Genomic DNA, 59,607 nt, shown 5'->3' with positions numbered 1-59,607 from the left:
ATTAATTCATCGTGATTAGTGACTAAGCTACCCGATTAAAAAAGTGTATTATGCCACTTTTTTATTTGGTCTATTTTAACTCATTTTTTTTGGTTACTATCTGAGTTTAAGGATAGATAAAGTATTAGACGATAGGGCGCGTAATGAATATTAGATTTGAAATATGATTGTCGTGCTATATTTATACAATTATAAATTATATAATTCAATTCTTTTGTCAAATTGACAGATGAAAGGAGTCATAATCTTCAATTAAGCAAAGGGTTCTTGTACGTGCAACAATAATATCAATAAAACTTTTTTGATATTAGTAATTATTAAATATCTCTATTACAAATGACTAAAAAAAATTTAGCAGTTTTATACCATGAAATGAACTATTATTTACTAGCCACCCGAAGGAAGACCTATGTTGATCGAATTTCTATATAACTTCTACAAGTTACAACTTTCATCCGACAACAACTTCTTGATATGTATGCGACTGTAAAAGTAAGAAGGCTTCAATTTCTTAAAGACAAAGCAAGAGCTTCTAGACATGAAGTATCCACAACTATAGCCGATGTTGCTCATATTTAAATGTAAACTACATGTTGTCCGAATATAAAGAGGCAAGGAAAATATCAAATTAAATATTTGGTATGACAATCGTATTTATATAACTAATATTTATTGTTTAAATAATATTTAATCATGTTATATTCAATAATTTATTTATTAAGGCAGAGCTTCTATTTCCTTATCGTACATATATTTTAATATTATTTATATTCTTTTAAAATATTTGTACATATTACTATGGGATACACGTGCGCACGTGTCCAAAGACTAGTATAATCTAAATAAGTAGTCTGAACAAAACGATCCATAAGTTTCCATCGCGTCCAAGATATGTACAGGCGAGTTTAGTTTAAACTAGTGATATCACTTTTTCCACTATTCTTTGGTAACGATAGATATGAACATATAAATTGAAGCCAAAAGTAGTGGCTGCACCCGCATGTTCTGTCACAGAGCTACATCCACACGTAAGTATCTCTAACCTAATCCATGGAACACCATAAGGATACAGAGCAATTTTACCTTAAGAGTATCAGAATCCAAAAAGATTTTCCTATCTACACTAAGGAGTTGGGAAAGAACGGGGGAGGTAAAAAGTTTGCAGTATAGAGCTGCCATGTCTTGTCTATTCCTCCAAATACCATTTACCTTCCCACAGCCAACCAGCAAAACGACGAATTCAACCGCAAATATTCTTTAGATAGCACATGCTAAAAAGACAGAGAACCCACTACCAATAAGGGTTTCTGCAAAAATGACACCCATGCATAGGTATGTTAGCTGTCACTGCTAATAGAACGATCATGATCTGCAGAATACACCACCACCCCGAAAAGGGTTTAGACAAAAAATGCACACATAGGTATTTTAGCTATCAATGCTTCCAAGTATATTGTTATTTTATGGCAAAATACATAAGTTGCCACCTGACCTATGACCCAAATCCCCCTTACACACTTTCTGTGATAATAATATTACACACGCAACCTTTCTAAAGTGTATCTAGTACACACCAGCTTTTCAAAATATGTGTAATATCACGCACCAATAATATCGTGACACGTGTCAAAATAGAAAGAAAATACACAAAAATACCTAATTTACACCATAATTAAAATTTCTTCTTTAAAAAAAAGAAAAAATAAATAAAAAAGATCCCCTTTCCCGCTTTTAGTAATTCCTTCCCCCCCCCCCCCGCCCCAACCCACTTAATCATCTTCTCCACAATCTTTCCACCATTAACGCCATAGTTAGTAGCGCTGTGTCCCATTTTCTCAATATTGCCAATGGAGCTTGACTCTTAGAGATGAATAAGAGCTAAAGATGCCCATCTTCTTCTACAAAAAAGTTTTTATTTTTATTAAAATCACCATTGTCATAACAGTACCACTATCGCCATTAATTTTTAGAGCAAAATCCACAAACACTATAAACCCCCTTTTCAAACCCATTCAATTAAAAAAAATTGAAGTCAAAGAAAGAATCAACAGATCTGAAAATAAAATTATGAAAAAATATAGAGAAACTAGTCATTGATTTCATTAGCAGATATGAAAGGGTTAAATCTTGGAGGAGATGACTAATAATTTAGAACTTGGATCTAGCTCTACAATTATTGTTGTGTTTTAGAGTTTAATCTATGGAGAAGATAAAGTGGGTGGCCAGGGGAAGAGGAAAACGTGTGGGGTGGTAGGGTGTGGAAAATAGACCAAATTATCTGGAGATAAATAGTTAAAAATAGAAAAAGAAAAATTGACTCAAAAAAAGTTTAAAAGTAAAAAAGGCTAGACATATGGCATTTAAGTAATGATTAAGACCCAAAAGTTTTACATTCACCCGCCTCTTTTACGTGTAAAATACGCGCGCGCCATCTGTCAAATGTGGTGTGTACTAGATACACTTTAAAAAGGTTGCGTGTGTAATATTATTATCGTCCACAGAAAGTGTGTAAGAGGGATTTGGACCATAGATCAGGGGACAACTTATGTATTTTTACCCATTCGTTGGATATTTAACGGTAATGGAATATTTTTACCTTTATATCAGCTTTTTCAAACAACAGTTCGATATTTTTCTTCTATGACAAATATAATAGACAATTCATTTCTACTTCAGTCTTTATGCCTTGCTGAAGCCATGCCACATAATAGGTACCCATAGAATTAGTTTCTGAACAAAAACTACATAAAAAGGGCCACCTAATTTAACCATCACGGGAAAACATAAGGTAAAACCAAATAACGTTGTAAAATCTCTTTAAAGATGGGGAATATAAGATACCGGCATATCCAGGTCATACTAAATTCCGGTTGACCTGATCAACTGCCTTGAGTGTTATCTTGTCCCCCAAGCTAAGTGCAATTCCTTGCGTTTTGCTCCTTATCCTAATATAACCACTCAGCTTAGCATCTGCTTGTTTCTCAATGCTTACATTCACCAAAGCATCCTCACCAAACACACTCCTTGCATACAAGTTAGCAGCAAGGAACCCGCATTGCCCTTCCAAAGCAGACCTGAAATTTTGCATGAAAGCACATCCGGAGATATAGTGTCAATAAAGCCATGCATCACAAGAAAAAATGACATTACTCAGTATAACCACATGAGTAAGAGAAAAAAATGAACCCGAAGGCCAATGTGGAGTTTGAAGCCATTAATTTAACAAACTCATTTTAAGTGGTTAAATTACATCCAACAGAGAAAGAAAACAACGGTACAAAGAAGAAGCTAAACTCCAATAACAACAAACTACCTATTTCCCCTAGATGCATAACTAGTATGATCCCAATCTGGTCAAGTTTACCACTTTTCCCTTGATAAAGTAACATGTGCTATCATCCAACTCAAGATTCTTTCACAATTTCTGAATATACCAATACCAAAACTTTTCTTGGTGCGCAATGTAAAACCTGTAATTGGAATAGACAGATCCCCCCTGATACTCTGTTCTCACGACTTCTGAGACTACCTATCATTTGGAAAGCTCCGAGGTCTTAACAGTAACTGTTTTAGCAAATATGAAACCAATGGTCCTAATATCCTAAAGGAGGCTAGAAGAGTACTCCTAAACAAGTCTAATCCCAGCCATATGCAAAAACCATGATAGACATGAAGAGTCATTTAAGTACTTCCAGATTTTCACACAAGTAGACTTAAAAAGAAAATGAAACCCAGACACTTGTTTTTATGTGCACACATTCTTCGTATCCGTAATGGAAAATAATAAACACTTAGTTAAACACAACACGTCTCTCATCAATAATGAAGTTCTAAGTTTATACAGCAGAATAATCCTAGGGCTACAGGTCTTGTTACGATAGATAATACCTTACCTTTTCTTTTACTAATTGTCTCCAAAACAAGTTCTCTGTATCACGACTTTGGACTATGAAAAATGGGAAATGCAATAATCTAGAATTAGATGGTATGGGTATCAATCATGACAAAATCAAAAATTAGAAAACACAGACATAAAAATCAAGCACCAACCGTCCATATTTAGAGGCGGCAAGCAGATAACTTACAGTGCAGTAAGGCATTTCATGTTGGTTGATTTGATTATATGGTCAAGGAATTCTTTTTCCTCCTGAATGACAGTGTTGACAGCAACCTGCAATGCAGACAGTTAGTGGCTCATTCTCAATTCATGCGGACATTGCTCCGCAACGTTGATGGTAAGACAAACAAGAGATTATTTCAAAGTTTAGAGACTAAACAGTGCATTGATTTTAATCAATAAACTCCACAAAGAGATCAACATTTACAAAATTAGCTTGAGAACTAGATCACTTTCAAGCCATTAATAATCTATAGAAGTATTTAGTAAACCCATGCATAACCTAAATTTTGATCCCACATAAACCAAACCATAAGATTGTAAATCATCAAAAACAACAAAGAACGACTATACCAAATATTAATTTTCATTTCTCCAACAAAAAATGAGTTGAATACTAGGAAAGAACAATTCAATGATGGTAAAATAGCAAGGAACAGCATCTTACCTTGTTTTCCCACTCAAATTCTGCCCACATTGTTCTAAAAGCAGCATCACTGCACACTGCAGGAGAGATGTAATCCATGATGTCAATATGGATATCGTTTAGCACAACCACTGTCCGCTCAAGCACATTAGAACTCTCATAAACAATGTTCCCAAAAATTACGCCCGTCTCAGTTGAAGACACCTTGATGTTTGCTTTTATCTGTTTGCTTGACTCAGGAGCAAGAGTATAATTCTGTGGACGCTCAACAAGTTTGAGATCACCCATTGTTGCCAATTCCAAACATAAATTCTGGAGGGTCTCTTTAGTTCTATTAATAACTGTCACATCCAGGACAATATCATAATGATGAACTGTCACGTATGCATCAGCATAAACAGGATCACTAAATCCCGTGAGTTGCAGAACCCGATTTAGTCTATTAGCATCATTCTCATCCTTGACAAATTCTCCAGTGGCACGTTTCAAATCATCGTGGACTGCATCTTCCAACTCCAGCTGGCTCATGCCCTGGCAAACAGAAATGTATTTATGACATGGAGGAACAAATTTCAACTGCATTGAAGCACCAAAAAACGAAACACCACCTTTAACTAGATGAGCTCTGCCATTATGTAGAAACGACTCAAGATACATATATTAAAGAAAGAAAAAGAAACAATTCAAATGCAAACATTTGAGCTGTTGGTACATCATCACCCCCCAACCCCACCCCCCCAAAAAAAAAATAAAAAAAAAGGAGCTGTTTTAGTTTTTGAGTGACCTGCACTCTAAAATTGAAGTCGCAGCTGGTATTCATATTCAATTGAACTTTTGAGACTTGATGCTTAAAGAAACTTATGCAATGTGATATGCATGATTTTCTTAATGTGATTGAAACAGTAGTCCAAGAAACAAGAGGCAAAATTTGAAAGCTCTGGAAAAGCTGGAAATAAGCTAAGTCTGTCTTTGGATGGTGAAATAACACTTAAAGCACCTTTCTTAGAAGGTTGTGACAGGAAGGTGGAAAAGTGAGATAAAATAGCAAAGAAACCTACATCCACGCAAGGTCTACAAAGCATAACGAATACACCGTAGGGATTACAGATAAAACCCTCATAATACGATTTAGTGGTCAGTTAAGATAGTTCTCACAAATATATTAACTGAAGTATGAGAAAAGAGCTACCGGAACCTCCTTGTTAATCAAACATATAATGTTCAAATAGAAGATTCTTACCCTCCTACTCTTCAAATGGTAGAAATCAATGAGGTCATCTGGCTGAGAGTGAGAAATTTGAGCCTTTGCATTTATCTCTTCTGTCTCTCGCAGCTGCTTATCAGACAGCATTGTAACAAAACTCTCGTGGCAAGAGTTCAACCAGATCTTCCTGACCTCATTCCCAGTGTTACAGAGCAATCTTATGCACAGAATTATCCTATCATAGGAATCGTTATCAATTGGGTGTGGAAGAACTGAAGATTGCCCTAGCTGTATCATTGAGACCATGATCAGTAATGTATTAGTTGTTGCTTTGTTCACTTCAACTTTAGATGGCTGAACTTCTTCCAATCTCAAAACGAGCTTAGTCACGGTGCAAGCAACAACTGCCCCAAGGAAGAAATCACCAGTTAGCAGAAGAGATCTCAGATTTCCAGTGGTCAAAGATCCTTGAAGAAAAAACGGTTTCAGAGGCAGCACTTTGAGTAGCATATGTCCCATCAGCAAGGACAGCAGGTCTTCTAGATGAAACAGTAGTGGAGTTTATTTGCTGAGACTTTTTCGAAGAATCATTAGCTTCACCTTCCTCAGAAACTGAATAAAATGGTAGATCACCAAGGCACTGCTTGATAGTTGCAATGCCACTCTCAACTTCAGAAAGAAATAGACAATACTCTCCAATGATCCAAAGGGCACATGAACAAACAAGTGCAGCTCGAATTTGGTAGAAAGTATCCAGTAGCCTTGTCACAATGGAAACCCTTGATTTTGGGTTTGTTTCAATAATCTCACGGACAAAAACAACCACATCAATTGCAGAAGCAACATTGTTATAACCCAAGAAATCCATCAACAGATGGACAACTGTACTTGCGACTTCCGGAAACTTAACAGCACAGGAATGAATGGCTTGGATAAGCATTTGACGGTACTCACCATTCTTCTCAAGTTCACCACTCTGGGTTTTCATAACTTCTTTCTTCAACGTGAGAACAACCTCATTGTTATTACGGGGGGTGATCAACTCAAGAACAATGTCAAGTGTTTTTCTCCTGATGTCAAGGTTCGGACTTGAAAGCGCTCTGAGGACATCCATAATCATATCAACCATGATCTCCCTATGAGAAGATTTCAATTCATTCAGTCTATCAAGCACAATAAGCTTCACATTGTTGTCACTCTGAGATTGTAGAAGTTGACAATAGGTATTAGCTGCAGCTCTTATAGCAGTTGGGGCAGAAGACAAAGAAACTAGAGTCCCAGCACATTCATACACAACAGCAGCAGAAGGGACAATAAGTAGTGATATAATTATCTTGATGTACTTCCCTTTCTCCCCTTTGTTTGTCCTGCAAACTTTTCGGACCAAATCCAAGACAACCATCTGGAGTAACTCAACCCAATCAGATACTCTATCAACATGGGTCAAGAGATAATTGACAGCACGTTCCTGAGCACATTGGAAAAGCATCAGAAATGCGTTCCTTTTAGCTGATGGATCCTGCTCCGTGGTAAGGACGTTCTCAATCTTCTCTGGTGCATCTGCCAGGAGCTGCTCACCCTGTGGAAGCTTGTAAACAGCCATGACAGCAAGAATTGCATTTCTCCGCACATACGGATGCCGGTGCTCCAAGTTGCTCATAATAGATGGAAACAAAGGTTCAATTATATCAACCTCATTCAGGCGACAAAGGAATCTCAAAGTAACTCCACGAATGTACTCATTTGGATGCTGCAAGTTATTCCTCAAGTTCTGACAAATTAGGACCATTTCAGGCAGCATGCTCCCCTTAGAATCGGTCTTCTCAATAGTCTCCAGATACAGAAGCAGCAGCTTGTGTATCGTGTGATCCTCAGAGGGCAAGACATATCTAATAATAGTAATAAATAGCTGGGGTAGTGTTTCACCATTCAACAAAAGCATGACGGCCTTCTTCATAGCATCAACCTTGGCAGGAACATCATTCCCTTCGAGGGCTTCCTTGATCTCATTGACAAGAGCTGGTGTCCCCTTATCAAAGTGTATCAGCAAAGAACAGGACTTCTCCATTTTATTCTAGTTGCTTACCTGAAACTTAAAGTTTCCCATAAGCTTCAAGATAACATATTATAACTTTTGATAAGAGAGAATAAAGTTGCAAAGGTCAGAAAAGAGTCCAACTTTAGTTTAGTCGAAACATTTAAATTACTCTAAGGCAGTTCAATATAAAGAACTACTCAGCAATGATTCTTTGATTATAAAAGAGCAAAGCCATTCAGAAAAGTCAATTTTTTCCCATGGGGTGTCGTCCTGTGTCAATGAAGTGGGAGGAAAACCATGATGCCTCAGGTTCAAATCTCAGCAAAGGCAAAAAAAATACTACCTAAGCCTTGGTGGACAGAATTACACGATCCCTTTGCTAGTGGGAGGTAGCAGGCACCCGGTGGACTAGTCGAGGTGCAGGGAAGCTGGCTCAGACACCACCGTCATTAAAAATTAAACTTTTAACAAAGTTTGTTAGATTTATAATAAATGCTACCAGCAGAATGAGGAGGTACAGCGGTATTAGATCACCACAGCCTAGTACCAGATTTTACTCTTCCACAAGTCACATCAATACTCAAATCACACTGCAGGGGCGGAAACGCATGGAAAATGTCATCAACCAATCAATCAATCAATCAACAATGCGCAATTCCAAATTAGATGGAGTAAGGCTATTTGAATCCGGCATACAGCGAGCTCTATGCATCGGGCATCAAGCTAAATGATACAAGTGAATCACCCAACACTTTTAATCCAAAAATTAATCAAAATCATTAATGCTCAGCTCAGCATAGGCGGATCTAACCCTTCCCAACAAGTTTGGTTCTGAGCTGCTTTCAACTCGGATCATGTATACATTTTAAATAAAAACATATATATAAATAAATGTGCAAACATAATACTACTAGTATACTACTTCCGAATCTACCGACTCCGAATTGTAAACTAAACAGTGCAGTTCGGCGGCATAATTCAACAAGACAAATAGCCCTAACAATCAAATTCCGTAAAATAAAACAGAGAAACAAATCTAGGATGAGAAAAAAATGACTTACCGGATAGAAATGCAGAAATGGTTGAATCGAAGTGAATCTTTTGAAGAGAGTTTGGTAATGAGGAATTTGTGGGTGTTTGAGGGTAAGGTGAGAAAAGGGGAGTCGGGAGAAATGGTGATCGGAGGGTGGGTGGTTTTAAGGAGGGAGAAAGTTTGGTGTCTTTACTCAGATCTGCGAGATCCGCAGAGTGAGTCTGGTATTTTGTATTTGTAACGAGTCTGGAGCAAAGCTTAAAAACTACTGTAAGAAAAAACATAAAATAAAATAAAAAGATTAGCTTATTAAGAACAAGAAAAAGAGGAGAAATATTATTGTTTGATTAGCCTCACATAAAATACAAAAATATGGATCACCCCACATAATTTATACTTTGAAATATAGTCTAATAGTATTCGAATTTGTAATGAGGATGAGATTGTGAATTCTTGGCAATTGAACTGTCAGCATTAGATATTTACATTAATGTTTGTATATTTTTATCAATGTTTCACCACCTCAAATATTTGCTTTAACTACTATAAAAGATTATGAATAGTATTAAGAGTTTTTATTTAATTATTGCAATATAATATATTCTTCGAATTTGTGTCTGGTACTTTAATATTTTTATAGTTTTTCGGTAAAATATATAATATCTCTAACCTTGTCTATTTGGTCTATTTCGGTCCGTTCTTATATGAATGTAAGTCATTTTAAGTATGTTAGATCAAATTCCTTGTAACTCCAAAATATTGACTTAAATAGAATTAGTTCTTACTATTTTGGAGGATTGCTTGTTTGTATAAAATAAGTTTCGCCATTTAAAAGTACAACTTAAATACGCACCTCAATCTTCATGAAGATGCACAAAAAAATCCGCTTTTCCTTCTAGATATACGTGTATAAGGGGTTAGATTTGGAATTTTAAGTCAGTGCGTATAAAGTAGATGTGAACCAATTTCTTTCGGATAATAGTTTAAATTTATAATACACAATTGAGCTTCCACACACCACTACCATCAAATAATAGTATATATATATATAGATTTGGAATTCTAAGTCAGTGCGTATAAAGTATAAGTGCATTGTAAGAGAGAACTCTTTATTTTATTTATGTCATTAACTTTTTGGCTTCTTGTTTTGGAGGCATATTTTCTTGATACCTACTGTAGACAATAAATTTGCGTCGAGAAAATAAAATCAAGACCGAAAATACGCAACAATCGTAGTATTTGATTTCAAATAATATGAGTGTACAATCTCTATGATTCCTCTGATTCTACTTTTCGATAGTAAATAAATTCAAGGGCCTTTGAGCTTGATCTTGAATATGTAGTTGTTGTCACGAATGATGATCTTGTTCTTGAGCTTGAGCTTGATTGCTTGGACTTGAACTTAATTTGGTCTTCGTTCTTGAGCTTGAAATTGATTTGTTTGTGTACGGCGAAATCGGAGGGTCCAATTTCTCATCATTAAGACATTTCAGAAGATCATCTCGAAGCATCGAGGCTACAAGGTTGTGGTCGAGTTTCCTACCTCGAGGTTCGTCAACACTCAGACTCAGGATAACAACGACCTCGGTAATGGTAGAAATGGGAAGCTTCCTAGGCGCACAGCTAGGACTGACAAGGCCTAGTGGGCTACTTGTTTACCGTGAAAATAGTAATAACAATTAAATTTGTTGATGGGACTCTAAAAATATATGATCTATTTTTATGATAGTTGTTAAAGCAGTTGATGTTAGATATATGAAGATAAAAGGTGAAATGCGAGCTAAAACAAAGTTACAATCAAACCGAGGAGTTAGTTGTCCGGGCCTCGGACTAACCGATAAGGGACCTCGAGGTCGATGCCTGGGCTCGGGCTCGAGCTATCGGGGATAACCGGGAAGGGACTAACAATCAGAATATAATTAAAGGAGGCTCTTTATGGCCAATAACAAGCAATAAATGAAGAACAAATAATAAACAATAGCGTCGGATAAATATGTTAGAGAGAAAAGAGAGGGAGAGTTGTTATTTATCTTATGTAGAATAGTTGGAGCAACAACAGCCCTCTACAAAGTGGTGAGGATCCCCTTTATATAGGAGGAAAAATCCAACATAATACAAAATGCATTAATTGTAAAGGTATGGAGATGGGACGACTAGACGTGATACCAGGCTCTGCCAGTGCTATCTGCTCGCCTTGGGAACTCCCCGTGCTCGGCATCGTCGTTGGGTCGAGTGTAAATGGATATCGAGGGAGAGAACTCGATCGCAACCTCGCAGCCTCGAGATCTCCATATGACTTTCCGAAACACTTAATGACGAGAAATCGGTCCCTCCAATTTTACTATATACAGATAGTCTCCATGTTTCTTGGAATGAAGTAATAGGAAATGATTTTGAGTCGTCGTTCCGAGGGCACCATTGCCATGACGTCAACCTATAAGAGCATTAAATGCCATGTCCCAAAAAACCGTGCAAGGGTTGCCGTCAAATATAATTATCGAGGAACCCACGAACTGCTATTGGCTCGTCCTTTCCGTTGCCCAAGCATTTTCTATAAATACATCGACTGTTTGATAATCCTCATCTTCGTAGCATCTTCAAATTCACGAGTCCATACCCATCTTCTTTTGCACTCTTCCATCTTGCTTTCTGAGAGGAAATTTTACCATTGCTATGGCCAGGACTTTTAGAACGGTTCCTCGGTGGAATGAAGCCGCGTCTTCATCTCAGTCGTCTAAGGAGAAAGCCAAAGTGGTGCCCACCTTGGAACAGTATACTCCCTCCAAGCTTGATATGTTAAAAGCTTTTACCGTCGATATCACTTCATCCATACTGGGCCGATGTGAACATGTGTCCCAATACATTAGTGTCGTGACCAACATCGAAACAGTGAAGACAGACTGCCGATGGGGAGAGGCAATGAAGGTGGAAATTCTTGGCCCCGATGAAAATATAACAGACTACAAGACCGGCTTCCTTCAGGTGTATACCCACCCGTTCACCTTGGGTCCTGTTGAGTCCTCTGAATCTTCTAAATCCTCTCCCCCAGAAATAGATCCGGTTATCCTTGATTTTTGTGACAAATATCATGTGACGCTTGTCCAGATCTATCCTGTTGTCTGGAGGATAGTATTGATGCTACGTTATTTCACCGAAGGGGTTGCGGTCGAGGTTGTTACCCTCAACCATTTGATCAGGTTGTACATCCCTTGATTTTACCGAGGTTTGATCAGGCTCCATCATCGATCCAAAAGTCATTTTTCTCGAGCACCAACGAGGGGAATGACCGATGATGGATGAGCAGGTTCATCCGGGTAAGGACCTCGGCCATTATTCCGGCCCGGATGATGCCTTTTTCGGAGAGATGGAACACACAGCGTAAGCGATTCTCCCTTAACCATGTTTTGTAATTTTCTTCCCTTTCCCTGGAATGATGACCTCTTTGTCGTTTCGCGCAGCCGCTGCTTGGTACCCCGAGGCAGTTTCAGACTTGCCGGGGTGGATCAGATGGTTAGACATAGCGTTCACGTATCATGTTCGGTCTTGGACCGACCTGGACAAGGAGAGATGGGTGGCCAAGAATCATGGTAGAGCTTTTTTGTTGTCTATGTCTTAGATTTGCACTGTTGCATTTCTCCCTGCGCCCCTTATGCTGACAAATTATGGTTATCGTGCTTGTGCAGGCCGGGAAAAAATATGGAGATGAGGTCACCCCCTGGTGGTGGGACGGAGGCTTCAGAGCCCGACAAGGGCAAGGAGAGAAAAGGCAAGGCAGTTGTCGACCTTCCTACGGCAAAGAAACCCCGATCACTCGAGCATCAAACCACTGCTAGGACCTCTGCTTCAACTTAAGGGGCAAATCTCGGCACCGAGGATGAGGATGACGATGAATGCCAGTTAGCACGGAGGATGAGATCGAGTGTAGGAGCCTCACAGGTGCCTCAATCAGAGGCTGCTGATTCTGGGATGGCTGACTCAGGTCGGTCCCGTAAACCGGAGACCCTTGATGAGGGTGTTAATGTGGCCTCGGATTGCATGACAGGGTTTGGCGCAGTTTCTGTTGGGGGGACCGCTGCCATCGATCTTGAAGGGTCAGGGCCCAGAGCTTTTTAGGAGCAGGGGTTGCCTTTTGGAGAAATCGGCGACATGATTGATTTCATCTCATGCTTTCAGGTCTCGTCAGGGGAACTGAGGGACGCTCGAGAAGCAAACGTCATCAAAGTAGGGATTCCTCTCCAAGGGGGAGACTCCCTTGCCAATATCTTTGACGGTGTTAGCGATTGTGTTAGTCTTGACGTTACCGACGCCGTCAAGGCGGCAGAGAGATTCATGCGGCAGGTGATATCCATACTTTGTGTATTTCTTTTAGTCTTGGGCATCATTCTTCGTCTTTCTAACTTTCTGCTATACCGCAGTGCAAGGATATGTATGATCATGCCCTCCTTCGACTCTGAGAGGAGCTTTCTTACCATGAAAAGGAGTGTAAGAAACTTACCTCGATGATGGGGGATTCGGAGGCTCACTCTGTCCTGGGAAAGAAGGAATTAGGAGAGCTCTGAGCTGCTTTGGACAGAGCACTTCGGGAAAAGGCTGACCTTGCTGCGCAGGTATTTTGCGTTGCTTATACTCGATCTTTGCTCCCATATTCCGACATAAATTGGCTTACCTTTTTTTGTATGTATAGCATAATGGTTCGCAGATTAGCCAACTAAACACGGAGATCTTCGGGCTGAGGAAGCAAAGCGAAGTAGCGACTGAGGAGTTGGCGTCATCCCATGATCTTCTCGAGAATACTCGTAAGGAGATTGTTGCCTTGGCCGCGGCCAAGTCCATGGTTGAAAGAAATGCTTCCACTTATCAGGAAAACGCAGCCACGACGTATAAAATAGCTTATGACGTATTGATAGCAGTTGAGCAGAAGCTAGCTCGAGCTATTAATCATGCTAAGGAAGAGGCGTGAAGAGAGACCCTGGAGGAGATCGGAGCCAGAGGCATTGACCTGTCAGTTGATCTCGAGGAAGCCTACGAATTGGAGAGAGAATTGACGCTATTAATTGTCCCAAATGAGGGCGAAGATAGTGGTTATGAAGAGTAGTCCCTACGTCGTTTTATATCCCCCTCCTTTTCCTTTTGTATGCAGCCCCCCATGGGATGGATCTTGTAAGGATGTTTCTTGTGGATACGTTTTTGGCAATGTAAAAAGAGGGACTTTTCTTCTTTTAGTTTTTTCAGTTTTTCTTTTTTGTTCCTTTGCTTTCACGGATTTAGACTTTCGACTTTGACGTTAGCCTTTTGAAATTCGTTCTTGGAGCGACCGGGACCCTCAAATTGGGCCATGCCCTGGGGTTAAATTGATAGCCTCTAACGGGCCGGTGCCGACGATACCGAGGAGCCCCCGAGGCCTTACAGTTTCTCGAATTCTGCTGGGTTATAACATTTGCTCGACCTGGTAAAGGGGGGCCCCAAGGCGATTCTGCTAGTGCATTTCCCTAGGAGAGGGTGATGTTAACACGACCAGAATTAATTGGCCTTTTGGGTAGGCGGGCAGTTGCTGCGTTGCCCCTATATATTCATTCACTTGCCTTTCCAATGGTGATTCTGCTACTTTGATAGACTATCTCTTCCACAGAGCCTGGCGTTTTGTGCTAGTTTTTCTGTTGCTTCAATTCAAAATTTTTGCTCAGATCCACATCTTTCTCCTCCTATTCTACCGTAGCCATGACTGCTACGTTGATGTCCGACTACCGGGGAGAGGGGAGTTCTTCCTGTGCTCCGCATTCGGTTGGCAATAGCGACGCACCGCCGATGCCCAGCGAGCGGGCCTCGAGGTGCCCTGCCTCAAGGAGAACCGTCACGTGGGGGAGGCCTCCCAATGTTTCGGGTCACCAGGAGCATGTGTTGAGGATCATCTCATTAGTGGGAGAGGAAAACCTCGAAATGATCAGAAAAGATTGTGGATGGGTAGAAGGTGTGGTATTACAAGTACCTTCTTCCGAGGAGAGCGTCACGATATATGTTGAGGGGTTTTTTAGCGTATATACGCATAGTTTTGCATCGGGTCCCCCCTATCGGGTCGTGTTTGATTTTTGTCAGAGATATTGGGTTACATTGGCGTAGGCTCACCCCTTCCATTGGAAAATAGTACATACGATGAGATACTTTGCCAATAAGGCCGGGATAGAGTTTACCCTCAACCATCTTGTGAGGTTATATCAGCCACTGCGTTATAGGGGTTTGATTGCTCTCCAGCGTCGATCCACCCGAGCTCATGTCATCGGTAGCGAAGAGGACGAAGATCGTGAATGGATGAATCGGTTCGCTCGGATTCGAATGACCGATGTCATTTCTAGAGACCTTTTGCCATTTCCTCAGAAATGGAACTTCACACGTAAGTGTCTCATCTGAATTATCATCATTTTGACAGGAGGCAGGCTTCGTAATAATATCTTTCCATTCTGTATTTGTAACAACTCATCGGTCATCGAACAAGGTCCCCGATTTAGTCGAGTGGTCTCGTAAGCTAGCAGCTTGATTGATTTATGATAGGCGCTGGTGGCGAGATCTGTCTAATGGGAGATGGGAGGCGAATCACCGTGGTAGGTGTCTGGTATTTTGTTTCCTAAAAATGGCGCTTTTCTTGTCGGCTTATTAACTCAACTGCCATAGGTATCGGAGATTTTTCCTAAATGAGGTCGTGTCCTCTGGGGGAGGAGGAGAGATTGGTGGCCTCGGGATCGAGGATCGACGACAAACAAAAAAATGCTACGGGGTGCGGAGGAGCCTGTAGTGGGGCGACTCCTTCTCAGCGGTTAAGAAGAAGAGATTCGGTCGATCGGCTACCTTCTGAAGGTAGTAAGCCATCGGATATTGACTTGGCCTTTGACGAGGCTCAGCGGCTTGGCCTTATAGTGAGTTTTTGATTCCTGTAAGATCGTTCCGATCTCGCGCTCTTCTCTTTTTTCATTTAGTTTTCTTTTGTAGGCCTTCGACAGGCGCAAATTCAAGTTGCTTTGTTATGAGGCCCCGTTGCGGGAGGCTTTGGGTAGGGAGAAATCCCTTAAGCTTCTTTGTGCGGAAAAAAGGAAGCGAGCTAGTTTCCCTGCGGCGTGAGGTGGACTGGAGCCGGAGCCGTGAGATCTGCCTAGAAAAACAGGTACCCTGCATTCCATGCTGGCTTGCACTCCTTTTTTTTATCTTGGCGGCTTGATGTTTTAATATTCAGTTGGAGAATAAGGTGGAGGACCTGGGACAGCTCTGGGGCGAGGTTGGTCGAGCCAAATGCGAATTCAACCAGCTACAGGTGCATGTAAGAGCCCATTTTGTGGCCAAAGAAAGCGCTCTAGCCATGGTTTCTTCTCTTGAGGCACAAATCTAGACCGTTCGTGCGAATGATTCTGCATGGGCGAATATGATTGCAAGACTTTCGTCCGAGCTTTCGAAGGTGAAAACCGAGGTGGTGAATGTCTGAGCCAAGGCTGTGATGAGCAACACTAGGGCGGGACAGAAAGTGGCGGCCTATTTGAATAGTGCTACCGTTGCTAAAGTTGAACTGAAGAGAGCCTTTGATCGTACAAGCAGTAGCAAGTAGTATGCGAGGTGCAAATACCGGAGGGAAGTTCTTGAGGAGATCCACGCCAAGGGATTTGATCTCTCGGAAGAGATCTAGCAATCCAAAGGGGGGAGCATGATGCCAAGTTCCTTCTGTCTGATGCTGAAGATGGCGAGGAAGGGGTCGTCGGGCCGTAGTCACCGAGGGGGGACGTTCATTTCCTGCCTTGTTCTTGTGTACATAGCTTTCACAGTATGTTGTAAGCGAAGCTTGTATTTTATCACATGTACGTATAAGGGTGGAACCCCGCAATTTATGTCTTCTGTGTTTCCATTTGTCAAGATTCAACCAGGTCGATTCGACCTTTGAGCTAGTAGAAATTTTTAAATTCGTGATACGTCCATGAGGCTCATTAGGCTAGCGATAACGGCTCTCACGCTTTGCCCTCGGGTATATGTATTTTAACTATTTTGGGTTCAGTCTTCGAGTCGGGTTTCGACTCGAGCTCAATCGACCCTCAAGTTTTGTATTTGTGCGAGCTGGCAACAATGGCTCTTACGCCTTTGGTCGAAGAGACCTTCTATATATGTGGCCCTGAGGCTCATTAAGCTGGCAACACTGGCTCTTATGTTTTTCCCTTAGGCATGGATAGTTAGCTATTTTGGATCTGGTCTCTAAATTGGGTTGCGACTCGAGTTCATTTTGACCCTCAAGCTTTCAACTTTAGGCTGGCGACAATGGCTCTTACACTTTTGGTCAATGTGACCATTTAGTGTGTGTGGCCCTGAGGCTCATTAGGCTAGTGATAATGGCTTTTACGCTTTGCCCTTAGGCATATGTAGGTTTTGTTTTCCTCTCGTTAAGGACTTTTAAAATGATTTTGCCTGACCCATCGTCGGTTCGGGAAGAACCTCGATTTCAATTCATTTGTGGCAATGTTAGAGCACCTCGGAAGGTTTAGCTCGTAGGCTGAGTATCTCAAAGCCTTATGATTTGGAGCTGACATGGTCGAAGCTCTTTCGCATGTCGAGGGTAGCATGTTTAACCAGTTCTTTTCGAAGTAGATTCGAAGTAATGGCCTATGATTTTGTAGTGACGGTCGGGCGTCCCTGAGTCGCGTTAATTTGGTTGGTACAACCATGTGACCGTAGTCATTTATGTTTGGCCGGAGCCATTTTTGATCCCCGAGTGTAGTAGTTTAGGCGTCTACATCGAGGGTTTACAAAATTTTCATGCTTTTTGAGGTCTTACAGTTTTGTTGATACTTGGTACAGGTATGATTCATTCCTTGCTTGAGGTCTTACAGATTTCGTTGCTGCCTTAAATAGGTCTTACTAGACCGAGTTAGCCTTCTCGAAGTCTTATGGTCTCAAGTTTTTTAAATGAATGGCGATTGGCGACAGTCTCCGATTCATCGAGTTTGCTTAGGCTCGGGGGGCATACTTGTGAGCTTGGAATTGCCTCATTGAGGGCTTATGACTTTGGAGATTCCGACCCTGGGGTCATGCGCTTTCTGAGTTTGCGATGCCAGTCTCCGAGTGTTCGAGATAATTTTCCTTTTTGGAGATGTTTCGTGATTTTTGTGCTGCCTCATTGAGGGCTTACGAGTTTGGAGTCTCGACCCTGAGGCCATGCGGGCGCCGAGTTATTGACGCTAGTCTCTGAATATTTCGGGGCATTCTCGGTGAAGGAATCCTTGCTGTGAGAATGCTGAATTTTCTTTGGAGTATGAGATGCTTTAGTGAACGATATTCTTTGATTGTTTGGCATAAGTACATGTTGTTTTATTGCCGTAAGCCCGGCTTATGCGGACACGGTTCATTTGACCATTTGGCTCGGTACATCATTTCCTATTGGAACCTTGTTTGTCGTTCCCTGGTTCTTCCGAGTGGATGACCTCTCAAGGGGGTGCCCTCCAGTATTCTGGGTTGATTGCAAAAGAAACCTTGTATGCTTGTCGGATCCTCCTTAGGTAACGCATGAATGTTGCCTCATTAAAAACCTTGCCGGTAAAACCCATTTTGGGATAAAAACTCGGTCGAAGAAAAAGAGTGCAACAGACTCTTCGAAACCTCAAGGTCCTCGAGCTGGATTGGCATCTTGACTACTTTGGTCGATGGACTGTGCAGAAGTTATCGTAAAGTAGAAAATAGAAAAAAGGGGGACATGATTATACCTTAATGGCGATGGTGCTCTTGGATTTCCGCATTTGTTTGGCGGACTCAATGTGGTCCTTTATTTGGATACAACCAAGGATGTGTCTTAAAGATTATGTGGACGACATGCTGGGATTCGTCTGCTTTGTTCTTTTTGGTTGTTTCTCTTTCTCGGGATTGGTTCTTAGCTCGGTCATTGAGGAACTCCTGAAGGTGTCCGTTATCGAGTAGCCAGGCCACTTTCTCCCGGAGTTGCCGGCAATCCTCGGTTCTATGCCCGTGCGAGTTGTGAAACTCTCATATCTAGTTATAGTTTCTTTTTGAAGGATCCAACTGTATAGGCCTGGGCCATTTGGCATCCCTGATTTATCTAATGGCAAACACGATGCCCGATACATCGACGTTGAAGTTGTATTCTGATAGGCGAGGTTCCCCCGTTGGCCCCGTATCTCCGTTGAATCCGCCTCGGCTGATGAGTCCCCGAGGGTTCTGTCCTTGGTTCACCAATCAATCTTTGCGAGGTGGTTTGCGTCTCGGGACATTCCTCCTATCTTCGGGGTACGGCTGATACCTCTCTTTGTTCGATTTCATCTCCTTTTCCAGGAGTCTGCTCGGATATACTGAGCCTGAGGGGGCTCCTAGATGGTCATCCTCAACCCGATCTTTGACTGGTACCGGTTGTGGACGTCCGACCAGGTTATGGCGGGATACTCGATCAAATTCTCTTTCATCTGCCTTGAGGCCACTAAGCTTCGTTCGTTCAGTCCTTGAGTGAAGGCCTACACCGCCCAGTAATCGTAGATCGGGGGTAGTTCCATCCGTTCCATTTTGATACGAATTCTCAAATAATTTCATTCTCTCTCTGCTTAATCTTGAATACGTCGGACTTCCTTGTTGCTACTTTGATGGTACCGGCGTGTGCCTTTATGAAGGAGTCTGCTAGCATGGCGAATGAATCTATGGAGTTGGGAGCTAGGTTATGATACCACATCATGGCCCCCTTCAAGAGCGTTTCTCCGAACTTCTTCAGCAAGACGGACTCGATCTCGTCGTCTTTTATGTCGTTGCCCTTCACCGCGCACGTATAGGCAGTGACATGTTCGTTGGGATCTGAGGTCCCGTTATATTTTGGGATTTCTGGCATTCTGAACTTCTTTGGAATGGGTTTTGGAGCTGCTTCCTTTGGGAACATCTGCTATACGAACTTCTTCGAATCTACACCCTTCAAGACCGGGGGTGCGCCCGAGATTTGGTTGACTCTGAAGTTATAGGTTTCGACCTTCTTGTCATTGGCTACTTTTATTTTCTCTCCCGACTCGATCCTTTTGGTGAGGTCCTCCAGCATTTTTACGATGGTAGGATCGGCTACCTATCCATTGTTGCTCGATTTCTCTGGTACCTGTTCAGTCGGGGGAATAGTTTCCGGTGCTACTGTGCTAGAAGTCTTCAGGTGGCTTTGTAGCTGAGCAACAGCCAACTGTTGTGCCTGCAACATTTCAAAAATAACATGAAGACTAACTTCCTGTTTTTCCCGAGCTGGGGTCTTTTGGGCTTCTTGTTGGTCGCCATATTGTATGCTCCTGTACGTGTGCGAGGTTTCGTCGACCTGCTGTACGTCTTGCAAACCCGCGTCCGCTGGAATCGGTCCAGGCGCGTTGTCAGGGTTCTGTGGTGGCACACCAATAATTGGAACAACTACACCATTTTCTCCGTGGTTTTCAAGGTTATCGTTCTCAACTCTGTTCACTGAGCCAGACATTTTGACATGAAATCTAAGATCTTGGACAAGAAAAAGTGTGAAAGATAACTTGCTTTGTGTGACGAAACCAATAAGAAAATAATCACTATTATTTTTAGCCCTACGGTGGCACCAAACTATTTACCGTGAAAATGGTAATAACAATTAAATTTGTTGATGCGATTCTAAAAATACGTGATCTATTTTTATGCTAGTTGTTAAAGCAGGTGATGTTAGATATGTGAAGATAAAAGGTGAAATACGAGCTAAAACAGAGTTACGATCAAACCGAGGAGTTAGTTGTCCGGGCCTCAAACTAATCGATAAGGGACCTTGAAGTTGATGCCTGGGCTCGGGCTCGAGCTATCGGGGATAACCGGGAAGGGACTAACAATCAGAATATAATTAAAGGAGGCTCTTTATGGCCAATAACAAGCAATAAATAAAGAACAAATAATAAACCATAGCACCAGGAAAATATGTTAGAGAGAAAAGAAAGAGAGAGTTGTTATTTATCTTATGTAGAATAGTTGGAGCAATAGCAGCCCTCTACAAAGTGGTGAGGATCCCCTTTATATAGGAGGGGAAATCCAACATAGTACAAAATGCATTAATTTTAAAGGTATGGAGACGGGATGGCTAGACGTGATACCAGGCTCTGCTAGTGCTATCTGCTCGCCTTGGGAACTCCCCATCCTTGGCATCGTCGTTGGGTCGAGCGTAAATGGACATCGAGGGACAGAACTCGACCGCAACCTCGCAGCCTCGAGATCTCGATATGACTTCCCGAAACACCTTAATGACGAGAAATCATTCCCTCCGATTTCATTGTATACACTACTATAAGACCCGAATCAGGGTGTCATCTAGTTGTCACATCTTCGTATCTTGTAATTAATGCTTTTTGTACTATGTTGAGATTTCCCTCCTATATAAAGGGGATCCTTATCATTTTGTAGAACCATGTTGCTCCCATTGCTCCACGCGAAATATACAAGAATATTCTATTTGTTCTCTAACATATTCTCTTGATATTATTGCTTTCATTTATTATCTTCATATTTGTTCATCATTTATTGCTTATCATTGGCAATAAAGAGCCTCCGTTAATTTTATTATAACTGATAGTCATATTTCAACTGCCTTCGGTAGCTCGTAGTCAAGCTCCGGGATCGACCTCGAGGCCCGATAATTGGCCTAACAGTTTGATTATTGCCCATCCTTAACTCTCATTTCGTTTCTAAGTCTCATATACATAGCATTAACTGCTTAACAAACTAGCATAAAAATAGATCACGTATTTTTAGAGTCTCATAAACAAATTTAATTGTTATTACCATTTTACGGTAAACAGTTTGGCACCCACCATTGGGCTAAAAATAATAGTGATTATTTTCTTGTTGGTTTAGCTATACAATGCAAGTTATCTTTCATGCTTTTACTTGTCCAAGATCTTCGGTTTCAGGTCAAAATGTCTAACTCGGTAAATGGAGGTGAAAACAACAGTCTTGAGGACCATGGAGAAAATGGTGTGGATGTTCCAGGTATGGGTGTGCCACCACAAAACCCTGGGAACGCGCTAGAACCAACCCCTGTGGACACTGTCTCACGCGACGCCCAACGGGTCGATATAAGCTTGCATACCGACAGGAGCATGCGTCAGGGAGATCCGCAAAAAGCTCAGAAAACCCCGACCAGGGAAGAGCGTGAGGTTAGCCTTCATGTTATTTTTGAAATGTGTAGACACAACAGCTGGCTATTGCTCAGTTGCGAAGTCACCACAAAACTCCTAGCACAGTAGCACCGGGGACAGCTCCCCCAACTGAATAGGTACCGGAGAGATCAAGCAATAATGGGTCGATGACCGATCCCATCATCATAAAAATGCTCGAGGATCTCACCAAAAGGATCGAATCAGGCGAGAAAATGATAGAAGCCAACGATAAGAAGGTCGAGATCTACAACTCTAGGGTCGATCAAATTCCGGGCGCACCCCCGGTCTTGAAAGGTGTGGATTCGAAGAAGTTCATACAAAGGCCGTTCCTCGAGGAAGCGGCCCCGAAACCCATTCCCAAGAAGTTCACAATGCCAGAACTCCCAAAGTACAACGGGACCTCAAACAACAATGAACACATTACTGCCTACACTTGCGCAGTGAAGGGCAACAATATAAAGGATGACGAGATCGAGTCCGTCTTACTGAAGATATTCGGGGAAACACTCTCGAAGGGGGCCATGATGTGGTATCACAACCTAGATCCCAACTCCCTAGACTCATTTGCCATGCTGGCAGACTCCTTCATAAAGGCACATGTCGGTGCCCTCAAAGTAGCAACAAGGAAATCTGACGTGTTCAAGATCAAGCAGAGGGAGAACGAAATGTTGCGAGAGTACGTGTGTCACGACCTAAACCGAAGGGCCGGTACGAGCACCCGGTGCCTTACTCAACCGAGTACCAACGTAACATATCTTTCTTATCATACTATCATGAGTAAATGAGCCAGAAAACCCGTCATGAGATAAAAAGAATAAAACATAAGGGAATACTCAACATATGAAGACCCAACATGACATACAAACTTATATATGTGACATACGGGCCTATAAGGCCGACATGACCATTTGTAAACTCAAAATATAGGCCGACAAGGCCATACAAGTATCTATACACCTGACATCTGTCTACAAGCCTCTATGAGTACATAAAATTATAAAGGTCGGGACAGGGCTCCGCTATACCAATCAATACATATCCAAAGCATACTGACCAAATATGCAACTCCGGAGCAAGTGGAGTACACAACATCTTCGCTGAGCTGATAGCCTACTAGGAAGACTGTTAACCTATCAATCGGGACCTGCGGGAATGAAACGCAGCGTCCCTAGGCAAAAGGGATGTCAGTACGAATAAAGTACCGAGTATGTAAGGCAGGAAAGCATAAACAAGAACAGTAATGTAAAGAGAGATACATGAGCTACAACCTGTAACATCTGAGTGCCTCTGGGGGCTACTGATATGAAATGCATAATACATATATATACATAAACTTTTTAAAAACATTCCCCTCCGTGGGCATCATCATCATCATATCGTACCGGCCTCAAAGAGGACTCGGTAAAAACATACCCGACCATCATAAGGCTCGGTAGAATCGTACCCGGCCACATGGAGCTCGGTAAAACCCAACTGATCAGTGGTTGCACAATAGGTGTTGTACCCGGCCGACTATAGCGCGACTCGGTAGATTAAAATAGATACATATATATAATGCATGCTCGACTCATGGAATCATGTTCTCAACCTTTTGGAGTGATGTAAGGTCGTTGCACCTTCGATTAACATTATGGACATCATACCATCAATATGAATTTCACTAGGACTCAAGGATCATACATACTTTCTTAGAATAACTTTGTACGGAAAGAACAACATGAACAACCTTAGTTGCTAGGAGTAGATTTATTATGAACTCGCGTATCGTTTATGTTCATTTCATTTTAGATCATGCCAAAAGAAAGAATAAAGTGTCTTAACATACCTTAAACCCATTGAGTCCTTAATCCCTTCCAAGTAACTCTTCAAACAAGTCAACTTAATCTATCATAGTATAAGGAGATTCAAAATCAATGCTGAGCAAAGGCTAAGTCTATAACTTAAGCTAGTAGCTCGTTTAGTAAATTTGGGCAGCATCTCCCTTGGAACAAGGGCCTCCACAAATACCATATACCAATAACAACAACCAGAGAAATCCATCAACATATACGTCACGACCCAAAATCCACTAAGGGTCGTGATGGCGCCCAACACCGTTGTCAGGCAAGCCAACGCGGAAGTATTAGTAGATTCTCATTTTATCTACCCAACTTGGTTACAACGTTTCTAAATTTGGAATTTAAATCAAGTGATGATAAGCAATGTTTAATAATAATTATATAACCCAAAAGAACAGTCTACTAATGTGTGTGTCAAGACCTGGTGTCACAAACTGTGGGCAACTAGTAGAGTACACAACAAAACCACACTATCATACTGTCCGAAACAGAATAGACAGCAAAACTGTACATAAGAAAGATTTCTTCAGGCTGCTGAATGGCATGGGAGGGAAACATCTCACCGTAGAAGTCTCGAGTCTGCCCCGGGATACGCACCAGACTGATAGCCAGATACACCTGCCTCAGATCCTATACAATTAAGTACAAAAGTGTAGTATGAGTACATAAACAATATATACCCCGTAAGTATCCCGTCTAATCTCAAAGAAGTAGAGACGAGAGGTCGACTTGATACTCACTAGGGTTAAATAATATGGGAAGGAATTTGTAATAATCATGGATAGCACAGTTTATTGAAATTTTAAGACAAGGATTAGCAATTCTTTTTTCCAAATAATATCCTAGGTACCCATCTACATTTCAAGGCATATATGAAGTTCAGTCCATAGAGAAATACTAAGTAAAACATGCGCAAGCAATACCGAGGGATGTACAACACGATCCAACATAAAAGTAAATTGTGCACTGCCGAGGGTCGAACGGCTCGAACCATAGATGCATCTATTACCCCGCTTGCGAATCGTACATGCGAAGTGGTCAAATTTAAACAAACACAACACTTAGTCAATCATGAATTTATCAAGGAGCAGTTATCCAAGGAAAAGTCAATTCTCTTTTAACAATTCAAGAAAAATGGAGTTTAATCTTCTTAGAAATTCATTCGCAAATTCGATGTGGTTTGAGCAATTCAAATTGTCAATAATATTACAATATTCCAAGTATAGCATGCTTATGGGTCCTAGACTACCCGGACTTAACATGATAGTAGCTACGCATGGACCCTCGTCACCTAGTACGTACGTAGCCCTGCATATAATGGCAATTAATTCAATTATTATACCTACGGGGAAAATTCCCTCTTACAAGGTTAGAAAGGAGACTCACCTCGCTCCAAAGTGCACTCCAATACCAAGAATGAGTCCAAGCCCTCAACTCGGAGCCGAACAATCCCAAACTAGTTAAATGAAGTAAGAACTAATCAATATAGGCTCACAAGATCGAATTCTAGCTATTTAAGCGATTTCCCAACCATTAACACAAGTTTTCCTAAATTTTGACCTTGGGCCCACATGCCCGAATTCTGAGATTTTCCGAAGGAAGTTGTTCTCTACAACCAAAGGATCATTAATATGTGATTTCTAATTCATTTCATAACAAATTTCGTGGTTAAATCTAAGTTTTAGCAAAACCCTAGGTCTTGCTCCAATCCCTTGACTTTACCTAATTTCTAGTGTTTAATATACCTAATAAGCAAGTATTAAACTAAGGAGGGGTGGAATAAACTTACCTCAAAATGCTAAGTGAAGACCTTCTCTCAAAAGCTCCCAAATCGCCCAAAGGAAAAGTGAAAATGTCATAAAAATGACTTAGAACCCGTCTTTAATGAACCTCACTGGTTCAGTGATTTCCGCATCTGCAAGAATTAGACCGCATCTGCGAAGGGGGGAGGGAAGGCTGGGACCGCATCTGCGGTCTCAGGGACGCATCTGCGATTTCCTGGCCTGGCCACCTGGGCTGCTTCTGCGATGGAAGGGCCGCACCTGCGGTCCAAGAATCGCAGATGCGGTTATGACAGAAGCAGCAACCTTCAACCCTTTATTAAATTTTCCACTTCACTCGAGCCTCGTACGATTGACGCTTGGGGCTCCCGGGCCCCGCCCGAACATACCGACACCTCTAAAATCATGAGACGGACCTACTTGAACCCTCGGAACACTCGAAACAACGCTAAATCTAGGATTCACCCCCTAAAACCAATTGAATCAAACTTATGAACTTCAAGTTCTTAGTTTTCCTCTAACGACCCAAAACGCCCTTAAACTACTCGGATTGACACCAAATTTTACGGGCAAGTCTTAAATGATAGTTGACCTATACCGGGCTTCGGAACCAAAATACGAGCCTGATACCTAGAAAATCAATAATTACTTAGTTTCCTTGATTCTTTAAAACTTCAAATTAACAATTTTCCTAAAAGAAATCATTACTCGGGCTAGGGACCTCAGAATTCGATTCCGGACATACGCCCAGGTCCCATATTTTTCCACGGGCCCTCCAGGACCGTCAAATCACGAATCCGGGTCCGTTTTCTCAAAATGTTAACCAAAGTCAAACTTACTCTTTTAAGAGAATCCTACAAAATCAAATGGACATATTTCACTCAAAACTCTTCCAAATTCCCGAACCAACCACCCCCGCAAGTCGTAAGTTAACTAAAGCAAGCACGTGAAGTTTTATTTAGGGGAACTGTGTTCTAAAAGGCAAAACGACCGGTCGGGTCATTACATTCTCCACCTCTTAAGCAAACGTTCGTCCTCAAACGGACATAGAAACGTACCTGAAACGCTGAATAAATGGGGATATCTGCTCCGCATGTCCTCCTCGGACTCCCAGGTTGCCTTCTCGACTGGTTGGTCCCTCCACTGGACTCTCACCGCAGAAATCCTCTTGGACCTCAACTGGCGATCCTGTCTATCAATAATGGCAACTGGCTCCTCCTCATAACCCAAACTCTCATCCAACCGAATAATACTAAAGTCCAACACATGGGATAGGTCGGTGTGACACTTCTGAAGCATCGATAAATGAAAAACTGGATGAACTCCCGATAAACTGGGGGGTAAAACAAGCTCATAGGCAACCTCCCCAACTCTCCTCAACACCTTAAAAGGGCCAATGAACCTTGGGCTCAATTTGCCCTTCTTCCCGAACCTCATAATACCCTTCATGGGCAAGATTTTCAAGAGAACCTTCTCTCCAACCATAAATGATACATCATACGCCTTCTGATCCGCGTAACTCTTCTGTCTGGACTGAGCTGTGCGAAGCCTCTACTGAATCAACTTCACCTTATCCAAGGCATCCTGTACCAAGTACGTACCATACAACTTAGCCTCACCAGGCTCAAACCACCTGATAGGAGAACGACAACGTCGACCATATAAAGCCTCGTATGAAGGCATCTCTATGTTGGACTAATAGTTGTTGTTGTACGCAAACTCCGCCAAAGGCAAGAACTGATCCCACTGCTCTCTAAAGTCAATCACATATGCTCTAAGCATATCCTCTAAAATCTGAACTGTCCGCTCCGACTGCCCATCGGTCTAGGGATGGAATGCTGTGCTATGCTCTACACGGGTCCCCAACTCACTCTAAATGGCTCTCCAGAAATGGGAAGTGATCTGTCTGATATGATGGAAATAGGCACCCCGTGCCATCGGATTATCTCCCAAATGTAGATCTGAGCATACCTCTCTGCTGTATAAGTAGTCTTCACTGGAATGAAGTGAGCTAACTTGGTCAACCTATCCACAATGACCCATACTGAATCAAACTTTCGTAAGGTCCGCGGCAACCCAACTACGAAATCCATGGTGATGCGCTCCCACTTCCACTCTGGAATGGGCATCTACTGAAGTAGGCCATTCGGCCTCTAGTGTTCATACTTGACCTGCTGGCAATTCAGAAATCTAGCTACATACTCCACTATGTCCTTCTTCATTCTCCGCCACCAATAATGCTGCCTCAAGTCACGATACATCTTCGTGGCACCCAGATGAATGGAATACCGCGAACTGTGGGCCTCCTCTAGAATCTTCTCCCTTAGACCATCAATATTAGGAACACATAGACGACCCTGGAGTCGCAAAACACCATCCTCGCCAGTCGAAACCTCCTTGGCACCTTCCTGAAGTACCGTCTCTCTGAGAACCGCCAAGTGTGGATCATCGAACTGTCGGGCCTTGATCTGCCCCAATAATGAAGACCGGGTAACCACACATGCAAGAACTCGACTAGGCTCTGAAATGTCCAACCTCACAAGTTTGTTAGCCAAGGATTGAACGTCCAAGGCTAGTGGCCTATCCGCTGCTGGAATGAATGCCAAGCTACCCATACTCTCCGTCTTTCTGCTCAAAGCATTCGCGACCATATTCGCCTTGCCCGGGTGATAAATAATGGTGATGTCATAATCCTTCAGTAGCTCAAGCCGCCTGCGCTGCCTCAAATTAAGATCCCTCTGCTTGAATATATGTTGCAAACTGTGATGATCGGTATAGACCTCACATGATACCCCATACAGATAATGCCTCCATATCTTAAGGGAATGAACAATCGCAACCAAATCTAGATCGTGCACAAGATAATTCTTCTCATGAACCTTCAGCTGACGCGAAGCATATGCAATAACTCGCCCCTCCTGCATCAATACGCATCCTAATCCAATGCGTGAAGCGTCACAATATACTGTATAGCCGGAAGGCAACACAAGAACTGGTGTTGTAGTCAAGGCTGTCTTGAGCTTCTGAAAGCTCTCTTCACAATCATCGGACCAACGAAAAGGGGCACCCTTCTGGGTCAATCTAGTCAAAGGTGATGCAATAGATGAAAAGCCCTGCATGAATCGTCGGTAGTAACCTGCTAACCCTAGGAAACTCCTAATCTCGGTCACTGAGGTAGGACGTGGCCAACTCTGAACTGCTTCAATCTTCTTGGGATCCACCTAAATACCCTCTCCATACATAATATGCCCCAAGAATGCCACTGACTCTAGCCAAAACTCACACTTAGAGAACTTAGCATATAGCTTCTGCTCTCGCAAGGTCTGAAGCACTACCCTCAAATGCTGCTCGTGCTCCCCCAGGCTACGTGAGTATATCAAGATATCGTCAATGAAGACGATGACAAATGAATCAATATAAGGCCTGAATACCCTATTCATCAAATCCATAAATGCTGTTGGGGCGTTAGTCAAGACAAAGGACATCACCAAAAACTCATAATGGCCTTATCTAGTCCGGAATGCAGTCTTTGGAACATCCAAGTCCCGAATCTTCAGCTGATGATACCCTGACCTCAGGTCTATCTTAGAGAACACCTTACTGGTCGAACGAATCATCAATACGAGGCAACAGATACTTGTTTTTTATGGTGACTTTGTTCAACTGGCGGTAATCAATGCACATCCGCATAGTCCCATCCTTCTTCTTCACGAATAACATTGGTGCACCCTAATACGATACACTGGGCCTAACAAACCCCTTCGCCAGCAACTCCTCAAGCTGCTCCTTTAACTCCTTCAACTCCTTAGGAGCCATACAGTACGGTGGAATAGATATAGGCTGGGTGCCTGGAGCCAAATCAATACATAAATCAATATCACGATCCGGGATCATGCCAGGAAGATCAGAAGGAAAAACATTGGCAAACTCTCGAACCACTAGAACTGAATCAATCGTGGGAGACTCTACGGTGATATCTCGAACATAATCTAGATAAGCCAAACACCCCTTCTCGACCATACGCCAAGCCTTCAGGAAAGAAATAACCCGACTAGGTGTATCAACTGTGGAACCCTTCCACTCTAACCTCGACAACCCTGGCATCACTAGTGAAACAGTCTTGGTATGGCAATCTAGGATGGCACGATATGGAGACAACCAATCCATGCCTAGGATGACCTCAAAATCGATCATATCAAGCAACAGAAGATCTTCTCTAGTCTCGAAACCACCGAATGTGACCACACATGACCAGTAGACCCGATCCACAACCACAGAATCATCCACAGGGGAGGACACATGAACAGGAGTGCCCAAAGGCTCAGGAGATATAACCAGGAATCGAGCGAACAGTGACGATACATATGAATAAGTAGAACCTGGATCAAATAATACCGAAGCATCCCTACCATCGACGGAAATAATAACTGTGATGACGGCATAGGAGGCCAATGCATCTGGCTTGGCCGGAAGGGCATAGAACCTGGTTGGAGCACCAACTAACTGGCCTCCTCCTGACTGAGTAATAGTTGGCTGACCTCTCCCTGCCTGACCTCTCCCTGCCTGACCTCCACCTCTAGGGCGACCTCTACCAGCCTGCCCTCCACCTCTAGGTGGCGGGGCAGTAGGTGCTAAAATCATAGGCTACTGACCCTGCTATACTACCTTGCCCCGAAGCCTGGGGTAGGTCCTCTTTATGTGACCCGAATCTCCACACTCATAGCATACTCTCGGTACCATAGCCTGCTGCCCTGAAGTCTGAGCCTGCTAACCTGAATACCCGCTGGAGGAATCCTAGATGGCTGGTGGGCGATATGAACTCTCTAGCACGGCACTGAAGTGAGCATTGGAGGAATCCTGATGACCAGAATACCCGCCGGAGGAGCCCTGAATAGATGGTGGGCTGTAAGAACTCTCCGGCATCGCACTGAAATAAGGTTTTATTGGAGCACCTCGAGGAGGGGGTGATGGTGCTGAATACGGGGCCTGCTGGGCTGACCCCTCCCGAAGTAACCTCTTCCCCTAGCTGGGGCACCTCTGAACTCCCTCGAAAATCGGGCCCTCTTGTCCCGCTGAATCTGCTCTCTACCCCTGTGGCGATACCCCTCAATCCTGCGAGCAATCTCTACCACTAGCTAGTACTCAATACCCATCTCTACCTCTCGAGCCATGCCAACTCGAATACTGGGGTGCAACCCCGCAACAAATCTCTGTACTCTCTCTGCATTTGTGGGAAGTATCATGAGTGCATGGCGAGACAACTTGGAGAACCTCGCCTTATAATTAGTCACAAACATCTGGCCCTACTCAAGATGCTCAAACTGATACCACAGCTCTTCCCTCGCAGAGGGTGGAATGTACCTATCCAGGAATAACTATGCGAACTGACTCCAAGTGAGGGGAGGGGAACCTACTGGCCTGCCAAGAACATAGGACTGCCACCATCTACGAGCCCTACCCTCCAGCTGAAAAGTAGTGAAGTCACTCCATGTGACTCCAATATCCTCATGTTGTGTAGTCTGTCCCTGCACCTATCGATGAAGTCCTGGGCATCCTCATGTCGCTCACCCCCAAAGATAGGAGGGTAAAGTCTAGTCCATCTGTCCAATAGCTTTTGCAGGTCACCATCCGCAGTTGGTCTGGGATGGGGCACCACTGCAGCAACTGGCTGGGCCCCATCTGCGAGTAGTGCACCTGGAGTCTGATACACAACAACTGCATGACCAGGAAACTAAGCAGTAGGGGTTTGCGCTCCCCCTCCTGCCTGTGATGTAGCTGGATTTGCTAGAAATAAACAAACATGAGTCATAGAATCCATGAACCGTAGTATACGACCTGTGACCTCCTAGAATCACGGTGCTGTCATAAAGTCTGTCGGGGTAGGCTCATCTGCGGGCACCTCGCCCTTCTCCTTGATAATAGGATCTCCCGCGAGATCTGCTAGTGGTGCTACTAGGATAACTCTGGGACGCCCTCGTCCCTTACCACGAGTCGGTGCCCTTCCCCGACCTCTGCCTCGACCTCTAGCAACGGGGAGAGCAGCTCCTCCTGGGTCTGGAACGTCATCCGTGCATGTCCTCACCATCTGTGAGAGAATAGAAGAGGGAAATTTAGTATACCAACCACTGCATGATAGGAAATGAATAAGGAGTAGTCTTTTCTAATACCCTATAGCCTCTTGAGGATAAATACAGACGTCTCCGTACCGATCTACAAGACCCTACTAGGTTTACCCATGACTTGTGAGACCTACGTGAACCTAGTGCTCTAATACCATGTTGTCATGACCCAAAATCCACTAAGGGTTGTGATGGCGCCCAACACCGTTGTCAGGCAAGCCAATGTGGAAGTATTAGTAGATTCTCATTTTATCTACCCAATTTGGTTACAACGTTTCTAAATTTGCAATTTAAATCAAGCGATGATAAGCAGTGTTTAATAATAATTATACAACCCAAAAGAACAGTCTACTAATGTGTGTGCCAAGACGTGGTGTCACAAGTTGTGGGCAACTAGTAGAGTATACAATAGAACCACATTATCCTACTGTCCGAAACAAAATAGACATCAAAACTGTACATAAGAAAGACTTCTTCAGGCTGCTGAACGACATGGGAGGGAAGCATCTCACCGTAGAAGTCTCGAGTCCGCCCCGGGATATGCACCAGACTGATAGCCAGATACACCTGCCTCAGATCCTGTACAATTAAGTACAAAAGTGTAGTATGAGTACATAAACAATATGTACCTCGTAAGTATCCCGTCTAATCTTGAAGAAATAGAGACGAGAGGTCGACTTGATACTCACTAGGGTCAAATAATATGGGAAGGAATCTGTAATAAGCATGGATAGCACAGTTTATTGAAATTTTAAGACAATGATGTCGACGCCACCTTTTTTTCTAACCGTGGGTTCGAAATTGGGTATACGACATTGGGAGGACAACTCTATTCCCTTTCGAGAATTGGGTTTAGAAGTTGAAGAGTCGCCACCTAATGATTATAGTGCATTAGGACACTTTAAGAAAGGTTTGAGTTGGAAAACCAGAGTTCAGGTAAGGGCTAGAAATTATCCCGAAGGGAAGGTGTTAGGCACCCCTCAGGATCCACAAGTGTGGTTCCCGGCCATGCTACAATTGTGACTTTACAAGTAAACAATCAAGGCTCAAATAAGGACTCGCATATAACATTGCAATTAGGTTGAAATTTTTTTAGGGTAAACAGAGAGGGCAGAAATTTATGAAAAAAAAATTTGAATAGTTTTACAAGAAGAGATGAAAGATATAAAGGGAGAGGGTCCTAGGTTTATGATTAATTATGGATCACTTCAATGCAATATCCAGCAGTCACTCCTCAAAAGAGGGGTCGCACGTGATATTGGCGCACCGGTCATCATATCCATATCTACCCTTCCCACCCCGTTAAGGTATTAATGCGCGGAATAGTATCGTTACTTATTACATGCTATTACCCGCCCTAATCCTATCAGTCCCGGAGGCATATAGGACTACTAATCCTAAAGGGGAAGGGATTTGAGGTCTTTGGGGAGTTTTAAAATACAAAATACTAAGGCGTCAATCAAAACACACAATGCAGTAAAGGGGAGAGCAAATAGGCAAGTAAGACTCAAGTAAACCTCCTTGAATCACATAAGCCATAGAGTTTAGCATGTCTTGCATGTACTGGTTTGGTCTTTAAAATTAAAGCGATAAGCGGACTGGTTTAACTCATACATTGACAGGAAGTCTGCATTAGGCTTACTCGAATGCAGTTGTCAAAGACTGAACCACTTTTAGCTATGTGTTGGATAGAACTAACGATTTCGAAAAATAGACTGATTATAAAAAGTTACCAGTTTTTTTTTCTAGAGTGAAACGAGTTTCAGGAAAAGGGTGTTCTATTTTGAATAGGTCTAAAATAAATGAAAGGAACTTCAAAAGGTATGCATACTAGTAAAAAAAAATTCACGAACTTTATCGGAAAAGAAAGTTTCAGAAAATGCCAGTTTGTTTAGAAAATATTTGTTAACTTACGAGGTTCAGAAAATCGCGGAAGACTGCCAGCTTTAACAAGGCGTATATTAATCTAAACGTTTGGTGCTATCTTGCACAAATGAGACAGTTCAGATTCGAAGTTCCTATAGGCATGCTTTCTACACGTCAACTGATTTCAACACTCTTAAACAGGAGTCTCACAAACATGGTATCTATATGCAGCTTTGTTGTTAGGCCTATAGTTTGCCTAATGGTATCATTATGTGCAGAAAATATAAACCCCTATGAGCATGGTATCTATATGCATAATTGTAGAAAGTTTAGAAGTTAATCCCTATAAATATGCTTTCTATGTGTAGAGTTGCACAGACCAGAAATTAAATCCTACAGGCATGGTTTCTACCCTTTGTGCATAAAAGTAACCCCCCTCCCTTTTTCACTAAATCCCCCATGAGTTTGTACAAATTATTACAGCCCAATAAAAAATAAGACAGAAATTAAAAGTACATCAGAAATCACAACTACATACGAGCAGCCTAATTCAGACTTAGTATCTAACCATATGAGATTAAAACACTTTCGAGATCAGGATTTCCAAAAGCCTTTCTCATATTTGGGGTGTGTCAAAGTTCCAAGAGTCTCAAAGGGACTCAGGGCAGTGCTTACACCCCAAACACATTTCAGAATCAAGGACATAGTGCAGTGTGGAAATGCCAGCTCTCAGAAGTCCAAGTTCAGAGGGAACTCAAGATCCCAAAGCAAGGCTCAAAAGAGAGGGGCAAAACTTAAGATTCTAGGAGTAGGTGTAAGTGCACAAGGGGGAAGGGAATCAAAGAGAGACAGGGCAAGCTAGTGGTCATGCCCAGCAATTGGGATGCTGGCACACCCCTGACCAGCCTGCTAGTCAGCATTGAGAGCTAGGATCCATTGTGGATCAGGTTATGGCCTAGGCAGTAATTAGGATACTGTCAGGCCAAGACCTTAACTCAGGCATATAGAAGGGAATAGAGGTAGGGATTCATAACAGAAATAGAAGTAAGGAAGAAAAATATTTAACACAAATTACTGAACATGAGCAGTAAAGTAAACAAAAGTCTGAAGCTGTAGAGTGAACACATAAGGGTGAGGTAGAAAATTAAATAAAAGACATACCAGTTTCAGAGGGAAATAAGTAAGAAAACAGTAGCCTTGAGAAGCCAAATTGCAAGCAAATAGTCAAAAAATCTTAGAAGAGAGCTGTGAGATTATGTGTGTATTACTGAATTGAGGGTGTGTGTAATAAGAGTATGCAATTCGAAGTGTGTTGTAAAAGTATTGAATTTTAAGTGTCTTAAAAAATGCGGAAGGGTAGTCCCTTTTATAGTGCAGAGAAGCAAGCAAGAAAGGTAAGAAAATAGTTTACAATCAATCACTAAAGTCTCCCTTTGGCTAAGGGATTTGATTTCAAACGGGTAGAAGACAATTAAGGAAAGAGTTTTGATTAAACCTTTTCAAAGTAGCACAAAAGGGGTAAATACATAAAGGCTATTTAAGGACAGGGTCCTGACAGTACATGGCTGTAACATTTAAGGAAAGAAAATCAATTAACAACCAAGAAATCAGAAGTCGAAGATTTTGTATGAATGAATCAAGTCAGAAAGAGGGGAAAGATTTTAATCAGCAAACAATCAATTAAACCCTTTTAACAGGAATTCTGAATCAATCACTAGCTTGAAAACCCTTTTGAAAAAAGATTCGTCACATATAAAAGCATACAGACACGGGAAAGAAAGATTGTCATGCTCTTATGAAATCAGTTAAAAGAATCTAGTGTAGAAGAATTTAAAAGTTCAGAATTGTATGAAAACGAAGGGGTCCTAACTCAGTTTAAAGACTCAAAAATTAGTCTGAAAGAGTCGAGGGTTCTCAAATAGAACCCTAGTTCAATCACACGATCAAACCTCAGCAAAACCCCCCAAATTCTAGGGTTTCCACCTCGAGTCAAATACATAGATGAGGAGGCAAGTAGTCGAAGAAGGCTCAGAGATTTCTTTCAGAAACTCATGAGAAAACAAGTAAAAAATAGTAGAAAATTCCAAGTAAACAAAGTGAAGAAACTAATTCGAAGTATAATGAGAGTAGAAGAAACAGTGGAGGAAAACATGCTTAAGCAGGTCTTTTTAAAACAAGGTAAAGTAGAAGAGAAAACAGTAAACACTTAAGAACATGGTAGAAGAGTACAATAGGCGAAGCATTTCAGAACATATCGAAAAAAAACATGTGAGACCATAGCATAGAAAACACCGTAGAAGAAAGGACGGAAAACAAAAGAACACAGTAGGAAAAACATGCATCATAAAAGGGAAACATAAGAACACAGTAGAAGAACATGCGTGGTAAAGGAAAACCTAAGAACATAGTAGAGACAACTACACACAAAGAAAAGGAAAAGAAAAGACATAGAAACATTTTAAGCATTTTCAGAATACCCTAAATCGGAAAGAAGTGATTTTGAAAGTAATTTTTTGAAAGAAAAGTTGGGAAAATCGTTTGAAAACTCTAGTAGAGCATGGATACACAACAGATCTAAGAAAAATCAGAGAAACCCTCGAATAGCTAGGGTTTTGGAAGAACCCTAGTATGAGAAAGGCTTTGAGAATGTCTGATCGGAGTCGAAGAAGATCAGAATCAGGCTCAGGAGACCAGGCGCCACCGGAGCAAGGTTAGAGATGGCAGTAGAACCTTGAATCGGCGGAGATCTGGACGAAAACCTTCGAGGTCAGACCTCGAATCTTCAAGGACCTAGTGTATAAAAGCAAAGGGAGGTGAGTGTAAGGTTTCCATGGCTTGAGAAGCCATGGATTCCGGTGGGTTTTGAGGTGAGGATGATGGGAGGCTGCTAGAGTTAGGGGAAGGTTCGAGAGAGTTTGAGAGATGAGAGGATTCAGAGGCGGCGGTTGGTGAGAAATTAGGTAGGGTAAAGGGGTCGTTTGAATTAAAAAAGGAAGGGGATGAGTGGAGCCGTTGATCTAAAAGATCAACGGTTGGGATTAAATGGGTTAAGTGGGGACTGGGTTTGGGTATGATAGGAAAGGGTACGGGTCGGGTTTTTGGTTCATTCAGTTGGGTGGAATTGGGGTTTGATTTTGGGCTAAAACTGAAAGCCAATTTGGCTATATATTAAATAGCCATTTTCCCTATTTATTTTATAAAAATAATAAAAATGATTTTAAAAGCAAATTAAAAGTACTGAACCAATTAATAATATATAAATATTAATTGAAAAAAATATAGGAACCGATTTTACAATTATAAAATGCTATTAATATTAAAGTAGGCTATAATTGGAATTATATGCAATTTAGCTTTTAAAATACCAAATAAATTTGTAAAAATATACAAAAATTATATTAACTATATTTTGGTATAAATATGGGAATAAAATAAATTATTCACCAAAATTGATGATTTTGGGAATAATTATTGGATTTTGTACTGCTAAAATAGACAATAAATTGATTTTTAAAAATCTTAAAAATTAGGGAAAATACCAAAACTCTTGGGCATGCTTATATATGAATACACATGCTATTTGAAAGTATTTTGTATAAAAATACATAGGGAAAAAATTGGGTATCAACAGCTGCCCCTCTTTACCCGGGAAGGATGAAAGAGTTGTCGGGTAAAGATATGATGGCCAATTTTAACCGAAGGAAACGATTTGAAAGGAATTCTGACCGAGCTCTGGCTCTTGAGCTGCTTACATATCCCTGGTCTTACAGGAATCAGGACATATGTAGTTCAAGAACCATTGACGGAATATGCCGATGGAGATTTGAAACGGACGAACGCAATGTTATAGATTGAGAGAGGTTTTCTGAAAAGATCGATAGGCTGTGGGAACCGGAGAGGGATCGCTCCTGCTGAGACGGTCGTTGCCAGCCGGTGTACCTGCAAGTGAGTAATACGAGCGCATATTGTGCGTAAATTTAAACGTGATGCAAATTCCCATTGGACCATGAATGCTGTCCTAGGACGGTTAGGATGACGTCCTCGAACCATGATGTCTTAGTCCATGAAGCATGTGATAAAGGATACACAGGCTATGAAATGATGCTCTCGGGCTATGAGAATGATGCCTCTGGACTATGATGCCTTTGAATAATGCAAAAGATAAAATGGGGTCCTCAGGCCATGGCATGTCGTTCTCGGGCTATGCAAATGGTGCCTCCGAACAATGACGCCTTTGGACAATTTGGCGATCTTTCATCCCATGAAATGCAGAAGGTGGCGATCTTTCAGCCGATGCAAGACGTAAATAAAAGGTGGCGATATTTCAGCCATGCAAAAGAGATAAGGTGGCGATCTTTCAACCATGCAGGGTGGAGGTAGAGCTTAACCTCGAAAGGCAGAAAGGTAGCCTTATGCAATGCAGAGAAATGCAGGATGGAGACAATGCTTAGTCCCGGAAGGCAGAAAGGTAGCCTTATGCAATGCAGAAAATGCAGATGGAGACAGAGCTTAGTCTCGGAAGGCAGAAAGGTAGCCTTATGCAATGCAGGAAATGCAGATGGAGGTAGAGCTTAACCTCAAAAGGCAGAAAGTAGCCTTATGCAATGCAAAATGCATATGGAGACAAAGGTTAGTCTCGGAAGGTAGAAAGGTAGCCTTATGCAATGCAGAGAAATGCAGGATGGAGACAATGCTTACTCTTGGAAGGCAGAAAGGTAGCCTTATGCAATGCAAAGAAATGCAGGATGGAGACAATGCTTAGTATCGGAAGGCAGAAAGGTAGTCTTATGCAATGCAGAGATATGCAGATGGAGGTAGAGCTTAACCTCGGAAGGCAGAAAGTAGCCTTATGCAATGCAAAAATGCAGATGGAGACAGAGCTTAGTCTCGAAAGGCAGATAAGTAGCCTCATGCAGTGTAGGAATGTAAAAGGATGATTAGTAGTAAGATCTCTTAGCTGATAGTCGATTATGACAATATGACTGCTGGGGAGATTGTGTACGGATAGCAATTGCGGGCACATGATGATTATGAGAAGTTTCATTCTTGGGAAAGTATGAGTGTATAAATATATCTAATGATATTGCGAATTAAGTGCCTGCATCCAAAGAAAAATCGTGAGTTCTGTAAGGGAGAAGGTTAGTTCGTCTTCCCAGGGCTCTTGACGTTGTGTGTCATTGGGGTAGCATCGCTAAACAGCAGCAATTTGGATAATAGTTATGCATGATTTAGTAAATATAACGTAAGTATATGATCGAAAAGGGTTTCTTTAGATGAACCAACGACTGCGACGTGGTTCAAGACATTGCAACCTCTTTCACTCCGAAATTTTGAGGGTCCTCCTCAAAATTTTGCCCCAGTTTGCTGAGTGGACATTTCTGATGGCTGTGCTGAATGACTAAAAAAAATATTCTTCGGAATTTTGAGGGTCCTCCTCAAAATTCTGCCCTAGTTTACTGGGCCGGCGCTTCCGGCGATGCATGGACTGAAATCAACTTCGGAATTTTGAGGGTCCTCCTCAAAATTCTGCCTCAGTTCCAATAGTGGGGGGAAAAATGAAATTTTATTAAATTGTGACCGAACCCATAGGGCTGCCTATGTATCCCCTCTTAAACGAGAATCATGTCAGGCGTAGTTCAAATTACATCATAAGTGGTTACACATAATATCGTTTCACTGCATCTGAATTGATTGGCTTCGACCAGACTTCTCCATCCATCTCTGCAAGAATAAGGGCTCCTCCAGTTAGAACCCGGTGAACCATGTACGGACCCTGCCAATTGGGAGAGAACTTCCTTTTGGCTTCATCTTGATGTGGGAATATTTTCTTCAACACCAGCTGCCCCGGTGTAAACTTCCTTGGCTTAACTCTTTTGTTGAAGGCTCTAGATATTCTGTTCTGATACAACTGACTATGGTAAACTGCATTCATCCTTTTCCCATCTATAAAGGCTAACTGCTCGTAGCGACCTTTTACCCATTCTGCATCATCTAACTCTGCTTCTTGTATGATCCTTAAGGAGGGAATTTCTACCTCGGCGGTGATGACCGCCTCTGTACCATAAACCAGCATGTAGGGAGTTGCTCCGGTCGATGTGCGGACTATGGTGCAGTATCCCAATAAGGCGAATGATAATTCTCATGCCATTGTTTGTGCCTTTCGACCATCTTCCTTAGTATCTTCTTGATATTCTTGTTGGCTGCCTCCACAGCTCCATTCATCTAAGGCTTGTAGGCTGTAGAGTTCTTGTGTTTGATCTTGAATGTTTCACACATTGCTTCCATCAAGTCACTGTTGAGATTGGAACCATTATTAGTGATGATTGATTCCGAAATTCCGAACCGACAAACAATACGGTTGCGGACGAGATATGCCACCACTTTCTTGGTTAGTGCTTTATATGATGCTGCTTCGACCCATTTGGTAAAATAATCAATTGCCACTAGAATGAACCTATACCCGTTTGATGCAGCAGGCTCGATTGGTCCAATAACATCCATTCCCCAAGCAGCGAATGGCCATGGTGAGCTTGTTGCAGTAAGCTCGTTTGGAGGCACCTTTATCATATCTTCATGTATCTGACAGCGATGGCATTTGCGAACATACCGAATACAGTATGTTTCCATAGTCATCCAAAAATACCTTGCTCGGAGTATCTTCTTTGCTAAGACAAAACCATTCATGTGCGGCCCGCAGGTCCCTGCATGCACTTCGTCTAATAGACTGGATGCTTTTTTTGCTTCGACACACCTTAGTAAACCCAAATCGGGAGTCCTCCTGTACAGGATTCCTCCACTGTGAAAGAAGTTGCTATATAACCTACGAAGTGTGTGCTTCTAAGTAGCGTTGGTAAGTTCTGGATATTCCCTTGTTGTCAAGTACTCCTTGATGTCATGGAACCATGGTTTTCCATCCGCTTCTTCCTCAATGTGGGTGCAATAAGCCGACTGATCATGAATCTTTACTGGGATGGGATCAATGGAATTTGTATTTGGATGCTGGATGATGGATGATAAAGTAGCTAATGCATCAGCAAACTCATTTTGGACTCTAGGGATGTGCTGAAATTTTGTCTTTGTGAACCTTTTCCTCAACTCCTGTATGTGATGCAAGTAGGGAAGTATCTTAGAGTTCTTGGTTTCCCACTCTCCTTGAACCTGATGTATGAGCAAGTCTGAATCCCCGATCACTAGCAACTCCTGAACGTTCATGTCAATGGCCATTTTGAGCCCCAAGATGCAGGCTTCATATTCGGCCATATTATTGGTGCAAGGGAACCTGAGCTTGGCGGATACCGGGTATTGCTGGCCGGTTTCTGATACTAGGACTGCTCCTATGCCAACTCCTTTGAAATTTGCAGTTCCGTCGAAAAACAACCTCCAACCATCATAGGATTCTGCAATATCTTCTCCTATGAAAGATACCTCTTCATCGGGAAAATACGTTTTTAGGGGATCGTATTCTCCGTCCACGGGATTCTCGGCGAGATGATCCGCCAAGGCTTGCCCTTTGATTGCTTTCTGGGTCACGTAAACAATGTCGAATTCACTTAGCAGGATTTGCCACTTGGCGAGCTTGCTAGTGGGCATGGGTTTCTGGAAGATATACTTCAGAGGGTCCATTATAGATATGAGATAAGTGGTGTAAGAACATAAGTAATGCCTCAACTTCTACGCGACCCAAGTCAAAGCACAACAAGTGCGTTCTAAAAGAGAATACCGAGCCTCGTACGGTGTGAACTTCTTACTGAGATAGTAGATGGCTTTCTCCTTTTTCCCTGTTTCATCATGTTGTCCCAGAACACAACCGAATGCTCCATCCAATACCGCAAGGTAAAGCAATAGGGGTCTTCCTGGCTCAGGCGAAACCAAGACCGACGGAGTTGACAGGTATTCCTTGATTCTGTCAAAAGCTTTCTGACAATCATCAATCCACTTGGTAGCAATGTCCTTTTTCAGCATTCTGAAGATAGGTTCACAAATGACCGTGGACTGAGCTATGAACCGGCTGATATAGTTGAGTCTTCCCAGGAAACTCATCACGTCCTTCTTGTTCTTTGGCGGCGGCAATTCTTGGATAGCTTTGACCTTTGATGGATCCAATTCTATTCCTCGACGGCTCACGATGAAACCCAGTAATTTACTAGCAGTAACCCCGAATGCACACTTGGTGGGATTCAGTTTCAGATTGTACCTCCTCAGTCTGTTGAAGAACTTTCTTAAGTCTTCCATGTGATCCCTGACTTTCTTGGATTTGATGATGATGTCATCCACATATACCTCGATCTCCTTGTGTATCATGTCATGAAAGATGGTAGTCATGGCTCTCATATAGGTGGCACCAGCATTCTTCAAACCGAATAGCATCATTTTGTAATAGTACATTCCCCATGGCGTGATGAAAGCCGTTTTCTCTACATCTTCGTCATCCATCCATATCTGATGATACCCAGCGAAACAATCAACAAAAGACTGCAACTTCAGAGGGTCCATTATAGATATGAGATAAGTGGTGTAAGAACATAAGTAATGCCTCAACTTCTACGTGACCCAAATCAGAGCACAACAAGTGCGTTCTAAAAGAGAATACCGAGCCTCGTACGGTGTGAACTTCTTACTGAGATAGTAGATGGCTTGATCCTTTTCCCCTATTTCATCATATTGTCCCAGAACACAACCGAATGCTCTATCCAATACCGCAAGGTAAAGCAATATGGGTCTTCTTGGCTCAAGCGAAACCAAGACCGGCGGCGTTGACAGGTATTCCTTGATTCTGTCAAAAGCTTTCTGACAATCATCAATCCACTTGGTAGCAGCGTCCTTTTTCAGCATTCTGAAGATAGGTTCACAAATGACCGTGGACTGAGCTATGAACCGACTGATATAGTTGAGTCTTCCCAGGAAACTCATCACGTCCTTCTTGTTCTTTGGCGGCGGCAATTCTTGGATAGCTTTGACCTTTGATGGATCCAATTCTATTCCTCGACGGCTCACGATGAAACCCAGTAATTTACTAGCAGTAACCCCGAATGCACACTTGGTGGGATTCAGTTTCAGATTGTACCTCCTCAGTCTGTTGAAGAACTTTCTTAAGTCTTCCATGTGATCCCTGACTTTCTTGGATTTGATGATGATGTCATCCACATATACCTCGATCTCCTTGTGTATCATGTCATGAAAGATGGTAGTCATGGCTCTCATATAGGTGGCACCAGCATTCTTCAAACCGAATAGCATCATTTTGTAATAGTACATTCCCCATGGCGTGATGAAAGCCGTTTTCTCTACATCTTCGTCATCCATCCATATCTGATGATACCCAGCGAAACAATCAACAAAAGACTGCAACTTCAGAGGGTCCATTATAGATATGAGATAAGTGGTGTAAGAACATAAGTAATGCCTCAACTTCTACGTGACCCAAATCAGAGCACAACAAGTGCGTTCTAAAAGAGAATACCGAGCCTCGTACGGTGTGAACTTCTTACTGAGATAGTAGATGGCTTGATCCTTTTCCCCTATTTCATCATATTGTCCCAGAACACAACCGAATGCTCTATCCAATACCGCAAGGTAAAGCAATAGGGGTCTTCTTGGCTCAAGCGAAACCAAGACCGGCGGCGTTGACAGGTATTCCTTGATTCTGTCAAAAGCTTTCTGACAATCATCAATCCACTTGGTAGCAGCGTCCTTTTTCAGCATTCTGAAGATAGGTTCACAAATGACCGTGGACTGAGCTATGAACCGACTGATATAGTTGAGTCTTCCCAGGAAACTCATCACGTCCTTCTTGTTCTTTGGCGGTGACAATTCTTGGATAGCTTTGACCTTTGATGGATCCAATTCTATTCCTCGACGGCTCACGATGAAACCCAGTAATTTACTAGCAGTAACCCCGAATGCACACTTGGCGGGATTCAGTTTCAGATTGTACCTCCTCAGTCTGTTGAAGAACTTTCTTAAGTCTTCCATGTGATCCCTGACTTTCTTGGATTTGATGATGATGTCATCCACATATACCTCTATCTCCTTGTGTATCATGTCATGAAAGATGGTAGTCATGGCTCTCATATAGGTAGCACCAGCATTCTTCAAACCGAATAGCATCATTTTGTAATAGTACATTCCCCATGGCGTGATGAAAGCCGTTTTCTCTACATCTTCCTCATCCATCCATATCTGATGATACCCAGCGAAACAATCAACAAAAGACTGCAACTCATGCTTGGCGCAATTGTCGATTAGAATGTGTATGTTAGGCAAGGGGAAGTCGTCTTTAGGACTGGTCCGGTTAAGATCCCGGTAGTCGACATAGACTCTAACTTTCCCATCCTTTTTTGGCACTGACACGATGTTGGCTAACCATGTCGGATACTCTATTACCCCAAGAACCTTGGCTTTGACTTGCTTGGTAACCTCTTCTTTGATTTTCAAACTTATGTCGGGTTTGAATTTCCTAAGCTTTTGCTTTACCTGTAGACATGTTGGATCTGTCGGCAGTTTGCGAGCTACAATGGATGTACTGAGACCAGTCATATCATCATACGACCAGGCGAATATGTCTTCATATTCCTTTAGGAACTCCGTGTACTCTTTCTTTTCTGATGGTGACAGGTGAACACTGATGCGCGTTTCTTTGACATTCTCTGTATCTCCCAGATTAACGACCTCAGTTTCGTCCAAGTTAGACTTAGGCCTATTCTCAAAATTCTCAACCTCTCTGACGACCTCTTCTGGTATATCACCCTCTTCTGAATCCATATCCGTTTATTGTGTTGTCTCGTTGCAAGTCACAATCGTTGGTTCATCGTCAAGGCAAGTAATAGTAATGCTGTGTAAAATAAAGTGAATGATAGAGAAAATAGTAAGAGCGAGATATATAAAAAACTGAAATGCTTCGATTGAATTCGTAATTGTTTTGAATATCGAAGCTCTTTTCAAAAATAAAAGACAATGTGGAAATAAAATCAGCTAGTAAAAGTGAAAATGTGATGCATGGTGCTTTTGTTTAGCCTTGCTACCACAAAGCTTTTCGGGCCCTAGTAGTTCTGATTGACCAATTGTTGAGGCATTCTCCTCGGTTCACAGCTTGTATATAAGGGCCTTCTTCCCCTTCCTCCTTGAAAATAACATAGCAGTCCATATCATTGTCTCAGAGAAACAGATTCTTCATGGCTGCCAATGCTTTATCTTCCTCTGACCCATATATAGTATCTGCTGGTTGGAAAGTCTGCTCCAGGCAAAGTATCGGATGCTCTAGTGGATAGTAGGGACCGCGCCATGGTGGCGACTAGTGATTGAACTCCTCCCAAGTGTACTCATACCCCAAACCAAATGTAGTACCATGTTCCTTCAGCTTGATGGGTTTGGTGATTCCCTAGAGGTTTTTGCCGAGTCCCTTTCCAGGTTCATACCCACACCAATTCAGGATACTTTCAATCTTGTTATCCCACCATTTATCTTTGCTTACAGCATTGACCTTTTCAATGTGGTGGTATGTTTCTCCGCCTATTTTCCTTCTGCCTCCAACCATTGGGATGGTCTAGCGACTGTATATGGGGTTGCTACCATCGCCATGAATAATCACCTCTTGGTGATTCCACTCGAATTTCACTGCCAGATGCAGGGTCAATGCTATAGATCTAGCGGCGTGGATCCATGGTCGTCCCAACAACAAGTTGTAGGATGTTGGGACATCTATCACTTGAAAGTCAACGTCAAACCAAGTTGGTCCCATTTGCAGGCATAGGCTGATCTCTCCGATAGTAGACCTTTGGGACCCATCGAAGGCTTTGACATTGATGGCCCCATCTTTGATCTCGTGCAGGCTCTTTCCCCAATGTTCTGATAGTTATCAACGGACAGATGTTGAGGCTGGATCCTCCATCGATCAAGACTCTAGTGATGAAGTAATCCTCGCACTACACGATGATGTGCAGGGCCATGTGACTCAGTTCTTCCGACGGCAGCTCATCTTAGTGGAAGGTGATTTTGTGGCTTTCCAGTATTTGCCCTACCATATTTGCCATTTCACCTCCAGTTATGTTGCTGGGCACATAAGCTTCACTAAATATCTTCATCAAGGCATTTTTGTGTGCGTCAGAGCTCTGTAGAAGAGCTAGGATGGAGATCTGCGCTGGTGTTTTGTTCAACTGCTCAATGACCGAATACTCCTTAGCTTGTATTTTCCTCCAAAGATCATCGGGCCCAGTTTCAACAGTCATCCAGAGGCTTTCTTACTGGACTCAGCTAGGTGCTCTGGAGTGTAAACCCTGCCTATTCTAGTCATACCCTACGCAGCAATTGTTTCTCCCGTCTTGGTCTTCCCTTTCCTCCTTGTCTCAGCTGTGTAATCCCATGGTATGGCATTTGAGTGGAACAGTGTTATGTCTGACATTGCTACAAGAATAGGTACCCTTGGTGGTAACACAGAAACTTCAAAAGGTGCAGGTGCCTTCGGGACTCCAAACCCAACCTTAATTGGTCCGGGCGCCTTTGCAGAAGAAGGTGCTTCAAATTCGAGAGGTATAGACATATTTACTTTATCGCCCTTGGAGGGCTGATTCTGCACAACAATTGGGTTAAGCGTGACTGCCGGTTTCTTTGGCTTATCACCCTCAGCAATCAATCCTATCAACCCCTTAGGGTCCCAGTCATCTTCGATCTCGATCATGTGAATGTCTCTACCTTTGTGATCAGGAAGAGGGTTGTTGCGGACATTAGGAGTAGGCTCCTTTGCTACAATAACCTTAGTGTCAATCAGAGTTTGAATCTTGTCCCTCAACGAGCGGCACTCATCAATGGTATGTCCCTTCATGCCAGAGTGGTACGCACAAGTCTTATTAGGGTTGACCCACTGGGAAGGATTTTCTGGAGTTATGGTAGGGATATGGGAGACATAACCAGCAGCTTTAAGTCTCTAGTACAGTTGGTCAATTGGCTCAGCGATGGCTGCATATTGTCTGGGAGGTCTGCGGTCAAAATTTGGTTTGGGTCTAGGGAAATTTTGGCGAGTGGGAGGTGATTGGTAGTGAGAGGGTTGGACATTATAAGCTTGGTAAACAGGTGCAGGTTAAGAGTATCTGGATGAGGTGGGTTGATATGTGGGAGGTGGAGATGATTGGTAAATAGGTGGTGGATTTTGGTAAGACGGTGCGGGTGCTTGGTAATTCGGGATAGGTTGATATGTAAGTGGAGTTAACGAGTAAGTATGGTATTTTAGTGGTGATTTGGCTCCCAGTGCGACCATCATGGCACTCACATCCTTCTTCTTGGACGTGCCACCAGACTGTAAAGCCTTGTTGGTGGCCTGCAATGCTTCAAGATTAGTAACCATACCATTCTTAATGCCTTCCTCAATTCTTTCTCCCAGCTTGATGATATCTGAGAATTTCTGACCCTCGATCAGCATCAACCTCTCATAATATTGTGGATCCAGAGCCCGGACGAAGAATCTGTTCATCTGTTCCTCTTCTAAGGCCGACCTGACCTTAGCAGCCTCTGATCTCCAACGAGTAGCATACTCACGGAATGTCTCAGTAGGTTTCTTCTTTAGATTCTGGATGTAGAATACATCTGGTGCATTCTCTGTATTGAATCGAAACCTATCCATGAAATACGATGCCATACCTACCAAGCTGGTCCATTTCTTGGGGTCCTGACTGATGTACCAGGATAAAGCATCCCCCTTCAGACTTCTCATGAAGAGTTTCATACGGATTTTCTCATCCCTTCTGACTCTAACCAGCTTATCACAATATGTCCTCAAATGGACTCTGGGATCTCCCGTGCCATCGAACATTTCGAACTTGGGAGATTTGTACCCCTCCGGAAGTTCAACATCTGGTTGAATGCAGAGGTCCTTATAATTCAGCCCCTCTATACCTTTGTTTCCTTCTATGCCCTGAACTTGGCTAGTCAACTTCTTAAGTTCTGCTGCCAAGTTTTTGATAAGAGAATCCTTGTCATCAGACTTAGGTGCACTTGAGATTGGTTGAGTGTAGTGGGGTACAGTATCTACGTAGATAGGAGTGTTGTGGAGGTAGTCATTTGTGGAGTTCAGTGGTTCAGGAATGAGTAGTGGAGTGTTGTTTGGAATATGGCCTGTGTTGCAGTGTTGAGCATGAGTGGGTTGCATCTATGGTTGTGGGGTGTTCTGTGGAGGTGCGGGGTTTTGAGCATTTGGTTAGTTGACATCAGGAGCGGTGAGAGAGAATGATAAATTTGCCAAGTTCCGAACTTGATCCAGTTCTTCTCGGAACTTCAATAATTTCTTCTCAAGTTGGGCCGCAGTTTTCTTAGCAACCGGGGTACCCTGAGGAATCTCAATTCTTTCAATTTCCTTTCTGGCGCTTGAATCTCCTATTCTACCTTTGTTCTTGTTCCGGATAGGACTCGGAGGAGGAGGAGGTGGAGGGCCCTTGAATCTCGTACTGTATGAAGATGGTACCAGAATGCACGAACTAACCTTTTGGGGAGGGGAATAAAAATAAAAGAAAAACAAAAAGGTAACAAGTTAGTGCGGGTTATGAGAAGAAAATGTTGCAATATTTAAACACATTGTGAAAGAATATAAATCGTGTCCTAATTTGGGTGCCTCGTTGTGCCCGAGGTAGGCCTAGCGACAAGTTAATTTGGAGAACTTATAATGCTAAATGCCTCATTTTATTGATAAAAATAAGACGAATCCCAAAACGACACTAAAATAGCGGAAAGTAAAAATGTCACTAATGGCCATTGGCCTTATTACATTAAAAGCGAAAAGAAAGACTCCTAACTACTTGGTCCTAGAAGGACCTTCTTCAGGTTGAATGTTCTCGTTGATCAAGTCCTCCAGCTCGCGCAGATTTTCCAGTAAAAATGCTATCTCCAGACGTTCTCATTTGCCTTCCTCAGCATTTTGATAGTCGATGACTCTTTCCCTCACTTTCCCTTCCAATTCCAGCAAGTTGTACTCCAGGTATTCTAGCTTCTCACTAGCCTTGGTGACGCTCTCTTTCCATTCGTTGATTTGGTTGCTCGATAGGAGGTTTCTCCACTAAGTCTGCAAGAGTGAAGGTATGTTTACCATACCAAAGTCAGGAACTTTGCCATTCATTTTTTGCAAAACAAAAGGGTTAAGACCTCACCCCCACCAGACTCGACTATTCAATACCAATAATCAGCATAAAAAACATTTAGTTCTCCAAATAAATGCACAGAATATGGTGGTATCCGTTTGGGTTTCAAGGAAACCCAGTGGACTTCGGACAAGACTATCTTAATGAGTCATTATGTGGACAACATAACTGACTCGGCTAGGTTTGACCATGATGCATGCATAGTTAAACAGAGTAAGGTTTCTATGGGGTATTAAACCGGTACCCTTGAGAGGACAACTCAAGAGGTAAAGGCACGGAACCGTCGATTGCACCGCTGATCGACTGGTTTTACCGCAAATACGCCTTTGTCAAATTAAATGGGTGATAATATTTGGAGAGCGCAACCACTCATTGTAAGCGTTGCTATGGTATCTGTTTGGCATGAGTGGAATATGATGTTGAAGATGAAGTTTACAAAAACGAAACAAATTGACATGTATTTCCACATTCATAAGATAAATGATTACAATAATTGCTCGTAATTACAACAGTATTGAAATAAAGCAGTAAAGGAAAGCAGTTAAAGGAAAGAAAAGACATGAAGAGCCAAGTCAGTTTCGTAGTGAAAGAATAAAAGACAGTAAATAAAGCAATTAATGAGATAGTAAAGTCACAAGCAACATGCAATAGTAAAAGCCTAAAGAAGATCCCCAGTGGAGTCGCCATGTTGTCGACGCCCCCTTTTTTTCTAACCGTGGGTTCGAAATCGGGTATACGACATTGGGAGGACAACTATATTCCCTTTCGAGAATTGGGTTTAGAAGTTGAAGAGTCGCCACCTAATGATTATAGTGCATTAGGACACTTTAAGAAAGGTTTGAGTTGGAAAACCAGAGTTCGGGTAAGGGCTAAAAATTATCCTGAGGGGAAGGTGTTAGGCACCCCTCAGGATCCACAAGTGTGGTTCCTGGCCATGCTACAATTGTGACTTTACAAGTAAACAATCAAGGCTCAAATAAGGATTCACATATAACATTGCAATTAGGTTGAAAACTTTTGAGGGTAAACAGAGAGGGCAGAAATTTATGAAAAAAAGATTTGAATAGTTTTACAAGAAGAGATGAAAGCAAATAAAGGGAGGGGGGGTCCTAGGTTTATGATTAATATGGATCACTTCAATGCAATATCCAGTAATCACTTCTCAAAAGAGGGGTCGCACGTGATATTAGCGCATCGGTCATCATATCCATATCTACCCTTCCCACCCCATTAAGGTATTAATGCGCGAAATAGTATCGTTACTTATTGCATGCTATTACCCGCCCCAATCCTATCAGTTCCGGAGGCATATAAGACTACTATTCCTAAAGGGGAAGGGATTTGGGGCATTTGGGGAGTTTCAAAGGACAAAATACTAAGGCGTCAATCAAAACACACAATGCAGTAAAGGGGAGAGCAAATAGGCAAGTAAGGCTCAAGTAAACCTCCTTGAATCACATAAGCCATAGAGTTTAGCGTGTCTTGCACGTACTAGTTTGGTCTTTAAAATTAAAGCGATAATCGGACTGGTTTAACTCATACTTTTAGACAGGAAGTCCGCATTAGGCTTACTCAAATGCAATTGTCAAAGACTGAACCACTTTTAGCTATGTGTTGGATAGAACTAACGATTTCGAAAACAGACTGATTATAAAGAGTTACCAGTTTTTTTTCCAGAGTGAAATGAGTTTCAGAAAAAGAGTGTTCTATTTTGAAGAGGTCTAAAAAAATGAAAGGAACTTCAAAAGGTATGCAGACTAGTAAAAAAAATTTCACGAACTTTATCGGAAAAGAGAGTTTCAGAAAATGCCAGTTTGTTTAGAAAATGTTTGTTAACTTACGAGGTTCAGAAAATTGCAGAAGACTACCAGTTTAACAAAGCGTATATTAATCTAAACGGTTGGTGTTGTCTTGAACAAATGAGACAATTCAGATTCGAAGTTCCTATAGGCATGCTTTCTACACGTCAACTGATTTCAACACTCTTAAACAGGAGTCTCACAAACATGGTATCTATATGCAACTTTGTTGTTAGGCCTATAGTTTGCCTAATGGTATCATTATGTGTAGAAAATATAAACCCCTATGAGCATGGTATCTATATGCATAATTGCAGAAAGTTTAGAAGTTAATCCCTAAAAACATGCTTTCTACGTGTAGAGTTGCACAGACCAGAAATTAAATCCTACATGCATGGTTTCTACCCTTTGTGCATAAAACTAACCCCCTCCCTTTTTCACTAAATCCCCCGTGAGTTTGTACAAATTATTACAGGCCAATAAAAAATAAGACAGAAATTAAAAGTACATCAGAAATCATAGCTAAATACGAGCAGCCTAATTCAGACTTAGTGTCTAAACATATGAGATTCAACCACTTCCGAGATCAAGATTTCCAAAAGCCTTTCTCATATTTGGGGTGTGTCAAAGTTCCCAAGAGTCTCAAAGGGACTCAGGGCAGTGCTTACACCCCAAACACATTTCAGAATCAAGGACATAGTGCAGTATGGAAATGCCAGCTCTCAGATGTCCAAGTTTAGAGGGAACTCAATATCCCAAAGCAAGGCTCAAAAGAGAGGGGCAGAACTTAAGATTATAGGAATAGGTGTAAGTGCACAAGGGGGAAGGGAATCAAAGAGAGACAGGGCAAGCTAGTGGTCATGCCCAGCAATTGGGATGCTGGCACACCCCTGACCAGCCTGCTAGTCAGCATTGAGATCTAGGATCCATTGTGGATCAGGTTATGGCCTAGGCAGTAATTAGGATACTGTCAGGCCAAGACCTTAACTCAGGCATATATAAGGGAATAGGGGTAGGAATCATAACAGAAATAGAAGCAAGGAAGAAAAATATTTAACATAAATTACTGAACATGAGCAGTAAAGTAAACAAAAGTCTGAAGCTGTAGAGTGAACACATAAGGGTGAGGTAGAAAATTAAATAAAAGACATACCAGTTTCAGAGGGAAATAAGTAAGAAAACAGTAGCATTGAGAAGCCAAATTGCAAGCAAATAGTCAGAAAATCTTAGAAGAGAGCTGTGAGATTATGTGTGTAAAGTACTGAATTGAGGGTGTGTGTATAAGAGTATGCAATTCGAAGTGTGTTGTAAAAGTATTGAATTGTAAGTGTCTTTAAATATGCGGAAGGGTAGTCCCTTTTATAGTGTAGAGAAGCAAGTAAGAAAGGTAAGAAAATAGTTTACAATCAATCACATAAAGTCTCCCTTTGGCTAAGGGATTTGATTTCAAACGGGTAGAAGACAATTTAGGAAAGAGTTTTGATTAAACCTTTTCAAAGTAGCACAAAAGGGGTAAATACATAAAGGCTATTTAAGGACAGGGTCCTGACAGTACATGGTTGTAACATTTAAGGAAAGAAAATCAATTAACAGCCAAAAAATCAGAAGTCGAAGATTTTGTATGAATGAATCAAGTCAGAAAGAGGGGAAAGATTTTAATCAGCAAACAATCAGTTAAACCCTTTTAACAGGAATTCTGAATCAATCACTAGCTTGAAAACCCTTTTGAAGAAAGATTCACATATAAAAGCATATAGACACGGGAAAGAAAGATTGTCATGCTCTTATGAAATCAGTTAAAAGAATCTAGTGTAGAAGAATTTAATAGTTCAGAATTGTATGAAAACGATAACTCAGTTTAAAGACTCAAAAATTAGTCTGAAAGGGTCGAGGGTTCTCAAATAGAACCCTAGTTCAATCACACGATCAAACCTCAGCAAAACCCCCCAAATTCTAGGGTTTCCACCTCGAGTCAAATACATAGATGAGGAGGCAAGTAGTCGAAGAAGGCTCAGAGGTTTCTTTCAGAAACTCATGAGAAAACAAGTAAAAAATAGTAGAAAGTTCCAAGTAAACAAAGTGAAGAAACTAATTCGAAGTATAATGAGAGTAGAAGAAACAGTGGAGGAAAACATGCTTAAGCAGGTCTTTTTAAAACAAAGTAAAGTAGAAGAGAAAACAGTAAACACTTAAGAACATGGTAGAAGAGTACAATAGGCGAAGCATATCAGAACATATCAAAAAAAAACATGTGAGACCATAGCATAGAAAACACCGTAGAAGAAAGGACGGAAAACAAAAGAACACAGTAGGAAAAACATGCATCATAAAAGGGAAACATAAGAACACAGTAGAAGAACATGCGTGGTAAAGGAAAACCTAAGAACATAGTAGAGACAACTACACACAAAGAAAAGGAAAAGAAAAGACATAGAAACATTTTAAGCATTTTCAGAATACCCTAAATCGGAAAGAAGTGATTTTGAAAGTAATTTTTTGAAAGAAAAGTTGGGGAAATCGTTTGAAAACTCTAGTAGAGCATGGATACACAACAGATCTAAGAAAAATCAGAGAAACCCTCGAATAGCTAGGGTTTCGGAAGAACCCTAGAATGAGAAAGGCTTTGAGAATGTCTGATCGGAGTCGAAGAAGATCAGAATCAGGCTCAGGAGACCAGGCGCCACCGGAGCAAGGTTAGAGATGGCAGTAGAACCTTGAATCGGCGGAGATCTGGACGAAAACCTTCGAGGTCAGACCTCGAATCTTCAAGGACCTAGTGTATAAAAGCAAAGGGAGGTGAGTGTAAGGTTTCCATGGCCTGAGAAGCCATGGATTCCGGTGGGTTTTGAGGTGAGGATGATGGGAGGCTGCTAGAGTTAGGGGAAGGTATGAGAGAGTTTGAGAGATGAGAGGATTCAGAGGCGGCGGTTGGTGAGAAATGAGGTAGGGTAAAGGGGTCGTTTGAATTTAAAAAGGAAGGGGATGAGGGGAGTCGTTGATCTAAAAGATCAACGGTTGGGATTAAATGGGTTAAGTGGGGACTGGGTTTGGGTATGATAGGAAAGGGTACGGGTCGGTTTATTAGGTCGTTCAGTTGGGTGGAATTGGAGTTTGATTTTGGGCTAATATTGAAAGCCAATTTGGCTATATATTAAATAGCCATTTTTCCCTATTTATTTTATAAAAATAATAAAAATGATTTTAAAAGCAAATTAAAAGTACTGACCTAATTAATAATATATAAATATTAATTTAAAAAATATAGGAACCAATTTTGCAATTATAAAATGCTATTAATCTTAAAGTAGGCTATAATTGCAATTATATGCAATTTAGCTTTTAAAATACCAAATAAATTTGTACAAATATACAAAAATTATTTTAACTATATTTTGGTATAAATATGGGAATAAAATAAATTATTCACCAAAATTGATGATTTTGGGAATAATTATTGGATTTTGTAATGCTAAAATAGACAATAAATTGATTTTTGAGAATCTTAAAAATTAGGAAAAAATACCAAACTCTTGGGCATGCTTATATATGCACACACATGCTATTTGAAAGTATTTTGTATAAAAATACATAGGAAAAAAATTGGGTATCAACAAATGATTACCAATTCTTTTTTCCAAATAATATCCTAGGTACACATCTACATTTCAAGGCATATATCAAGTTCAGTCCACAGAGAAATACTAAGTAAGACATGCGCAAGCAATACCGAGGGATGTATGGCACGATCCAACATAAAAGTAAATTATGCACTGCCGAGGGTCGAACGGCTCGAACCATTGATGCATCTATTACCTCGCTCGCGAATCGTACATGCGATGCGGTCAAATTTAAACAAACACAACACTCACTCAATCAAGAATTTATCAAGGAGCAGTTATCCAATGAAAAGTCAATTCTCTTTTAACAATTCAAGAAAAATGGAGTTTAATCTTCTTAGAAATTCATTCGCAAATTCGATGTGGTTTGAGCAATTCAAATTGTCAATAATATTACAATATTCTAAGTATAGCATGCTTATGGGTCCTAGACTACCCGGATTTAACATGATAGTAGCTACGCACGGACCCTCGTCACCTAGTGCGGGTATATAATGGCAATTAATTCAATTATTATACCTACGGGGACAATTCCCTCTTACAAGGTTAGAAAGGAGACTCATCTTGCTCCAAAGTGCACTTCCAATACCAAGAATGAGTCCAAGCCCTCAACTCGGAGCCGAACAATCCCAAACTAATTAAATGAAGTAAGAACTAATCAATATAGGCTCACAAGATTGAATTCTAGCTATTTAAGCGATTTCCCAACCATTAACACAAGTTTTCCTAAATTCCGACCTCGGGCCCACGTGCCCGAATTCCGAGATTTTTCGAAGGAATTTGTTCTCTACAACCAAAGGATCATTAATATGTGATTTATAATTCATTTCATAACAAATTTCGTGGTTAAATCTAAGTTTTAGCAAACCCTAGGTCTTGCTCTAATCCCTTGACTTTACCTAATTTCTAGTGTTTAACCTACCTAATATGCAAGTATTAAACTAAGGAGGGATGGAATAAACTTACCTCAAAATGCTAAGTGAAGACCTTCTCTCAAAAGCTCCCAAATCGCCCAAAGGAAGAGTGAAAATGTAATAAAAATGACTTAGAACCCGTCTTTAATGAACCTCACTGGTTTAGCGATTTCTGCATCTGCGGTCAGGGGACCGCATCTGCGAGAATTATACCGCATCTGCAAAGGGGGGGAGGGAAGGCTGGGACCGCATTTGCGGTCTCAGGGACGCATCAGCGGAGCCGCATCTTCGGTTTTCTGGCCTGGCCACCTGGGTCGTTTCTACGATGGAAGGGCCGCACCTGCGTGAAACAACAACCTTCAGCCCTTTATCAAATTTTCCACTTCACTCGAGCCTCGTCCGATTGACGTTCGGGGCTTCCGGGCCCCGCCCGAACATACCGACACATCTGAAATCACGAGATGGACCTACTTGAAACCTCGGAACACCCGAAAAAATGCTAAATCTAGGATTCACCCCCTAAAACCAATTGAATCAAACTTATGAACTTCAAGTTCTAAGTTTCCCTCTAACGGCCCAAAACGCCCTTAAACTACTCGGATTGACACCAAATTTTACGGGCAAGTCTTAAATGATATTTCGGACCTGTACCGGGATTCGGAACCAAAATACGAGCCCAATACCTAGGAAATCAATAATTACTTAGTTTCTTTGATTCTTTAAAACTTCAAATTAACAATTTTCCTAAAAAAATTCATTACTCGGGCTAGGGACCTCGGAATTCGATTCTGGACATACGCCCAGGTCCCATATTTTCCACGGGCCCTCCGAGACCGTCAAATCACGAATCCGGGTCCGTTTTCTCAAAATATTGACCAAAGTCAAACTTGGTCTTTTAAGAGAATCCTAGAGAATCAAATGGACATATTTCACTCAAAACTCTTCCAAATTCCCGAACCGACTGCCCCCGCAAGTTGTAAGTTAGCTAAAGCAAGCACGGAAAGTTTTATTTAGGGAAACGGGGTTCTAAAAGGTAAAATGACTGGTTGGGTCTTTACAATATAAATAACAATAACAAGACACCATATAACAACAACAAGTCACAACTACTTTACGACAAGCGGCAAGCTCCGATTGGAATCCGTATAACCCATATCACCCCTTATAGACTTCTTACATTAACTTAAAAGTTTCATTAACATGATAATGAAGTCATTCATCAATGATTCCATCCTTATACCATATATTTATAACAAAGGAAACAATTCACAACTCCAACTATTTTCAATTAGTAACTTTATTCACTAATTCATGTCTACTCCATCCATTTAACTTAATAAACATCAAGATAACCTTAAGAACATGCAAGAACGCAATACACATACCTCCTACAGTAACTTCAAGTCGAAATCTAAGTTATATTCAGCTTACAACAACCCTCAATGGCAATACAACACCATATAAGTGACTTAAGCTAATCCAAGTATTATCTTGTAATTTATCATCCTAACAACTTAACCAACATACAAGAAAGCTTAAGCATAATTAGTAGGCTGTTATAATCACCTTAGACAGCAGCAACAACTTGGAATATTATCCAAATACAGCCCACAACAATCCTCAATGACAACACAACCTCAAAGAGGTGTTGTTCTTCACTAGAACTAAGTTTTGGTGTTGAAATATAGCGTAATCACTTTGGAATCACTTCAAACCCTTGTGGTATATGTTTAGAGGGTTAGGAGAAGTTTGGAGATGTATTTTAGTTGAAAAATGAGCAAAAATAGGCGTCCAAATCGTTTATAAATTGAAGTAGGTCAACCACCGCCTAAGTGGGTCCCATTGGGAGTTGCTTGTGCGGTCTCGCGAAAATATGAATATCTCTCTACTCCGATGTCATATTGACAAACAGTTTAATGCGTTAGAAACTAGACTCGTAGATATTCAATTTTGTAGGTATATCATCCCATAATTCCAAGTACATTAGGAGAAATGCTCAGCTACATTTAACCTAAGTTTCAACTCATTCTTGAATGTAACTTGTGATGACCTTTTCCACTTTTGTTTCACAACTCGCTTGACTTTAAAACATGAAACACGACTATCATACGACTAAAATAACCCATAAAATAATCTCCTTATAAGGTTAAGCGCCCTAGTCTCACCCCAAAAGTACATGTTATAATATTCCCAACTTATCGACTTTTGACGAAACTTATTTTCTTCAATTCATTTAGCTTCGAAGCCTTCAAACCCTCTTAGTACTTGGTATTCATGATCTTAAATATTTGTAACCTCCATTGTAAAATGATTAACTTACTTTAGTACTTTCAAAGTTGATCTCATTTCTGAGCTTACATCAATTGACTTGCGACGTACTCTCACGTATGAAGACTTGGGGTGTAATATCGTGTCTCCCCTTTGGAACATTCGTCCTCGAATGTTGACTGATGCGCTTATTAGTTTCATAAACTATAGCTCTTACGAATACATTAATGCTCATCTTGCCATCTAAGCAACTGTTTTGTGAATAAATCCACACGCTTGGGCATTCCCCCCTTTAGGCCTCTTTCTCACGCCATGACATGTGGTCGGAATTCTTCCAATATCGTAACATTTTCTACCTTATATCATGCTGTATGTACGATTGTGTCCTTGTATGAGTGCCTAGCGACTCTTCTTCCCTTATTCCTTCATCTTTTAGCCAATCTCTAAGCCTCACTTTATGAACATATACAGAATTATGGCAAGCTGTCCCTTTAGGAATCTATAGGTGTACAGATGTCTTTTGCTTGGTACTTTATCGAACTTAAGCTATTGCTATGTCTTGTTTCATAGCCTTGTATATCTATACTTATGTATTTACTACATCTAGGTAGGTTATACTATACTATAAAACTTACTTCGGTTTATTATTACCAAGTTTTGCTACCCAACTCCAGGTTATTCTCTCGCTGCTTATCCTATATATATAAATCTAAGTCCTTTAGTGCTTCCTCATTATTATTCATCTTAAAAATAACAAACAAATCTCATCTCGTACTTTGGAACTTGTACCCATCTATTGTTTATTCACCTTAATGTTGATATATAATCTATCACTGATAACTTGCAACCTCTTACGTAATACACTGTCACTAGGGCTCACATCTCATCAGGGAACATCTGAAGTGATTCTCCTGATCCACCTAGGGATAATACTATACTTCAATAACCGTATTTCATTGTATCCCAACGTGATTCATCTTATGGGGGTATTCTAATCCCGTGCAATTAATGAAATCCATTTCTCGTTAAATCGTTACTCAATCAAAGGCCTAAGCGTCATCTTATTATCTATCACAATTACACCCTTATTCTACTACCAGGGCATCATTTTATCTCTTTTAAATGCACCTAGTCTTAGACTCCTCTAAGTTCATTCAGGCTGTACCGAGCTTTCAATAAGTTACGGATGCCATCAACTCTCTTGTTTTGATGGGTTTAATACCGAGGACGTACATATTCTTATCACCTTCTCACTCATCTTATCATATCCTTACTCCTATCTACCTAAAACCTTTTTGCTCTACAATACTTTACCTTACGACCTACACCTATCTATTTATACTACTCTAAACCTTCCTTTAACTTGCTAGCACCATAAATTTCCTTTTGTGCCTTCTCAGTTGTCCTTAAATGTAAGCAATTACTTTTCCTGGTAGTTCTATCACTTGTTGCATGAATACTTGGCTTGTCTTATTGCCCACGAATACTGTAATTTCCTGTACCTCATATGATCTCAAACATCACCTTTGATGACTTTTTTTCCATTCATTAGGTGCCACTTTCTTATGGAGTGTATACAATATTGTAGTGAGGTTGTTGTTACAAGATCATTTACTCTTTATCTCACTATACTTAGGTGGAAACCTTCTTCCTTATTTCCTCAGCTAGTCTTTCGTTGTAGTACTTAGGGAGACCTTCTGACTCTTATAAAGTTGCGAGATTGTTATATCGTACACCCAAAGGAAATTTTTGTTATTCTTACTCGCTTATAATAATCCTTAGTTACATAACTTTGTGCCTTTGTGCTCGTAGGGTTACTTCTAGGCTCAAATTTTTATTGTCTCCTTAGTGGCACTCTCTCTTATTTACATAAACCTTAAAAACGGTACCTTTAACTGCCTCAACTCCTATCTGAATTTTTTTTCCAAATGATTGAGATCTCGTATCTGCGAGACTGAATTCACTATGTTGCGGTTCACTACATTTATCTTGCATGATCTATTGATTTATCTGTGACCTCTTGTCTAGCCATAACTGGGCTCTTCCTAAATCAACTACTAATTACTCGTTGGTCCATTCTCATATCTATATTCTGCATAATCTCTCTTGGGATATATACTTTGTCTTAACTTATCTCTCGCCACTATCTCCTGATGTATCAAGTGTCCATTCACATTTATTTATCAATAATATCCTAGACAGAAACTTTTACTGCCTCTCCCTAGTGTCGTGCTTGTATAATGTTCTGGAGTCGCAACATATCTGTAGGAACTGAATCAATGCAACATTATCCCTTTCTCCTTTTTTTCC

General features: G+C 41.5%; 2 protein-coding genes and 1 pseudogene across 2 annotated transcripts; all 3 read right to left on the bottom strand.

The window, feature by feature from the left end:
• Positions 1–2,579: 2,579 nt before the first annotated feature.
• Positions 2,580–9,091, bottom strand: LOC104226243 (coatomer subunit beta-1-like; annotated as a pseudogene).
• An 18,354-nt stretch (positions 9,092–27,445) lies between these two features.
• On the bottom strand, positions 27,446–28,519 carry LOC138881600 (uncharacterized). The gene is made up of 2 exons (XM_070161837.1): positions 27,885–28,519; positions 27,446–27,620 (listed from the first exon to the last, which is right to left on the bottom strand). Exons 1-2 carry the CDS (start codon positions 28,517–28,519, stop codon positions 27,446–27,448), a joined length of 810 nt encoding a protein of 269 aa, XP_070017938.1.
• Positions 28,520–40,417: 11,898 nt separating this feature from the next.
• Positions 40,418–43,360, bottom strand: LOC138881599 (uncharacterized). The gene is made up of 4 exons (XM_070161836.1): positions 43,041–43,360; positions 42,171–42,413; positions 41,408–41,543; positions 40,418–40,678 (listed from the first exon to the last, which is right to left on the bottom strand). The coding sequence occupies exons 1-4, from the start codon at positions 43,358–43,360 to the stop codon at positions 40,418–40,420; spliced, it is 960 nt and encodes a 319-aa protein (XP_070017937.1).
• Between the last annotated feature and the right edge of the window lie 16,247 nt (positions 43,361–59,607).

Source organism: Nicotiana sylvestris, chromosome 11 (assembly GCF_000393655.2).
Source record: "Nicotiana sylvestris chromosome 11, ASM39365v2, whole genome shotgun sequence".
Taxonomy (NCBI): domain Eukaryota; kingdom Viridiplantae; phylum Streptophyta; class Magnoliopsida; order Solanales; family Solanaceae; genus Nicotiana; species Nicotiana sylvestris.
The sequence above is the reverse complement of the archived record's forward strand: the minus strand, read 5'-3'. Positions and strand labels throughout refer to the sequence as shown.

What these genes read in the sequence shown, in the direction of transcription:
- LOC138881599 (XM_070161836.1), bottom strand. Translation starts at nt 43,360, where the DNA reads ATGAGTTTCCTGGGAAGACTCAACTATATCAGTCGGTTCATAGCTCAG. An exon ending in TTCACACCGTACGAGGCTCG is followed by an intron (nt 41,544 to 42,170) that starts GTATTCTCTTTT and finishes ACCTATCTTCAG; the next exon opens with AATGCTGAAAAAGGACATTG. An exon ending in CCCTATTGCTTTACCTTGCG is followed by an intron (nt 40,679 to 41,407) that starts GTATTGGATGGA and finishes CATCACATACAG; the next exon opens with GAGTTGAGGAAAAGGTTCAC.
- LOC138881600 (XM_070161837.1), bottom strand. Translation starts at nt 28,519, where the DNA reads ATGCAGGAGGGGCGAGTTATTGCATATGCTTCGCGTCAGCTGAAGGTT. An exon ending in GAGGAGGCCCACAGTTCGCG is followed by an intron (nt 27,621 to 27,884) that starts GTATTCCATTCA and finishes CATTGTGGATAG; the next exon opens with GTTGACCAAGTTAGCTCACT.